The sequence below is a fragment of the Benincasa hispida genome, chromosome 2 (genome assembly GCF_027475165.1).
Source record: "Benincasa hispida cultivar pf3 chromosome 2, pf3_genome.v1.1, whole genome shotgun sequence".
In the NCBI taxonomy this organism is placed as follows: Eukaryota; Viridiplantae; Streptophyta; class Magnoliopsida; order Cucurbitales; family Cucurbitaceae; genus Benincasa; species Benincasa hispida.
Window position 1 is genome coordinate 41,222,309 of NC_143479.1, and position 72,089 is coordinate 41,294,397.

General features: G+C 37.4%; 1 protein-coding gene across 1 annotated transcript; it reads left to right on the forward strand.

Moving 5' to 3' along the window:
• Positions 1-23,851: 23,851 nt before the first annotated feature.
• On the forward strand, positions 23,852-38,870 carry LOC120069841 (1-phosphatidylinositol-3-phosphate 5-kinase FAB1B-like). The gene is made up of 14 exons (XM_039021658.2): positions 23,852-24,254; positions 24,525-24,602; positions 26,177-26,876; positions 27,822-28,517; positions 28,979-29,132; positions 29,306-29,653; positions 30,705-31,577; positions 31,800-32,131; positions 33,167-33,290; positions 33,380-33,544; positions 34,009-35,508; positions 35,828-36,094; positions 37,150-37,475; positions 37,999-38,870. The coding sequence occupies exons 3-14, from the start codon at positions 26,293-26,295 to the stop codon at positions 38,024-38,026; spliced, it is 5,397 nt and encodes a 1,798-aa protein (XP_038877586.2). The 5' UTR covers positions 23,852-24,254; positions 24,525-24,602; positions 26,177-26,292; the 3' UTR covers positions 38,027-38,870.
• Positions 38,871-72,089: the final 33,219 nt, after the last annotated feature.

The window sequence follows — 72,089 nt, forward strand, 5'->3', positions numbered from 1 at the left end:
ATTTAATTACATGAATCTCATTCATATAATTGGTATTTGAATCATATTCAAATTTCTCTCATATTACCTTAAATTATAATGTTTCAAATACATTATATTAATTATATCACATATATAATCAATTTAATCAATTATATCATATATAATTAATTCTCTCAATTAATTTGAACATTTCAAATTAATCCAAAGATTAAATCTCAATTAAATCCCTATTAAGCTATAGAGGGGACCTTATGGACCTGTAGATTGAAGCTTCAACGATACTCGGATAATTAATTAAACTCTTTATTTAAATTATCTAACATCCGTTAACTACCAGTCACTCCATTAAAGACCGACAGCTACACTTTTCACACTACAGATAAATTTTTGTGTCCATTGGATATAACCAATCAATAGTGCGATGACCTTTCACAAATTGCTCGTATGTACAGTTGGGCCAAAGTACCGTTTTGCCCCTATAGTTATATCTAACTCCTTAAGTACCACAGATTTCTCTAATGAATAATAGGTCATAGTCCCACTATGACTAAGTCCCTCTCGGACTAGGAGAGGGTATGGCCACAATGTTCAAGACCCGGAATTAGCCCTTAAGGGAGCAATTTATCTACTTGCCCCTACATCGAGAAAGGAGTGAATTTCGTCTTGTGTAGCTGTGTTCCCAGCTCCTCAGTCAGACAAATCCCCAAAATAGTAGGCTTGTTAAGTTGGCAATCTAGCCACTCTCACCCATACAAATCAAAGGACCGCCTTTATGAGTAGGAGTTCACAACGCACTTAGGATTCAGATCATGTTACTTATGGTCATCCTAGTGAAATGTAAGTCTCTATTATTAACGCGTTATATAAAGAGACTAATCATTTCGTGGTTCGATCTTATACAAACTCTTTGTATAGGATACTCCCACTCACATGTCTCCACATGAATAATCAGGATCAGATCATTTGCAGCACTTTATAACAGTTGTAATACCTACAAAGCGGGTCGTATTCATAGTATCACCAGGATAAGGTACCTAGCCTTATCCATCTACTACAGACCATTTAGGTTATTATTTCAACTAGATCCACTTGTATGTCTCTATATACTTGTTTAAATTACATGAATTAACCATGGATCTTAGTTTATTAAATTGAGCATATGCTTATAAAATTACAAAGTTTACAAACTACGAGATTACAAGGAGATTTACGACACCATTCCCAACACAAGCATACTTAGATTATTATGTTTATCCTTTAGTTCCTGACGTGTTATAAATATGATGAAATAATTATGTATATTGTGATGGTGGTGTATGCGTTGCACATGCAAGTTTTCCTAGTAGAATCCAAGTATAAATCCTACTAGGTTGCTTGGTAAGCCCAAGGTCAAACACAGGGACTATGGAGATAGTATGCGACGGTAAATTCTGATTCCCTTGCGGTAACAATCAAAACAATAAGTTGGTTGGTATGTTTGTTTAAAATATAAATCCTATGCGGCAGAATTGAGGAAAGAGTTGATAACAGCGAAAGTTACAATGAGTACGTGGGGAACGAGTTGAGAAGGGATTTAGCTAACATTTCCTAAGATTGCATTCAAGCTATGCGATCATGCTACTAGTGACTAAAATTAGTGGGATGTAATATGCGATGCATGTCTTAAGCTATGCGTTGATTCTCATGCATCAGTGGTCATGTGTTGGAGTGAAAACATGCGATTACGAATGTATGTGATGACCATGTGTTTCTGTCACAAGTTTTCTTGCGCTCACGCCAAGTATAATGCGAACGCAAGTTTCTCGGGTGATCCGAGGTCAAACTCAGGGACTTGTAACTAAATGTTATGCGGTGATGTGTATGCGACAGATGAATAAAAAAATGATTGGGGGGGGGGGGGGGCTTTAAGCTACAAACTACTCCTACTCGAATATGATTGAGAGGTAGAGACACGACAACTGTTGACGCCTAGTAAATGAATGGAAAGTAGATAAAATGTGAGGATGTCTTCATCGCAACCCTAAGCTTGACCGCGAGGGCAACCTCAGCCAATGCAGACTAATGCAATAATGCCATACACAACCGTCGCGAATGCACGTGATTTGTATTAGCAAACGGAACTTATTCCTAAGTCTCCATTCTTGCTCATGCGATCTTAATCTAGCTCTCCCAAGCATTGATTCTAACCTAGCTCTTTCAAGTCTTAGGTTCTTTCTTTAGAGACTCTCTCGAGTAGCTCTAAAGGTGTTATGGACGCATACATAAGACAAGGTAACTGCAGAAGCCTAGTTGATGTAAGATTATTCCTATCTCTAGGGAACACTTGCTTACACTGCTTAATGCGTCCAACCACTTCCCTCCTGGGCAGTTAGTTGTTGTTGACTTCACTCATAGACAAGCATTGCGTCCGCCTATAGATAGGCGTTGCTATAGCTTCACACTAAGAAAATAAGGTTTTCTCACAATGCTCACGCAACGCACACCTCCCAGTGGTTTGCTACATGCTTCATATTCCTATGTCGCAGGATTAAGTATGCGATACTCTAATAGTCTCACTAAGTGATGCAATGAAAGTTAAGGATACTAAGTAATAAAGATGGAGATGGAATCGAAGGAAGTATAGAAATGCATTGATCATAAAATATATTAATTCCTTGAGCCAAAATGTAATATAATACAATATAAGAAAAAAAGAGAAATGGAAAAGGCTAGCTGGAAGCAATATCTTGCTTCCAGCAGATGTGTGTCAAGGCTGCTGGTGTACCATTAAGGGCGGTAAAGCTAACTCTCTCGAGATCCAACTCCCGCGAAGGCTTCAGTCGTCACTCGGAATTGATGAAGGAGATGAAGAACTCTCAAGCTTTCTTCTCACGCTTTGGTCTGGATCACAAGGATCCACCAGAAGGTAGAAACTTGGATAAAATGAAATTCTGCTCATCGGCTTCTATTTATAGAGCTTGATCGCTGACAGCATTAATAAACCTGTTCTGATTCTGACATCCGCTGCGCGTTGCTCCTTTTCTAAATCTCTGCTGCTAACGGCGTGGTAGGTGAAATGTCAACATCATCTTTTGATTTTCCTGAGATATGTGTTGATGCTTCCATTCCACCAACCTTGCGTTCATCCCTCTATTATGGTTATCATCATGTAGCCGCAATCTTGCAATGACCGCATTCGCTTGATGACCGCAACTTCTATGCGATGACCACATTTTCTATGTGATGACTGCATTTGCTTGACGACCACAATTCTCATGCGATGGACGCATTCGCCCGACAACCGCAACATCCATTCGACTGTCATATGCGATCACTACATACGATTAATGGACGCAATATTCATGCTTCGAGCGTATGGGATCGTGCATGCGATCGTCTCTGCGATAGCCCGGCTTCCGCGTATGTGTTCGCTTCCTGCGTTAGCTACAAAGATAGAAAATTGAACGCATAATAATGCATAATAGTGGGTTAGCCGAGATTCTTAATGCTGAACGACGCAAACTCATTTTCTCGTGAATTCTTAACATATTCGCCAATCCTCATAATTCTAAATAAAAGGCCTAAGATGACGTGCATTTCTGCCCGTCATCAGCTACACACACACACACAATAGCAAATCATCTTCCAATACAAATGCCATAGTTCCTATTTCTAGGATGCATGCGATGTATACAATGATGTCGATAGGATGAATGATGATGAATGATGCACACATACACAAGGTGACCACATACTATCATATCCTATCTTTAGGGTGCATGCGATGCGTTAATAGCAAACAGAACTTATTCCTAAGTTTCTATCTCTTGCTTATGTAGTTCTAATCTGACTCTCCCGAGCCTAGATTCTAATCTGACTTTTCCAAGCCTAGATTCTATCCTTAGACCACCCTCCCGAGCATCTCTAAAGGACGAATGACTCATTCATAATACAAGATGATCGCATAAAGTGAAGATCTCAAGTCATGCTAGCTAAGTGCTTCTCAACCCATTCGGAAGTTTAGTTACTCATGCATAATGTAAAGAGAGTGAACAGATGTAGAGATGCAAATTCCATTTTATAAATAGAATCAGAATACACAATAATAATGGAAAGTAGGGATAGTGAGCCTGGTAGCAATGTCTTGCTTCCCAAGGCTTTTACACTGTGTTTTTCTCTACTCTGCCCAAAAGAATGTTCTTGCTTCCATAAGAGTCGGCCCTCTCTCCATAGCAGTGCCTCCCAAGAGTCTTTCGAGCTTCCCGGGAGCGATCTCTCGGCGTCCTCTTCTCGTCACTCGCCTCCGCCTTCTAAGTAAGAAAACTATGAACAACGGCTAACTATCTTCTATATGGAGAACTTTTTATATGGCTAAGCTCCTTTATCGATGGTGGCCTTCGGTATTTATAGAGAACAAGGTGAAGAAGCTTTTTTTTCTCTAATGATTGCAAAGATGGGATGTCATTAATTCTCTGTTTGATGCGCCGATTAATAGTCATCGAAAAGTTGAGTGTACTTGCTACAGTGTGTCGTTAACGGCTTGTCAACTAAATTCGGATTTGATTGTCATCAGCTTTCTATCCCATCATGATTTATTAAGCTTTCACCTTGATGCTCCATCTCTATACGGCCACCTTCTTGAGCAAATCTTCACGAACGCAAACAATTGCATAGCTTTGCGATCGTAATCTTCTAATGCGCTCGGATGCTGAATTCCTTGGATCGCAATTATGCCTTGCGCCAATGCATTTTCCTGCACAAATATGTAAATTAGCTGCTTTAATGTAATTGCCGCATGCGATCGCAATGTTCTCAACTTAATGCTTTTGGACCCGATTTTACATTTTTTTACTGTCGCAATCCTACATTGTTTTATATCTTTGCGTTGTAATAACGTGCATTTCTACCCGTTATCACACCCCCAAATTTAAAACAATGCTTGTCCTCAGGCACAAACTTAAAGATTTTCTCTAGAGAGACAGCCGCCTTTTACTTTCCTAGATTTCTCGAGGTGCCTTATTCAAATTATATGAACCAAAATCTCCTTAATTCCTATCCTAGTCTTTTCTTAAAATATTTCTAAAATTTAGGGACCACAAGTTTAACCCTCAAGAAGACTTTACTTGTTTTTAGGGCATCGCATGATTTATTTCAAAAAACTTTTTTTTTTCAACTGAGGTGTTCTCAAATGATTTTTATCCCTGCGTAGTTTAGATATTTTTTCTATGACCTTGCGCTGATCTGAGTGCCTAGCCTTCATTTTGGCTGGTCCCCACGAGTGTTATGCGAGCATCCAACTACGAGCAAGGCACTCTTTCTTAGTCTAAACTCATGCCCATTTGGCAGCGGAGTTGCAATCATTTTATTTATGCGTTGATCATGATTCCTACCTTCGTTTTGGCTTGCCCCCATGGGTGTCATGCAGACATCCAACTACGAGTAGGATCCGATCTCAATGTTATGATTTTTTTTTTAGATGTCTAAAGGTAGCAAGGTTGATAATAAATACCGCACCCCCAAATTTAAACGTAGCAATGTCCTCATTGCTAAAAGACTGAAAGAATTCATGTGATGCTCTTAAGAGGTTTCGTAAAAGTCAGTTTGAAAGAAAGCTGGTGGACCACTAACTTGATTTTAGTACATGCAATGAGAAATAAAGGCATGGATTTCATCATTGAAATCCTAATTGGCATAGAAAAACAATGCGATGACTTACTAAAGTAATCAATATTTAATGATTGCACCGACTAAAGAGGATGAGATGATAAAATTATCAAAGTTAAAATAAGATGCGAGAGCGCAAAATTTGGAATAAACAAAGTCAAGTAAAGATACAACCCCCAAATTCGCTCTGTCGCCCGCATTATTTGTGTTCGCATCCTTCTTTGTGGCGAGCCAATTTCTTCGATTGTGGTGGCTGACCGAATTAGTCGCGTCTTTCGGTTATCGTGTAACTCCCCCGCAATCGTTCACCATGATCATTGCAAAAAACATCGAGAGGGTCAAAAATATAAAAGACAGAGTTAACAAAATTTTTCTCCTTTTTTTTTAGAGATGTAATGAGTAAAAAGGATATAGAAATGATAACGGATATAAAAAGGTAGAGTGAGTTCATGAATCAAAGATAAGAGAAGGATACTCCAAAAGAATTGCGTCCTTGAGGAGTTTCTGTCGCTAACAACGCAGGGGCCGCTCAATTTTTTCTTCATTTAGGATTCCTTAGGTCCACGGAGGTATTTTCCCGATGAAAGTCACCTCCGTGATACATCTTAACTCTTTGCTCGTTGATCTTAAATGCGCGGGTCCCTTCTTCGTTAGTCAATTCGACCGCACCATGCGAGAATACTTCTTTGATTATAAAGGGTCCGGACCAGCGTGACTTTAATTTACCGGGAAAAAGTCGTAGCCGCAAATTTTCTAACAAGAACTTCTGTCCAACTTGGACATTCTTCTCGCATAATTGTTTGTCATGCCAACGTTTTGCGCGCTCCTTGTAAATTTTGGCATTCTCATATGCTTGAGTTCTACATTCATCAAGCTCGACCAACTGAAGTTTCCTTGCCTCCCCTGTGGTCTTTAAATCAAAATTGAGCTTTTTCACTGCCCACATTACTTTATGCTCCAACTTAAGCAATAAGTGGCATGCCTTTCCAAACACCAGCGCATACGGGGACATGCTTATAGGTGTCTTATAGGCGGTCCTGTATGCCTAAAAGGCATTGTCTAGCTTCATTGTCCAATCTTTGCATGAAGGTGATGGCAGGAAATTGGAAGTCAATTTTACTCGACAACCAAAATCTCATAGACGCAGTATGCGATGCATGTTCTTAAGATATGCATTGATAGCCATGCGTCGATGGTCATGCGTTGGACTGATAATGCGTTAATGAATGTATGCGCTGACCATGTGTCCTGCCACAAGTTTTCTTACGCTGGAACCAAGTATAATTCCAACGCAAGTTTCTCGGGTAATTCGAGGTCGAACACAGGGACTTGTAGCTATATATATGCGGTGATGTGTATGCAGCGGTTTAAATAAAAGAATGGAGAGGATGTTGCTAAGTTAATCCTACTCCTACTCCTATCTAACAGACAACGCAATGAGAATATGCATGAGAGGTAAAGATACGACAACACTTGACATGAAATAAATGTATGGAAAAATAGATAAAATGCGGAGATGAATTCATTGCAACCCTTAAGAGTGACCGCAAGGACAACCTTAGTCAACGCAAACCATGTAATCATGCTACACACACGTGAACCTAACTTTAGGACGTATGCGGTATATCTGCGATATTGTCGAGAAGCCTATGGCTACCTAGACCTCCATAACTAGCTCACTGCTCTCGCCGCATAACCCCTTATCCTACTTCCTGGATGCATGCAAATCCAATCTGTAGGGTGCATACGCTGTGTGACGCAAACAGAGCTTATCTCTAAGATCCCCATTCTTGCCTATGCGTTCCAATCCACTCTCTCAAGTCTTAGATTTGGGTTTTAGACTACTCTCTCAAGTATGCCTAAATGATGAATGATGCGCTCATAGAACAAGGTAATCGCATGAACTTGGCTGACCTAAGCTTATACCTATCTCTAGTGAACAATGCATACATTGCTTAATGTGTCCAACCACTTACCCTCTCGGGCAGTTGGCTGTTGCTGACTTTACTCATAGACAAGCAATGTGTTAGCCTATAGGCAGGTGTTGCCGCAGCTTCACATTAAGCAAATGAGGTTATGCACACACTTGCACAATGCACACCTCTCGATGGGTTGCTACATGCTTCATATCCCTAATCCACATGACTAAGTATGCGATACCCAAGCAATCCCACTAAGTGTTGCAATGAAAGTAAAAATGCTAAGCAAAGAAAATGGAGATGGAGTCGAAGGAACAGAGAAATGCATTGAAAACAAATTGTATTAATTCCTTAATTCCAAGATGTCATACAATAAAATATAAGAAAGAAAGGAAAAGGAAATGACTGGGGAAGCAAAGATTTGCTCCCAGCGAATGTGCGTCAAGACTACCGGTGGTGCCATGGATGGGCGGAGGAACTGACTCTTTCGAGATCTAGCTCCGATCAAAGGCTCCAGTCGTCACTTGGAATGGATGAAGGAGGTGAAGAACTCTCAGCCATCTTCTCACGTATTTTGTCTGGATCGTGGGGAAAGTCTCCGGTTCACAAGGATCCTCCCCCATATGATTTGAATTTCAGCTCATCAGCCTCTATTTATAGAGCTTGGGTCGCCAACAGCATTAATTGGACTACTCTGAGTCTGACGTTCGATGCGTTAGTCCTTTCTGAACCTTTGCCACTAATGGCGTGGTAGGTGAAATGTCAACATCATCTTTTGGATTTTCTCGAGGTAGATGCCTTCATGTGTTCATTCCACCTACCTTGCATTGATCCCATTAGTTTGCGTTGTCGCGTAGCCGTAATAATTCAATGGTCGCATTCGCTTAATACCAAAACTCTACATGATGACCACAATCACTTAACGAGCGCAACTCCCATGCGATGGATGCATACGGTTGATTACCGCAACATCCATGCGTTGATCGATGCGTTTGCCTTTGCGATGGAGTGTTTCTTCGCATGCGGTCGTCTATGTGGTGGTCTGGTTCTGCATTTTCATTCATTTCCTGCATTAGCTATAAAAATAGAACATTGAACGCATAATTAACGCAAAATAACGGGTTAGCTGAGATTCGACAAGCTAATCGATGCAAACTATTTTTCTCGTGAATTTCTAATATGATTGCCACATATTCTGCCTAACAACCTTCATAATTCTAAGTAAAAGTCCTAAGATGACATGCATTTCTGCATGTCATCAGAAGGGTTCACCATCTTCTCTAATATCAGTTTGATTTCCCTATTGGACACTTCAACTTGACCATTTTTTGTGGATGGTATGCGGTGGCTACCTTATAGAGGATATTATACTTGAGCAGCAATTTGTTGATGATGTTATTAACAAAGTGAGAGCCTTCATCACTTATTATGGCACGTGAAGTGCCAAAACGAGTGAAAATATTCTTCCTTAAGAACTTGGAGACTACCGCCGCATCGCTTACGATGCACGATACTGCTTCTACCCATTTGGATACGTAGTCAACGGCTAATAGAATGTATTTGTGACCATTTGATGGTGGAAATGGTCACATGAAGTCTATGCCCCAGACGTCGAATAGTTCCAATTCTAAGATGATATTCATGGGCATCGCATTCTTCCATGAAATGTTTCCCGTGCGTTGGCACCAGTCGCATTTCATTGCATAGTCTCTTGCATCCTTGAATAAAGTTGGCCAAAAATATCCACTTTGTAACACTTTTGCTGCTGTGCGTTGGCCTCCAAAGTGTCCTTCATATGCTGTGTCATGGCATTGCGATAGTATGCGTTGGTGAGCATCGTCTAGTACGCAAAGGCGCAAAATCTGGTCTGATCTCCTCTTATAAAGATTTGGCTCATCCCAATAATATGATTTACATTCATGTCTAAGCCGTCTCTTTGGTGGGTTGTGTAGTTCTTAGGAAATTGTTTGCAAACCAGAAAATTGACCACATCCGTATACCATGGTAACTCTTCAATTTTAAACAACTGCTTATCTAGGAAAGTTGCATTCACCTCCGATTGGTTGCGGTCGACTTCTGGATTTTCTAATCTTGATAGGTGGTCCGCAACCTGGTTCTCCATCCCTTTGCGATCAATGATTTCCATGTTGAATTCTTGAAGGAAGAGAACCCATCGAATCAATCTCAGCTTTGCATCTTTCTTTGTCATCAAATATTTGATTGCCAAGTGGTCGATTTGAACGATCACTTTGGATCCCAGCAAGTAAGCTCTGAATTTCTCCAGCGCAAAGATCACCACAAGCAGTTTTGTTTTTGTGGTAGTGTAATTTGTTTGGGCAAGGTTCAAGGTTCTACTCGCATATGCGATGAGGTGTAGCATTGTTTTCTTCTTTTGAGCCAGCACCGCCCCCATCGCATAACCACTTGCATCACACATTAGTTCAAAGGGTTGTGTCTAGTTTGGTGCGATCAACACATAAGGTTATTAATGCATTCTTCAGTATCTTGAATGCGTTGAGGCATTGTTTATCAAAGTCAAATGTTCTTTCTGCCTCCAGCAACACACTTAGTGATCACGCAATCTTCGAAAAGTCCTTCACAAAACACCGATAAAAGCCTGCATGCCCCAAGAAGCTCCTAACAGCCTTCACATTTGCAGGAGGTGGAAGCTTTTCAATCGCCTCAATCTTTGTCTTATCCACCTCTAGCCTGTCCTTGGAGACTTTGTGCCCGAGCATAATACTTTCCTTCACCATGAAATGGCACTTCTCCCAGTTCAGCACAAGGTTCGTCTCTTCACATCTCCTTAGTATCTTCTTTAGATTATTGAGACAAACTTCGTATGTTTGCCCATACACCGAGAAGTCGTCCATGAAAAATTTCTACTGAATCTTCAAGATACTAAAAAAAGATGGCCATCATACACCTTTGAAATGTGCTCAGCGCATTGCATAAGCCGAACGGTATGGGTCGAGACGCAAATGTTCCATAGGGGCAGGTGAATGTGGTTTTCTCTTGATCTTCAGAAGCAATCATGATTTGGTTGTAGCTTGTATATCCATCCAAAAAACAAAAGTAACCATTTTCTACTAGGCGGTCTAACATCTGGTCAATAAAAGGCAAGGGGAAATGATCCTTCTTCATCGCCGCATTCAGTTTGTGGTAGTCCATGCATATTCGCCAGCCAGTGACGGTCCTCGTGGGTATTAGTTCATTATTTTCATTTGGGACTACCATAATCCCTCCTTTCTTTGGCACAAATTGCACAGGGTTGACCCACGTGCTGCGATTGGATAGATAATCCCTGCGTCCAACCATTTGATTATCTTCTTCTTCACGACCTCCTTCATTGCAGGGTTTAGTCTGTGTTGATATTCGATCGATCCTTTTTTATTCTCCTCGAGACGTATCCTGTGCATACAGTATGCGGGGTTGATTCCTCTAATGTCTGCTAGCGTCCAACCTATTGCTTTTATGTACTTTTTCAGGATGCTTAGCAGCACATTCTCTTGGTCTTCTTGAAGTGTAGAGGGAATTATTACTGGTAGCATTTCATTTTGCCTCAAATAAGCATACTTCAGGTGGTTTGGCAAGATTTTCAGTTCTACTGAGGGTGGTTGTTCCAATGATGGTTTTTGTGCTTTTCTCTTTTCATTCATCGTCAGTTTTTCTTCTTTGGTTATTGTTTCTACGATCACTTTGCAGGTTACTATGGATGCGGTCGCATCTTCTCTTTCATCTTCTTCTCCAGACTTTTCTTCTTCATATAAACTGGGTTCATTGTCGAAATTTGTTAGGTCTTCTTCTTCTAGGTACTTCATGGCTCTGATAATATCAAACCTAATCTTCTGTCCGTTCATGCACAATGTGATTTCTCCCTTGTACACATCAATCTGAGTGCAACCAGTGGATAAAAATGGTCATCCCAGAATGATAGGTACATCCTTGTCCGCTTCATAATCAAGGATGATGAAGTCTGCCGGTAAGATAAATTTGTCAATCGAGACCAGGACATCTTTCACCTTTCCTTCTAGATGCACAAGGGACTTGTCAGCTAGCTGGAGAGTCACCGTCGTGGGCGCTAATTGTCCCACATTCAGTTGCTTAAAAATTGAAAAGGGCATTAAGTTGATACTAACCCCGAGATCGCAAAGCGCTTGACCAAAATATATCCCTCCAATTGAGCAGGGCATTGTGAAACTTCTGGGGTCGCGCATTTTCAGTGAAATTATGGTTTTTAAACTTTAGGTCAATGCCGCCATTGTGAACTTACCTGTGCTTCTTTTCTTCCTCACCACGTCCTTCAGAAACTTTGCATACTTTGGCATTTGTTCGATCGCTTCAGTGAAAGGGATGTTGATATGTAATTGTTTCAACATGTCCATGAAGCGATGGTATTGCACTTCATCATTGTTCTTCTTTTTAAGTCTCTGGAGGAATGGTGGCAGCTGTGTTTTCATGGTTTCTACTCTATCAGCTTAGAAGTGGACGCAATATCTGGTTCCATCGTCTCTTATTCTTCTGGTTCTTCTTGAGTCAACGGGGTCTGTGGTTCCATCGCAACTAAAGTAGTCTGGCTTGGCTCATTTTTCTCTCCCGCCACTGTCTTTCCATTTCGCATCGTCACAACTTGACATTGCTCCTTTCCCGTACTCCCTAGGTTGCGCGGGAGCTCTGTTGAACTTAGCAATACCCCTTGCGATCTACTTTTGAGTTCGCCCATAATCTGTCCTATCTGAATTTCAAGATTGTGGATAGACGTCGCTTGATTCTGGAGTATTGTTTCATTCTTCTCAATATACTGCTTCAGTAAGCTCTCCAGAGATGAAGATTGCGGCGCCTGCAAACTATTAGCTTGATTTTGTGGTTGACCGTTTATTCGTGGGAAAAATCCTTGTGGCCCTTCTTTTTGCGCCATTGGTTGAAATTTTTTTTGTTGACTTTTCCATGCAAAGTTAGGGTGGTTTTTCCACTCAAGGTTGTAAGTATTAGAGAAAGGATTATTTTTCACAAAATAAATAGAGTGTGGGTTCCTCGGTCACTCTTCCATTGGATGGCCTTCTCTGCAAGTGGCACAACATGCGCTCGTTTAATCAATTGCATTGACCTGCCCCCTATGGTTTTGTAAGGATGTGATGGTTCCATTGCTTGTGTCACTGTCTTTAGTTCTCAGTCGTTGATCGCTTTCTCTCCGGTCTTCATGATTCTTTAAAATGCGATCAAGTATATTCTTAGCCTCGTCGTAAGTCTTGTCGAGCAGACCATCAGGTGTTGTTGCATTGGTAGCCGTCTATGATGTAGGGTTCAAACTGTGTGGACAATCTGACACTAGTCTTTTAAACCTCGCCCAGGCGTCACTAAGCGATTCTTTGATATCTTGTTCAAAGTTAGTAATCAACTTTCTCCTTCTTGCACTCTTTGTCGGGGGGAAGTACTTCTTCATGAACTTTTCAATGACCTGTTCCCACGATGTAATCTCCCCTGGTTTGAGAGAATAAGCCCATTTTCGTGCTTGGTCACACAGCGAAAATGGGAATAGCATTAGTCAAACCTCCTCAACGGAGATGTTTGGGAACACAAACGTATTGCAGATGTCAATAAAATTTCGGAGGTGGGCGTGCGGATCTTCGCCACGCCTACCACCAAACTGTTTGACAGTTTGAATCATCTGCAGCATCACCAGCTTTATCTCGAACCTCGATCTGTCCAAGGCTGGCCTCATGATTTCTAGTGAGAAATCATAAAGGTTGGGCGACACATAGTCCCGGATGGGCCTATTGCGGTCGTTCGCCAAGAGGATGGGGTTCGCCATGATATTATTTTCGTTGGGTGCTCTATCTTCCGGTTACTCTACCATATTGGGATTTCTCTCTTGTTGTTGTTAGCGGTTGTTTCTTCTTCTTCTTCTGAACGTTCTTTCAATCTCTAGGTCGTAATCGAGCTCAGGAACTCGTCCTTCGTCATACGATGCCCGCTTCTTCCCTTATCAAAGGAGAGGCAGTGCACAGAGATGGAAAGCTGCAAAGAAAATAAAATAGTTACAGTTAGCACAATATGTATTGCCGTAGTCCCCGAAAATGGCGCCAAAAACTTGATGCGTTGTAAATATGATGAAATAATGATGTATATTGTGATGGTGGTGTATGCGTTGCACATGCAAGTTTTCCTAGTAGAATCCAAGTATAAATCCTACTAGGTTGCCTGGTAAGCCCAGGGTCGAACACAGGGACTATGGAGATAGTATGCGATGGTAAATTCTGATTCCCTTGCGGTAACAATCAAAATAATAAGTTGGTTAGTATGTTTGTTTAAAATATAAATCCTATGCGGCAGAATTGAGGAAAGAGTTGATAACAGCGAAAGTTACAATGAGTATGCGGATAATGGGTTGAGAAGGGATTTAGCTAACATTTCCTAAGATTTCTTTCAAGCTATGCGATCATGCTAGACACACACAACAACAAATCATCTTCCAATGCAAATACCATAGTTCCTATTTCTAGGACGCATGCGATGTATACGATGATGTCAATAGGACTTATTCCTAAGTCTCTATTCTTATCTATGTGATGATGAATGATGCACACATACACAAGGTGACCGCATACTATCATATCCTATCTCTAGGGTGCATGCGATGCATTAATAGCAAACAGAACTTATTCCTAAGTTTCTATCTCTTGCTTATGCGGTTCTAATCTGACTCTCCCAAGCCTAGATTCTAATATGACTTTCCCAGGCCTAGATGCTATCCTTAGACCACCCTCTCGAGCATCTCTAAAGAACGAATGACACATTCATAATACAAGATGATCGCATAATGTGAAAATCTCAGGTCATGCTAGCTAAGTGCTTCTCAACACATTCGGAAGTTTAGTTACTCATGCGTAATGTAAAGAGAGTGAACAGATGTAGAGATGCAAATTCCATTTTATAAATAGAATCAGAATACAGAATGACAATGGAAAGTATGCATAATGAGCCTGGTAGCAATGTTTTGCTTCCCAAGGCTTTTACACTATGTTTTTCTCTACTCTGCCCAAAAGAATGTTCTTGTTTCTGCAAGAGTTGACCCTCTCTCTGTTGCAGTGACTCCCAGCAGTCTTCTGAGCTTCCCAGGAGTGATCTCTCGACGTTCTCTTCTCTTCACTCGCCTCTGCCATCTAAGTGTAAGAAAACTATGAACAACGACTAACTATCTTCTATATGGTGAACTCTCTATATGACTAAGCTTCTTTATCAATGGTGGCCTTCGGTATTTATAGAGATCAAGGTGAAGAATATTTTTTTCTCTAATGATTGTAATGATGGGATGTCATTAATTCTCTGTCTGATGCGCCAATTAATGGTCACCGAAAAGTTGAGTGTACTTACTATAGTGTGTCGTTAATGGCTTGTCAACTAAATTTGGATTCAACCGTCATTAGTTTTCTGTCCTATCATGATTTATTAAGCTTTCACCTTGATGTGTCGTCTTTATGCGGCCACCTTCTTAAGCAGATCTTCACGAACGCAAACGATCGCATAGCTTTGTCGTTGCAATCTTCTAATGCGCTCGGACGCTGAATTCCTTAGATCGCAATTCTGCCTTGTGCCAATGCATTTTCCTGCACAAAATACATAAATTAGCTGCTTTAATGCAATTGTCGTATGTGATCACAATGTTCTCAACTTAATGCTTTTGGACCCGATTTTACATTTTTTTACCGTCACAATCCTACATTGTTTTATATCTTTGCGTCGTAATAATGTGCATTTCTGCCCTTTATCAGTTCTCATCACTCTTAATTACTCTGTATGTTCTGTAAAATGAAATTTAGAGACAGTGACATCCAATTGCTTCCGCTGTGGGAAATTCCATTCCCTTTAATTGGTATCAGAGCCATCTCGAGTCTCTAAATTTTGTTTTCCAACTTTAATTCGGAGTTTTGGTGGGCAAATATTTTGCATTTTTAACATTGAATGTTCTGTTTTTGCACATTAGATGGTTTTGAACTTGGCATTAGATTTACTGCTTTCAATCAATTGGTTTGTAAGAGCTCGTTGTATTTTTTGTCATAAATTTCATGCAATCGAGTCTGTATTTAAATTTGTGTCATTTGTGATAAAGTTTCAGCCTCAATTTAGGGAAATTTGGAGCAAGAACAGAACAATTTGGATTATTGGACAAATAGAACAGACATTCTACTTTAGAGCATAAGGCTAGAGCGTTGCAACGCTCGCCTTATACTGTAAGGTAGAGGGCTCGTAGTGTTGCGATGCTGCATGGAGCGTTGCAACGCTGTGAGCAGCGTAGTGCTACACTACGACGAACTCAAATGCTAGCATCATGACGCTTGGTTGGAGCGTTGCGACACTTTCAACATGAGGCATGCACACAGTGGCAGTTCTAGGTCGTGGCTTCAAGTGCTCCAAGCAGTTCTTCAAAGTAGTTTTATGATTTATTAATTATTAATTTGTAATAATTAATTGTATTTATTTGTTTTTCATTAATTAAATTAATATAAGTGTTATATTAATTTAATTAATATTTAGAATGGCAATTTTGATCCAATCTTGCTTTTATATTTATTATACATGTGATGTATGATTTATATATTATATTACATAGTGTATGTCTTATAGTATAAAAATCCCACACTAGGATAAACATTATTTCATGCATCATTTTAATATAAGTGTTATATTATATAGTTTGGATGATTTAATAAAGCATGTTCATGCGTCATATTTAATATAATTGTTATATTATACAATTGTAGGCATTTATGGCATGTCCATGAATCATTTTATACTATAAATGTTATAATATATAGTATGGATGGATGGATGAATATTCTATTTCTTTCAATACTTTATTATATAAATGTTATGTATAATGTAATGGAAATGAAGATGCATGGATCATGACACCACTGTAGTAAAATTATAATTGTTATAATTTTTTTTAAAGTATGTCACTAGATGCACGTACAGATTTTAACTGCTTCATTAATTCTTTATAAGTATTATAAGTTTAATGAAATTAGAATTAAAATCTATAATAAAAAGTTGCATGCACACATAGGTTAAATTAATTTTAAATGGTTTAAAATTAATTTCATTTAGACCTATGTTGATAATTTTCTTATACGATTAGAAATAGATTTAATCCTTTAAGTTCTGTTTAATAGGATGAAATTGGATTAAATAAAAGATTAGATTTATAACACAATTGTCTATAACGGACCTTGTCTAAGGAAAGTTCTGTCTATGGCTGGGGTTTTAAGCTGACGGAAGCGGAACACCCTTATCTAGGAACTGACCTGGAAGGTGAATTAGACAATAATATTATAAACATGCAATAAATGATTATATTTATGAAAATGTTTAATAAATAAGAATTATATATTGTTAAACAATCCAATATAAGAGTTATATTTGGCCAATTTAACAATTCACTTAGATAAATTTATTAATTTACCTAAGTAATGAACCCTTGTTTGTAAAGCACTCAGTGGAAAGAAAATAATATATATGATACTTCAATTTCCTTTTCACGTTTCTCCCTAAATAGTTCACACTGTGAGATTTATGCTCGGCTTCAAGACATATTTGTTTGTATCCCCCTATAGATGGTGTTTGCATAGGTCAATATCAAGGTGAATGGCAAGATTGTTTATAGTAAGTGAGAGAGGAAAATGTGTCAAAACATCCCATGGTCTCCTTCATTAATTTATAGTGAGCTTTCATGCTCGGCCTCGAGACACTTTTTCTTGTGTTCCCCTACGGATGGTGTTTGCATGAAATTTAACTCAAACTCCAAAAATCAATAGGATTGCTTTAGTTTTTGTTCCAATCGGTATTTTCCTAAGGTTGGCTCATTTGGGAAGAGCTCTAGAGTCTAAAATGAAGGGTTAAACTTACGAGAAATTTTTAAATGAGTTAATGATTTCTTGACCAAAATATGGTATCTAAATATTATAGGAATAAGAGTTATTATATTGTAATATTGGTTGAGAATGTCTCAATCCAGTGAAGGAGTAACTTACTGCCCTACTATGACTTTTATTCCAACTCACTGGAGTATCACAGCAATATAAATTTTGAATTAATATGTGGGATTCATGTTAAATTTATTACATTTATTCTTTTAATTTCTATGCTTAATAAGAATGGATAATATATTGCATATAGTCAATTAACATGTTTTATATAATTCAAAGTTATGTCATTTTCTTTCAAGGTTTTAATTTTTCCATTATCAATATAAGTCAAAGGATTTGATAAATATGTTACCTTGAAAAGTCATCAACATATAATGGTAGTGTAATTGTCTTTTATTTTGGAAATTTTCTCAAAAGGAATTATTGTCAATTCATGAAGTGTACATGAATAATCATTGCAGTGATAGCCTACTCTTATTGTCTAGATGATATATGATTTTTTCTGGACTACGAGATAAAGTCATGATGAAACATACTGTATGCAGAGTGTGGAAAGCTATATGACCTCCAAAGTTAAGTATTATTTGAGTCCAAGGAAATCATAATGACTAGAATTAATGAGGAAAATGTTTTCAAATTAGTTTGGAATGTCCACGTGATGAGGAATTTTAGAAATACCTTAAAAGGAATAAAAATAAGAATAAGTAAATTTGATTTACTAAGTTCTAGGTAGAGAATACAGATTCACACCTTGATAGTTGAATAATGATTCATTATTAGAATTTTCTTTATTATAATTAGATTGTAAATTTTGGTGAATACTTAATTAAGTGGAATAGTTCTACTAGTTGGCAATGGGAAGTTCGTCTCAGTTAAAATAGTGGGAGGAATTAAAATGTTGTTTAATTATGTTGAATACGGTTCTTTTATCACCATAAGAGAAATTCAATTTTTCCAGACTTTATTACTAAATATTTCATAGAGTATGAATAGTTTTAGTGATAAGGCATGTTTTCAAAAGTTGTTTTGAAAATATGTTTAGCTTTAAATAAATACATTTTTGTATGTTAAAGGGTAACACATCTGTATACTAAACTGAAAGAATGTAAGGATCAATGAATCTAGGAAGAAAGAAAGACCTTATTTTCCTAAAGGGATACGTGTCTTTGGCTTTTAATAATAGTTATAGGTAATTCTCTAACAGTAAGAGAGTTAAATTATTATTACCTGTTAAAAGCCCTGCTTCTCATGTAGGTGTCTCATTAACACCTTATTAGATAAGGTTACTTGGCCAATGTTGGATTGACCTAAGTGACCCTATGATTGAAAGCATAACTTCATAATAAGTCATTGATGAGTATTTATGAATCGTATTTTATTCTAACACTACGCTTGGAACACTAATAAGTATTAATAAGTCATTTTTTTCTTTGATTGTAACACTACGCTCGGTAGAGCGTCACAACGCTCTCACCAAGGGCATTCTAGTAATTTATCTCATTTGAAGGCTAAATGCTCAATTTAGCTCCTAATTGTAGAAATTAACCATGAACAGCCTGGAACGATTAATTCTACCTCTTAGGTACTCGAAACCTATAAAAACACTAAATAAACACATTAAACATAGTAATGATCTTGAATTAAGTGGAGTGAGATAACATATTTTCGGTACTATCAAACACCTCCAACTTAATTGATCGTCCTCGAGCAAGGTAGAATCATGCATTCACACAAAAATATGCTTGCTCAATCACAAGGATCGTTACTCTAGTCTCAATAGTCTCCTAGGACAATATTTGTAATAAAAAATGAAATTGGATCACGACCAATCAATGAAGCATATTTTAAGAATGATTCTAAACCTACTTATGCATGAATCAGTCCAAAGCCTTACTAATTAAACTCACGCAACCCCAAATAGTTTTATAAGACTCTAAATTCATTTTCCCCTACTCTAGGTCGAAGGCTCAAGAGTTAAGCTTCCAAGACTCAAAATTGCAATGACATACTCAAGAGAACCAAACTTTTATTCTCCCTTTTTTTTTTTTTTTTTTACTTTTTCTCAATTTCCTTACTTTACACAAAAGAGCAAATCTTATCTAGACATGCCACCTCCGTTTTGGCTTGCCCACACAAGTTACATGAAATATATCTAACTACGAGCAACGTCTCCTAACAAGGCGTCAAAGCTTACTCATTCCTTGGGGACTTTAGCATAGAGGAAAACTATGGGTATCATAGCCGCCGCAAGTTAATCATAACCACAAGAAAGAGGAGTAATCCCCTTAAAAAATAACATACAAACTTGCTTTTACTCTACAACATTCTTTGCCTTTTTACAAACTTTCTTTTATTTAATCTACACTTGTCTTTTATAATACAAAACAATAGTTTGGCAAAAACTTATGCATGCATTGCTAGATTGAGCTTCTGGTCACTTAACACCTGGCACCTAGACCTTTCGAGGTAAGAATAAATATACAAGCCATATAATACTATTCCAAGCATGCAAGACCTAAGTTCATTAGACAAAAGACCTAAAGATGCATGAGAGATAAGAAATTTTTTTAAAACAGTTAACAATCATGATTATGATCTTCAAATATCATTCCATACAAATCTAATCACAAAGAGGATGCGTCATCAACTCCTTCATCATAACAAACCAAGCAAAAGAGCAAGCAAGCAATTCAAGCACACAACATTGTCTAAGCACAACGCTCAAACACCCCAAGCTATCACAACATATGTCACCCCCAACTTAAAATGATACATTGTCCCCAATGTACCTCTCTAAGCCCAATAAATAAAAGAGTCAAAAGAATAGAAAACCTCCCCTAGTGACGTTTTCAAGCACGTAGTCTTTCGGGTTAAGTAAGAGGGCTCGTGCTTAAATTGTTGTTGTCCTTCTTCTAGGGCCAAGGAAAGGAACCTATAAAAGAAAAACAAGAAGTTAACTAGAAACCAGTAAAGGAAAGTAGTAAATTTTCACCTGGCTCCCTCTAGGAAGGACAAATTTTTAACATCAGTTGCTTGACGTGCCTATCCGTTATCAAGGAACAAAAAAAATTCTTGTATTTCTCTGGTCCCTTCTTAGATGAGTCAATATAGCTCGGTTGGCTAAGGCTCCTCATCTTTTCGAGGGAAATAAACAGGTCGCATTTGTTGTTTTTGGAATATGAAAAGAAAGGTGAAAAGAAATAATCAAAAGGCTCAAATGACCCTAAAGAGTCTAAAGAAAGAAGAGAGGCAACATGCTCATAAGAACTAGAAGAGGAAAATTAAAAATTATATATACACGAAATACTAGGCGGTAGAACAGGGCGAGGCCTTTCTACCTCTAACCTAATACATAGATGTCATTGAGTTTAGGCTCAGGATCCTCTTTAGCCTCACATACTAGCAAGCATGGTGTATATCCTCATCATCACTAAATTAATAGGCAAGAAACTCTATCTTAGAGGTACAGACGATGGGTTGCTCTAGCACGCTCTCTAACCTCTATAAGGTATCGGTCAGCTGGGCAACATGATTGGCCATGCTTTGCAGCTGAACTTGGGTGTCTTGCTAGTATTAGAAAGTTCAAACACTAAGAACTCCAAAGTTGTACCTGGACATAAATCTCGAGGAAGTAGTTTCTTCTCCTCCACCACATCGACGTGGACTACCTCATGCCTTCGAGCCTCTAGCAAGCCCAAGGAATGGTCTAGCAATGACTCGTCCCGTCTCCCAACTGAAGTTGCAAGCTGACTCAAGGTCACTCAGACTTTGCAAATCAGTTCTAGCCTCTACCTCGGGGCAAAGGCTCTCATGTTAGAATTGCTCGAACTCCTCTTGTTTATGGAGGTTGTCCTGTTGAAACTCGAAAGTACTATCTGCAAGCTCTAAAACCAAAGCCTCTAGAGACTTACCTAACCCAGAAAACTAAGCATGAGTCAGAACTTGCAACTCGGCTTTTGGACATCCAAGATTAATTCGGAAATCCTATCATGCTCAAATTGACACAAAGAAAACAAATCAAAGCAAATGAAACTTTAACTAAAAAGTAACTAAGAAGAACTAATTAGCTTCCCCAACAACGATGCCAATTTCATCAAGAGAAATTTGTCATCGCTTGCAAACCTGAACTAAGAAAATAATACTTATAATCTCACTAACTAACTATTATACTGACTAATAGCACAAGTGGCAAGCCCGGGTTAAATCACAGAGAAACAAAAAAGATTAGTTTCTTAATACCCACTTTTAGTTAAAGCGGTAAAACTGGGGGGGGGGGGGGGGGGGGGGTTAGGGTGGTTGGTGTGGATTGAGTTTGAAATACATAGAAAATAAAGTGCAAGAAAAGTAAAGGATAGAAGCATAATTAATCAAGACGTCCTAGTTTAGAGAAGTAGATTTGCCCAATGCAATTTAGATCATCGAATTATTGACATACCTAAGCCTATCTATGCTTAGCCCAATTGATTGGACATCCAACCAGTGATCCTAAATACCTAATAAGAAAAGCATGCTTATATGAATCCATACTAAACTTAATTAACTTACTACAATGTGCTCCAAGGATTATGCTAGGATGAACATTTAATTTTCATGGTCTAATTAAATATTCAATACGGTTTCCTATATGTTAATAGGACAATACTCTTTGTTATAGACAACAAAAATGCAAGCCTATCTAACCTATTGCTTCCTAAGTATTAGCCCACAATTATAAATCACATATTGCAAGTTAATTCAAAAGCATTTAAATTGCACAATAAAGTTTTGATTGTCAATCAATAACAAGATCGTGTCATTCATAAACAATAAAATCATATTGAAACCCATAAACAAGAAATATTCAACATAATATCAAAATTCTCCCAGAATTACAAGGATTTCTCCAAATCCTTAAACTAAGAAAACTCAAATCCTTACATTTCCATGAAGATAAAGAAGGCAAGATCTGAAATCTCCTTTTTAATTACAAGGCGAACACACAAAGAAAAAAAAATGAAAGAGAGAAGAGAGAGGAAAGGGGCTGATGCTCAAATGGGGGATCCCTTGACCTAAAAATCAAAGAACAATATATAAATCTATTGTGTCGCGTCTAATGCTAGGGATGAGTGTTTCCACGTTGGCTTTTGCTTTGTTGTAGTGTAGCGCTTGAACGTAGCAGTGCCCAGTGCTACGCTCAAGCATGCACGCTTCTTTCCATGTTCGTAGTGTAGCTACGTTCCAAGATAGTGTCCTCGCCTATGCAGCATTCTGCGTTCGAGCGTAATGCTATGCTTGGCAGAGCATCACAATGCTCTCGCCAGGGGCATTATGATAATTTGTCTCTTTTGAAGTCCGAATGCTCAATTACTCCTAATTGTTCCAAATTAACCTCGAATGGTCCGTAACGATCGATTTTACCTCCCAAGTGCCCTAAACCTGTAAGAACATTAAATAAACACATTAAACACAGTAATGATCTTAAATTAAGCGGGATGAGATAGCACATTTTTCGATGCTGTCAAGGAGCGCTTGCTTGGCTTTGAAGACTTTATCGACGCAGACAAGAAAAGACTAGAGAAGCACGGGAATTTTCATAGATAAATTTACCTTAGAGAGATTCATTTGGTAACTATTTCGTTTTTTGTTTTTGATTTTCGAAAATTAAACCTATAAACACTTCTTCCACCTCTAAATATCTTGCTTCGATATCTACTTTTTACCAATATTTTTAAAAGCCAAGTCAAAATTTGAAAACATAAAAAAAGTAGTTTTTAAAAACTTTTTTCTGTTTTTGAAAGGCTAAGAAGACAACTCTTCTACTTAAGATTGATACAAACTACGGTAAGAAAATGAAAGGTAGTAGACTTATTTTGTTTTTTTTTTTAAAAAAAACAAAATAGTTACCAAACGGAGTTAAAATGATTACCAAGCACACCCTAAATTTTTAGTTTTTAAAATTTGACATTCATTTTAAAAACACTCATAAAATTTAGAAAACAAAACATAAAAATCAATACATGACAACGGTGTCAGACTTAGTTTTTTTTTTAAAAAAAAAAAATCAAATAATTACCAAATGGTGTTTAGTTTTCAAAATTTAACTTGATTTTAAAAACACTTTTAGATTTAAAAAAAGTACATAGAAATCAATAAAAGAACGTGGTGTTTATAGACACATAAACTTAAGTTTGAAAAATATAAAACTAGAACTAGATGATTACGAAAATTATATGATTAATTAATTTCCTACGAAGGCATGTGGATTATAGTGAAATGATATTATTATTGAGAAGAGAAAATGGCAACAAAATAGCAACAAACATTCCTTGAACGCGAAATGGCAACAAACAACCCACGAAAAAAAAAAATAATAATTCTCTCTCTCTCTCTCTCTTTCTCTCTGTCTAGTCTCCCACCCCAAATGCCCCAATTCCCAAATAAGGCAATGCGAGAGAAGAAAAAGTACACAACCGATTGGAGAGAGAAACTAGAGAGAGAATTTTGAGTCGCCATTACCAGATTTCCAGAACGTGATCGAACAATCAACAACAACAACAACAACAACAACAGAGTTCAACTGAGAAAAGCCGCCCGTCCAGCAACAATCAACAACAACCAACCGCTTCTATTTCTCTTCCATTTCACTTCTTTTATCCAAATCCTTACCTCTACACCTTCTCTCCAGGAATTCAGAACCAGCCGCGGCAAATTGTCCTCCAAATTCCTCTTTCATGAATTCCTAGATCCGTTGCATTCATTTCTATCATCATCGCTTTTCATTCTTCGTCCAGATTCTTCCATTAAGGTTTGAGTGCATCGCGTTTATGTTTTCTATTTTCGTTTGATCCGTCTTCAAGTATTAATGCGATGCGATTCCGTTCATCGTCTTCTGCTTTTACCTGCTCTGTTTTTGCGTGATTTACCGATCGCATCTCCATTTCTCTGATTGTTGTTGTTATTCGGAATATGACGTCGTTCAACACGATCATTCCATAATTTATCCACATTTTTCTGTAACTGCATGCTGGTATTTAATTTGAGTATTAATTGCGTCTTCCTTTCGTTTTCATATCAGATTTGGGCGGAATGAATGTTTCGTTGCGTCAAGTTCGCTGGATTCACTCCCCTGGAAAACACGAGCGTGTGTGAATTGGTAATTTCATTAAATTTTTACATTTTTATTCTTTGATTCTTTATTTTATTTGTTTTAAAAAGGTTCATTGATTGAAAATGTCTAAACCTATTCTTAAGTTCGGGTAGTGGAAATGGTATTTTGAATTATGGCAAATGCCCGTTAGAGTTTAATTTTATTTATTTAATTACTTAATTAGTTTAACAACTATATGCTGAAGTTAACAAGGATAGGAGATATGGCATACTTGAATAGTACACAGATTTTAAAGAGAAAGTGATAAAAGGCTAAGAGAGAAGTTAGAAAAGAAGAGATATAATGCTAAATTAAATTAGAGGAAAGGATGAGTTTGCAAATTTTTAGAGATAGTTAGAGAGAGAAAAATAAATTCAGAGCATTTTAAAAAATTTAAAATAGAGAGCTATGTTATAGAGTTCTATTACATAGGTATACAAGCAATTATGTTATAAGGAGAAAAAAAGGAGAGAACAAGCTTTAAGGTTGGTAGTACGACACAAACTTTTATGTCTACATCTTGGCTTTAGAGACTTCACCTAAAAGAGATCTTTTAGGAAAATATTTTAAAAGAGCGGGAATTTAGAGGAAGTGATGTCATTGACATAAATTTTGAAGGGAATAATAGTTTTTTAATTTTACTATTTTATATTTGTGTGATAGTAATTATCCATTTATATTTAATATTCATGTATGGGTAAATATAGCAACCAAGTTTAAAGTATTAGAAAATATAACATAATACAAAATAATTTACTGATATAATAAATAAATTTATTGATATAACAAAATTTAGATCAAACGCTCGAAATCTATTAATAATAGAGTATATCGCTGATAGACTAATAGACTCTATAAGTGATAGATTTTGTTATACCTACCGTTCTTTAAAAATATTGTTGTACATTTAATTATCAACGATAGTTTTTGTAGTTGATAGATTTTTTTTTTTGGTTTAACAACATGGGACATTAATTAAAATTTTTTAACGATAGTAAATATTATAATATCTTATTTAATTAATCTATGCTCAAATTAGAAAAAAAACATAGGTTCATGTTTGATATTTGCTTTAAATCATTTTCAAGATAGCAACATAAATATGATTCAAATAACATGAATTTGTATTATCAATTTCGAAGTTTGAGGTTCGATTCTCCCCTTGCATGAAAAAAAAGTTTTCAAAATTAAAGATGGAGTTTGTGTTTTTCTAACATTGTTTCTTGTGTTCAACTATGAATGGTGAAAATTTAAAGAAAAAAAATACTTTAAGTATACTTCAAGAAACACTTATCTTTGTGCATCCCACTAAATTATCCAATAATTATTTGTCACATGTCAAATTCTTTTGATACATAGAGATGTGAATGCATCTTGAGATGCACCTATGTATTGCTCACATTTAAATATACAGAGAGTTTCATATAGATGTCTAATACCTAATCAAGTAGATGTATTATACTTAATTTTTTAGTGAATATGTAGTTATTTTTATTTTGTGTGGGATGAGAGTAAAATATACCATAGATGCACCCACTGAGTGCTGTTTCATCGTTAATAATCTAGTTTCTGATGTGCAGAATTTAGTAACTCGTGATTTAATATTAGATCGAAAAAGTAATGAGGTGGCGGATGAGCAGATTGGGATGAGCGGAGTGGGCGCCGGTGGATTTCACATCTTCATCCACGTCTTCAAATGGGCCATCCTGAAAACAAAATATCCGAACTGGTGGGCTTGGTGAAGTCATGGATGCCATGGAGGTCCGACCCGGAAAACGTCTCGAGGGACTTTTGGATGCCCGACAAGAGCTGCAGAGTCTGTTATGAGTGCGACTCTCAGTTCACGTTTATCAACCGGCGGCATCATTGCCGTCGCTGTGGACGAGTTTTCTGTTCCAAGTGTACTTCAAACTTCATTCCTGCTCCATCCACCGATCCAAGCAATGCTCGTGAGGAGTCTGAGAAGATCAGAGTCTGTAATTATTGCTTCAAACAGTGGGGGAAGGAACCATCTGACCTGCAAGATGGGGACAAAGCTACCAGCTCCGCTATTAGTCGATCATCTTCATCTACAAGCATGGGCAGCACCAAGTCCGGCTACACCTGTCATAGTGCAATCAGCAATTCTGCTTCAACGCCTTGCTCAAATGGTCATCAATATTATGACCCCTATTGTCCTGGTGCCATCACAGATGAGCAAGACAATTTAAGAACTGGGAAGACCATAAATCGCACTACATCTCTGATGACTTCATCATCTAGTTTTTATGGCTATTACAGGTATTCATTTTTCGGAATGTTGTTCTAATATTTGAGGCTTAATTCTCATTTTGGTCCTAAACTATCTCGAAATGTTACTAACTTTTGAAATGTCTTAAATTGCTAGTTTAGTCATTGAATTAAAGTTGCTTATTGATCTGACTAATAGATATTTGAACTTTTAATTTTGTCTCTAATTAGTCCTCGGGAGCTGCAGAGTCTAGTTTGGGCCTTGGAGCAGGCGTGGGTCCCCTGGGAGCAAAGCTTTGACCCCGGATTATTAAAAAAAGAATCTAAATGTTCATGTTCCAAAATGGAACAACCTTAAAAGTTCAGGAACCAATGAGACTTAAATTGTGATCAAATTTACTACTACTACTACCCATCATTTTAAGTTCTTGTATTGAGTGGTAACTTAACATGTTATCTGAGTAGAAAATCTTGTGCTTGAATTTCTTAAATTTAATTTTCTCCCTATTTTGTACCGATAACTACTTGTAGGACTTTGTGAAAAATTTCAAGCTCACAAGGTGAAGGGAGTGTTGTACTAAAATTGTGTAGGGAGTGTTAAAGTGTTGATATAATATTAAATTTTCTAATAACCGATGATTTAATTTTTATCACCTGCTAGATCTCCCACTTAATTTGTGATAGAGACGATGCTATTGGTTCCCAATTATTTGATTCTCTTAAAGCTCTACTTGTTCCCTGTAGTCACATTCTTATGCAATATGCTTTAGTTGATGCATGCCTTTAATTGTGAATAGAGACCATTATATGGATTTCTCTATCATTTTATTGATCTATAGGTTATTGTAAGTGACAGAGTGACCTTGTTGCCATGATCCTCTAAGATTCAGCCCTTTGTCTCTCTCATTCATTGTATCATTTTATTCTCTGATGTTTACATTCAGATCATTGCTTTTATATTTTAGTTATTTAATTACTGTTGGAATTTCCTGTTAGGAGTGATGATGAGGATGATGATTATTATTATGGAATGTATCGGTCAGACTCTGAATCCAGGCATATCTCCCAGTCTGATGATTATTATTGTGCTGTAAACACTGACGAAGGTTTAAATCTTGAGAGGGAGAACACAAGCACAAAGGGTTCACCTGTGAATTTTGACACTCAGTGTCCAAGGGGTAATGAGGAATCTAGTGAAGACTCTGATGAAAATGATAAAGGCTCTGAATGTGATTTTCCTACTTATGTGATGCAAAATAAAGATAATGAACCAATGGATTTTCAGAACAATGGGATTCTCTGGCTTCCTCCAGAGCCAGAAGATGAGGAGGATGAAAAAGTTCTTTTGTTTGAGGATGATGATGATGCCTGTGCTCCAGGTGAATGGGGATATCTACATTCTTCCTTAAGTAGTGGAGAATGCCACATGAAGGGAAAATCAAGTGAGGATTACAAGAAAACTGCAAAAAATGTGGTAGAAGGGCATTTTAGAGCTCTCGTTAGTCAACTTTTGGAGGCTGAGAATCTTCCTGTAGGTGATGAACCTAATGAAGATGGTTGGTTAGATATAATAACATATTTGTCCTGGGAAGCAGCTGCAGTTCTGAAGCCAGATACGAGCAAGAGTGGAGGCATGGATCCTGGTGGTTATGTTAAGGTTAAATGCGTTGCTGGTGGAAAGCGTAGTGAGAGGTAAGTTGACTCCATGTGCCAATAAAGGCCCATATAAGCTATATTTTATTACTATATGGAAAGTGTGTTTCTTGTTCAAAAGAGATTGTGATCATAGTTGAATCACGTTACTTTATGTACGTGATGACTGTATTGTTAGAAAAGGGAAATTAACATGATCTATGGCGTTTGTTGTAATTTTGTTTCAATTGTGTTGTGCTAGACAAACTCATATGCTTTTAAAGTTTCTACATACATTTAAAGAGAATGTAATATGAGATTTTAGAGAATCAGTATTTTGAAATGTTATCTCAAGATCCAACCTAAGTGTTGCAGAATTTCCAATACATTTTGTTTTACCATGTTGTGAGAATATGACTCCATGTTCAGTGGATATATATATTTTTTCTCCTGTTGGACTTATGGTTATTGTGTTAATGCAAGGGCTTTTTTGGTTTGATATGGCTACGATCCTTTTGCAGTATCATTGTTAAAGGCATCATCTGCAAGAAGAATGTAGCACACCGGCGGATGACGAGAGGAATATCTAAACCGCGCTTTTTTGTCCTTGGGGGAGCTTTGGAGTATCAACGTGTTACCAATCACTTGTCAAGTTTTGATACTTTGTTGCAGCAGGTTTCAAACTGTTTACCCTTATCCTTTTCATTAGGTTTGTATAGATGTTTTTTTCTGTAGATTTCTTGTACTTCAACTCCTGTGTCTTGTTGATGTACTTGCAATCAATAATTATGAAGTTATGACATTTGGTATACTTCTTTTCTTCATGTGTTGCTTATATGTACATACAGGAACTTGACCATTTGAAGATGGCTGTTGCTAAGATTGATGCTCATCATCCTAATGTTCTTTTGGTAGAGAAATCGGTCTCTCGCCATGCTCAGGAGTACCTTCTTTCAAAAAACATCACTCTTGTTCTAAATATTAAACGATCACTTTTAGAGCGTATTGCTAGCTGCACTGGGGCAAATATAATTCCTACGGTAGATCATGTTGCATCGCTGAAACTTGGTTATTGTGATGCATTTCGTGTGGAGACATTTGTTGAAGAGCATGATAATGGTGATGGCCAAGGTGGCAAGAAATCAACGAAGACCCTGATGTTCTTTGAGGGATGTCCAAAGCCTCTATGTTGTACTGTAAGTCTGCTATCAACGAGGAGAAAAATATTATTTTAAATAAGAACAAACGCAATAAGCAGTCATGCTCGTAGATATTTATTTCTTATGAGAACATTTGTTATATAAAAGAACTCTAGTCCAAAAGAATAAGACCATTATAAAAAGGCGAGAGACCGATGCCTACAAGGAGGTGTTGAACTTAGCCACCTCCCAATCTTCTTCTTCCGGTCTTGCAATCTCTCTAAAAATTATACTTCTCTCAATCCAAATCCCCTACGAAATAGCAAAGAAATTAACATGCTCCAGAACTTTGCCTTTCTCCCTGAGGGGTTGATTTAAAACTTTTTCTTTATCTAGATAGTTGAGAGTTTTTTCATTTTGCATGGCCATGTGACTAAGTCGTGTCTTAAAAGACGGGATTTAAATGCTTTTTGACCGACACTTATCTGAAACTATCTTGTGGTAATTTTAAATCCTGCAGTATACAGATCCATTATAGTAGATCATCAGTTTTAACTTTCGAGTGGAAAGGCCAGTACGTTAGTGTGTGTTGTCTTTAACGTGGGACACAATTCTATAGATTAAGGCTGTATTTAGAAATTGTGCTTGTTTCTTCCCACTTTCTTTACTGTAGTTTTGCTCTCTTAAAGCAACAGTTGGATTCTTGGCTGACTCTGAAAATAAAAATAAATTTTTAAGAACTCTCAAGTTTTCAAAATTTGGCTTCTATTTTAAAAACATTGGTAGGAAGTAGGTAATAAAACAAATAAACTTATTAGTGAAAGTAGTATTTACAACCTTAATTTTCAAAAACCAAATGGTTGGTTAATGGATTGTAAGTAATTTTTGTTTGTAGTAACTAATTAGTGTATGAGATACTGTGATATTGATTGTTAGTCTTCAGTTAGTAGATCATTATATGGTGTATGAAATTGGCATGACACTATATCAAATTTACAGTAGACTTTTTCTATAAAACTAGTCAGTGCTTTCCTCTGCAATGTTACCTGAACAGATTTATTTAGATATAACTATCAGAAATAATGTGGACAAATTGTTGTGCCTTCAGATTTTGCTCAGAGGTGCCAGTGGGGAGGAGCTCAAAAAAGTTAAGCACGTTGTTCAATATGCAACTTTTGCTGCCTATCACCTGGCTCTAGAAACATGCTTTCTGGCTGATGAAGGTGCTTCAGTTCCAGAGCTCCCATTGAAGTCCCCAATAACAGTTGCTCTTCCTCATAATCCATCAAATATAGATAGGTCTATCTCCGCAATACCTGGCTTTACTTGCCCATCACCAGTAAAGTCTCCAGAGCCTGAACCCATCATGGAAATTGGGCAATCTGGAAAAGATGCTATTCTGTCTAGAGACTCGTCTATAATTAGTCATAATGTTGTCAATTTGAACTCTTTAGAGCCTACCTTAAGGTTATTAAAGTCCAATGCTACCTCCAGTTCCATGTCCCTTTTGAAGCAGGATGTTTCTACTGCCGACTGTAATTATATGCTTTCCTCCAAATTTTCTTCTGAAGAGAGGAGAAATCTGGACAGAAAAGAATATTCAATGGGCATGATGACTATCAAGGAAGACGCAGGGGATGATGATGATACAGTTCGTAGTTCTGGTAAAGGTGAGCCTTTGAGTCGATTTGCTAACTCTATTCAAATAAGCAGGAATTTGTTGGATGCAAATGCCCAAAGTTCTAATGATTCAACATCTCAAGGACCTGAAAGCTCCAATGCTAATCTAGTGTCCACCAAATCTTCAAGGGAAGATTTCCCCTTGTCACCTTCTGACCAACAAAACATTTTGGTGTCTTTGTCAACACGTTGTGTGTGGAAGGGAACTATTTGTGATCGTGCTCACCTGTTACGAATTAAATACTATGGGAGTTTTGACAAGCCTCTGGGCCGGTTTTTACGAGATAATTTGTTTGATCAGGTAATATGGTCTTCTAGTGATTATTAACTCTTGGAAAGCTCTAATTTGATAATATTCCCCGAGACTTCCTCTGGGAGAGGATTTATTTACCTCTTGGCCTTTAAGTTCTCTTACCCTTTTAGGAATATACTTATGTTTCTTACATATATGAATGATCAGGTGATAGAGGAATTGTTTTTTCCTTAACTGAAAGCATTATCTTTATTATCTTTCCACTTGCAGAATTATCGATGCCATTCATGTGGTATGCCATCTGAGGCACATGTTCATTGTTATACGCATCCACAAGGTAGCCTTACAATATCTGCTAAGAAGCTCCCTGACTTTTTCTTACCGGGGGAACCTGAAGGTAAAATTTGGATGTGGCATCGGTGTCTGAAGTGCCCTCGGACCAATGGTTTCCCACCAGCCACCAGGAGAGTTATTATGTCTGATGCTGCCTGGGGTTTATCTTTTGGTAAATTTTTGGAGTTAAGTTTTTCAAATAATGCAGCTGCCAGCCGTGTTGCAGGCTGTGGCCATTTCCTTCATAGAGATTGTCTCCGGTTCTATGGGTAGGGTTTTTTTTCTTTTTTTTTTTCCCCACATAACTTTACTTCACCAGCAATGAAGTTTGATTGTCACTGCCTGATCAGTTCTGAGCTTGACTGGAAATGAACTAGTTTACTTTGCATCTGATTTTTACTTTCCTAAACGTTGCCTATGTTTGTCTATGTGTACAATTCCATATCGAAATGACAATGATACGAGGTGCACAACTTTGAAAGGTGGAGGCTTTGGATGGTTGGACTAAACTTGTTAGTTGTTATTGCATCCCGATCAACCCAGAACTAATGAGATTGTATGTTCTTATTTGTTTTAATTATTAATTTTTATTTGAGACTAGATATCTCTATTTATAAATTGAAAATGTTATACTAACATAGTTGATGAGGCAATTCTTTAAATAATAATTTTAGATAGTTTGTTTCTTTCTTAAATAATAATTTTGTTTAAGAGCATTCATCTCTTCCATAACCGCGAATGGTCACATTATGCGACTTGGTTTTCAGTTACTGAAGTTTTCCCATTTTCTTTTGCGTCTGATTTTGATAAATTGGATTCCTTTTGCAATCTTGAATAGTTATTGTGGCTTTGGGATGGACGCTTCCCATTTGTATTCATCTGTTGATTGGAATGGAAGTTCTTATTAATTTCTTGGTAAAGGAAAAGACATAATACTTATATTTATCTCACATCTTTCTGACTGTTCTTCAAGGTAGAAAATATTGACCACCTTTCTGATTGTTCCTTTTATTTGATAATTTGGACGACTTATTACTATTCTTCTGTGGTTAGGATCCTTATCATTCTGCAACCTGGTCCTCAATTACCAGAGTTCTACGTTATCTTTTGTGTTTAATTTAGACAAATTGGATTTCTTTGTGATCTTGAATAGTTATTTTGGCTTTGGGTTGGACACTAACCATTTGTATTCTTCCATTGATTGATGTGGTTGTTCTTATTTATTTTCTGTTAAAGGAAAAGGCAAAATGCTTGAGATTCCAGTTGAATACATCCTTATGTGTATCTATCATTCACATCTGCAGGTTTGGAAGAACAGTGGCTTGTTTCTACTATGCAGCCATCAATGTTCAGTCTGTTCATATCCCACCATCCATGATTGAATTTCACCATAATAATCTGGAGTGGATTAATAAGGAAGCAAATGAGGTGCAACAACCTTGAATTCAACGTCAATTGAAGGCTTAAAGCCACTGATTCTAAATTTTGGAAGACTAATAAGTGGTCTCTTCTATTAGGTACATAACAGGGCTAAGACTCTATTTGCTGAAGTATGTAAAGCTCTTCCACTGATTCCAAAGAATGAATCTGGCACTGAGCAAGAAGATTTTGGGGTAAATGAATTGAACAATTATATTCAAGAACTAGAGCAAATCGTTAATATGGAGAAAGAAAATTTTGAGGTAGGTTCTTGGATTGTGGTTTTATTTTCAATCATATCATAGTTTTGAAACTGACGATAATCCAATATGCTCATTTTGTGAGGGTATATCATTTTATGACATATGTGGAAACTTTATATTCATTCACGTGCATTTGGTGACATGATGTCCTTGGGGAAGAAATGCATGTATGAAATTGATTCCCTAATGGCCTAATCCTATCTGCTGAATTTTGAACATCTTATTTGAAATATAGAATTAAACAGTTTTATGTGGCATCATTTTTAACGTTGACCTTACGTGACAAAAGATGGTCATTGTCATAATTTTATAGGTAAACAAACAGTTTTGCTATAATGTAATATGGATTATTATAGGCCAATGATATTTCTAGGTTGTCATTTTCACTGCATTCTAGAGCTTTCTTTGTGGGGAAGGGAGCTTTATGCTTTGCTTCTTTGATTTACATCATCCAGTTGTTATAGGTGCATTTTAACGAAGTACTATCTGGAGAGACAACAGTTGGCCAATCTGCAGTTGATATTTTTCAGATCAATAAACTGCATATGCACGTTCTCTTTCTTTCATATATTTGGGTTCAACGCTTAAATTACGTAGGCACTTTGAGAAAGAAGCATTCCTCAGATAGTTCAAGCAATGACATCCCAGCAATTGAGGACAAGGAACTTGATTCATTGGAAGAGTTGGTGGAATTTACTCTGGCATCTGGACGAGATGAATTCTTTGGTGGTTTTGATAATGATTCTCTACCTGCAGAATCAAAGCGTGAGGTTGATCTTCGTAGAGGAGGCAATTCAGGAAAAATTAGCCGGTCGAATGAAGCTAATCGAGAAAAGAATATTGACCTTGGTGGACAGGAGGATGATCTTTGTTTTTCTCCCGTCAATTTTGAGCCCCTAGATGTTGGAATAGGCATACAAAGGGCAAATTCAGTGGGAGAATATCCAATTATGACCGATTTTTCTGGAACCCTTGATGAAGTTTGGAAAGGTGTAATTCACCCGAATAATGTAATATTTGAGGATAGTTATTCTCGAACTAACTTCGCCATTCTAGAGCCATTGGCAGGACAATCTGATACGGAAAGGTGTACTGCTAATGGAGTAGAGACAACTCACTTCCTTCATGCTGCCTTAGTTTTAACGAGGGATGATTCTGTTGAGACAATTACAAGTTCTACGTCAATACCTTCTTCAGCATATAATACAAAGATTTCATTGTTGAATATTCCAAAGTCTGACATTTCTGACTACGATCCTGCCTTCATTTCATCGTATAGGGAGTTGGAAAAGCAAAGCCATCTTCGGCTTCTTATGCATGTTGGTTCCAGTGATACTGTTCTTCCTGTCTATGATGAGGAGCCTACTAGTATTGTTGCATATTCATTGCTTATGCCAGAGTATATCGCTCAAATGTCTGAGAAAGAGAAAGGAATGGAAGCTTCAGATACTGCACGCTCTTTGCCTATTATTGGTTCTGCTAAAATGAACTTGATTAGAACATTTGATGAAGAAGGTTCAGATGCCTACAAAACTCTTAGATCCAATGAAGAAACCATATTATCCATGCCTAGAACCGAAAGTCGTCAGTTTGAGAATCTGCTTTCATTCACTAAGGATTTGCATACAAGAGTTTGTTTTGTAAATGAGACACCTTTGGGGCCGGTGAAATACACCGTAACATGCTACTTTGCTAAGCGGTTTGAGGCACTAAGAAAAATGTGTTGCCCTACGGAGTTGGATTACATAAGGTCTCTTAGTCGTTGTAAGAGGTGGGGAGCCCAAGGTGGGAAAAGCAATGTTTTCTTTGCAAAAACTTTAGATGAGCGATTTATTATCAAACAGGTGACAAAAATAGAGTTGGAATCGTTCATTCAGTTTGCACGAGCTTATTTTATATATTTGTCTGAAGCAATTCGCACAGGTTGCCCAACTTGCTTGGCGAAGGTTGTGGGGATGTATCAGGTACACTATGTGTTTATTTTCTTTCATTGAAATTGGCAGTGATCCTCTCTTGGAAGTTTTAAAAAGATCTTAAATGACGGGGAGTTGAAAAGCTAAAAATGATACTCTATGACCCTTTTTTTTTTTTTAAAAAAAATCATAATTCATTTGACTAAGAGATAGATATTTATTTAAATTTGTAATCCTACTAACCATTTTACAGTAAAAATGGGTTCACATTTGATTTTGAAATTTTGTGCAGAATTTTTTTTTCTTTGGGAACACACATCTTAAAACTTTGTGCATAATTATATACAAGTTTGTTTTTGTTGTCTTGAAGGTGTCCTCAAAACATTTAAAGGGAGGAAAAGAATGCAAGGTTGACGTTTTAGTTATGGAGAATCTTCTGTTTCGGCATAATGTGACACGACTTTATGATCTAAAAGGATCTTCTCGAGCACGCTACAATTCTGACACGAGCGGAAAAAATAAAGTTCTTTTGGATCAGAATTTGATTGAATCAATGCCAACCTCTCCAATATTTTTGGGCAGCAAGGCAAAGCGGTTGTTAGAAAGAGCTGTTTGGAATGATACATCATTTTTGGCCGTAAGTTTAATTTATCTTAGTGTCATCACACTTAATTTTCAAAGTATTCATTTTTTATTTTTTTTATATATATTAATTTTGACAAGAAACAATCATGTATATTTCATTATAAGATAGAGGAACAACCTAAGGGCAAGGGGTTGAGAAGGAGAGCCTTCCAATTTATCGGTTGAGAAGAAGGAGAGCCTTCCAATTTATCTTCTTAGAAGATAGAGGAACAATCTGCATATTCATTTTAAACATCTTTAGTGTCTCCTTGCTACTAGATATCGTGTACATGAATAAGCATCTCTTTTTCAAGTCTTGTATGATACCTAGTTGAATAGCGTTACTCCTATAGTAGACTTTGTAGAATTCAGTTCAACTTTAGGTAGAATTGTCTGTATTATGGATCTGCATAATAATTACAATTTCATAGGCAGAATACTCGAGGCCATTGTATGAATTTGACACTACAAATTCTTTGTACTTCCATTTTTCCCTTATTTTATCAGTTGGTATCCTGTGACCTGTAGTGACAGCTCCAGCTTACTCTAAACCTTGAAACCCTTTCAAATTTTGAACTAAAAAATTACTGTAGGTGTTTTGGTTCACATCACATTAAGTTGGTATGATGCAGATTAAGAAATCAAGTCTAAAGTTACTTATTTTAGCCTAGGGTATTAGTTTCCTAATTCTATGGCTTACATAAATCTAAGTTCCCGTCAAATAACTATTTGATTTTTTATTTTTAGTTTTTGAAAATTAAGCATATAAACATTACTTTCACCTACGAGTTTTTTCCCTTTTGTTATCTACTTTTGAAAATGATATCAGAATCTAAGCACAATTTTGAATACATACATGCTTCCACAATTTTCCATATTTTATACCGGTTACACAGAGGAGTAAAGGAATATAAATTAGCTTTTGAAGACTCCAGAAAGGCAGAAACCTGGATTTATTAAAATCACGAGCCAAATACTCCCTTATTTATATCCTCCGTTTTGGTGCTAGATGTATTCTTTAGGTGATTATATGCCTGAATAATTTAGTATCTCAAATTGTGGCTGCAGTCGGTTGATGTCATGGATTACTCACTATTGGTTGGCTTGGATGAGGAAAAGCAAGAGCTGGTTGTGGGGATTATTGATTTTATGAGGCAATATACTTGGGATAAGCATCTTGAAACTTGGGTGAAGAACTCAGGTATTCTAGGTGGGCCCAAGAACGCTGCTCCTACGGTTATCTCACCTCATCAATACAAGAAACGTTTCCGAAAAGCTATGACTACATATTTTCTTATGGTTCCAGATCAATGGCCCTCCACAACTGTCAGCCCTAGTGAATCCCATCCCGATCTCTGTGACGAGAACTCCGAACTTGAGAACTCGTGGCACTGGTAAGTTCAAACATTTTGGATATGTTGCACAAATTTTTCTTCATTTTTTTAGTTATTTTTCAGTCTTTGCCGAACTTTTTCGATCAATGATTTGAACTGCTGCTCTGATTCTTTTGAAAGGGCTAAGAGCTTTTCTTAAATATGTTATTTTCCCGATAGGACGCCCAGATATATGTTGGGAGTGCCTTTTGGCATGACTCAAAGCACTTTCGTCATAGCCAAAAGCACTTTTCACTCAAAATTATAGTACTTTTGAAAACAAGTTGAAAGAACCCACTTTAGATGATTTACCGTAATTTACTACATGAACCATAAACATTGGTTATAATGTATTTATGCAATACATAAACTCAAGTATATTTGTCTCTTCATTTATAGTGTAACTGATTAATGGTGAGATTCTTTGTTATTGAAATTCAATTACTAGAAGATGACAGGAATGTCCAAGAATATTAATTTTGTAGGTTTTTTTTTTCTTTTAAAAATTTGTTTTTAATATGTTGTTTGTTTGGTTTGTCTTCAGCAAACACTATAGTGTACACAGTGATTGATGAGAAGGGAAAACAGTGTGCCATTTTGTGTAGTATTACTTGCTTGGGGAAAACAAGTTGCAGTGAACAGAGCCCCAATGAGCCTATACATGGAAAGAACACATGCTGAACAGGGATCATCAATCAATCTTTGACATCGATAGTAACATCAGATGGAACTTTGAGCCCATGCTTCGGCCTCGTCCAAACAACCAGGGGAACTTAGTGCTTCTCCCTTGCCAATCAAGTACTTTATTCCTTTCGGTAAACCCGAGCCTGCCGCTACGGTAGAAGGCAAAAATGGATTTGCTTAGGGGATGAGAAAGGATAGCGCTCTTATTCTAACATGACAAACTTTGTTGTAGAAGCATGAGCCATGGCGTTAACTTGAGGTCCTGCAAAGATTGCTGAGCCCACTGCAATCGCTTGAATTGCCATGACCACGACCACACTAAACTCCAACCGTATCAGAAGGATTGCTCTTGTGAATAGTAGTAAGAAACAAGCACAGTAAGTTACTTTATTCTTGTTTGCCCTTTAGAAAGATATCTTCCAACTCTTGGAGACTAATTGAGAACTTTGGTAGATGACATTTGTCGAGCAGAAAGTTCTCTCCCTCTCAAACAAAAAAAGAACCCAAAAAAAAAAAAAAGACGTTTTGTAGAGGGCAGTAGTGTTGTCGATTATACGGGGAGCATACCTTACAAACAACATATAATGTAAATGACTCAATATAATTCATTCCAACCAAGATGGCAAAAATAAGTTACTAAGATTGTTTCGAGACTTCTGTCATTCTAGGTGTTTTAGGATACAATATGTCATCATTATACACATAGAAATGAAATTTGAAATTTTTATACAAGGTATTTCTTTTGGGTGATCCTTGTGCTTTAATTCTTATATAATGCTCAATTTTTTTTTCCTTTAAGATAATTTGTTATGGTGAAATTTCAACGTTGAATAATTGGAATAAAAGTTGTAAACATAAGTTGATAAAAAAAAAAGTAGCCTAATAAGATAGTTTGTTATTTCTCAGGTAATTTTTTGGTGTTATTCGAAGAGAAATTCTCTTCGGATAAAAAAAGGAGGGAAAAAAAAAAAAAAAAAGAAAGAAAGAAGAAAAAGAAAAATATACTTCATAAATAAAATGTAAAGGTGTAATGATCCGGTTTTTTAAGACCTCTATTTAAGCTAATTACTACATGAATTGACATTTAAAAGTCTAAGAGAGCTTCAAGTTTTTTGTTATATAAAAGAAATAAAAAAATGTTTATAAGAACTTTGTGAATCAAAGCAAAATACTTTTATTTTGGGATATCCAGAAAAGAGTAGAAATAACAAATCAAGCTCTTCAAAGACAACAAAATTCCGAGCTCTGAACTCTAACCAAATTGTTAATACTAGTCAAGAATCACGTCCATATGAACGTAAAGTCATGTGATTTAATTAAAAACTTTAAAATATAGTTATTTCCAGATAAATAAAGTATTATGTAATTTTCTTCTAATTATCATAAATTAATAAAAATAAGGACATCTTGACAAAATTGAATCTGTATGACATTGACATGTTTTTCCAACAAATAAACATTTGATATTAAACTATTTATAATATTGTTGATATAAAAATTTAAAACTAAATTCGTTAAAAAAGTGTTTAGATAAATCAAATTTTGAAAGAGGTGATAAATTTTTTGAAAAGATACCATTACTTAAGTTGATTTTACAATTATGTAAGCGTAGAGCTCAAATGTCTCATTAAGATTGCCATTACACAACCAACATATTTAAGTTGGTATATGCAAGTTGTCTATTTTGTATTCTAATAGTATATCTATGGGATAAAATATGAATGAAAAAAATAAGGAAAATTATCTTAAATGATAAAACTACTGAAAATATTTACAAATAATAACAAACCATCACAGTTTATCTATAATAGACCGCGATAGATTGGTGTGTAAATCAAAGAAGTTTTATGAAATCAACTCTTATTTATAGGTAAGGGTTATAACTTGTTCTAACTAACTAATCTTGACCGGTTATAAATAAGTAACTGGTTAATGACAACAAGACTTAAAAACCCAAGTACAAGTGATACATCATATTCCTCCCCTTTTACAAGAAACTCGTCCTCGAGTTAAAATGGTCAATGCATTAAAAAAATCCTAAAGGATCAGTAAGTGCACCCAGGCATCTCAACTAGATTGACACCCCATAGCACTCTCATCATATCCAAGGCGGAGTTTAAGTAGCTAATTGAAAGTTATTTGGAGCATGATAGTGTTGCAAGTTTGCTACATTGAACACTGGGTTGATGTGTAAGTTTGGCAGTAAGTCTAGACGATAGACATTTGAACCATATACTCAAATGATTTTGAGAGGGCCAAGTTTTCTATTCTTGAGTTTGTTATAGGTACCAGTTGAGAATTGACACTTTCGAAGGTGAACCATCACTAGGTCGCCTTCATGGAATTGTGGAATTATCTATGTAGATCTGCCACTTTTTTGTAAGACGTGTTGGCATGGTCAATGTTAGCTTGGATATCTTGATGAATGTTAATGATCTTCTCTGCCATTTCTTCAACATCACTGTTAGCATCAAAAGAAGAAGGAAGTTGAGCAAGATCTATAGTTAGAGAAGGGAGTTTAGTATAAACAATTTCAACGGGACACTTCCATGTTGATCAATACTTCATGAAATTAAAAGCGAATTCAATTTGTGCAAGTACTAAGTCCCATTGTTTTGGATATGTTCTACTAAGACACCTTATTAAGTTTCCTAAAGATCGATTTGTGACTTCCGTTTGTCCAACAATCTGTGGGTGACTTGTTGCGCTATATTTGAGTGAGTATGGATTTTTCTCACAAAGTTTTTAAAAAATGGCTGAGAAATTTGACATCTATATTGAATACTATTGTTTTTGTAATTCCATGGACACGTACAACTTCTTTGAAAAAAAAAAAAAAGACTAGCAATATAAACAGCATCATGTGATTTCTTACAAGCAAAGAAATATACTATTTTACTAAACCTGTCAACAATAACCATCACGGAATCGGTCCTCTTTTAGTTTTTGGTAGACCAAAGATAAAATCTATAGAAAAATCCTCCCATATAGAAGTTAGAGTTGGTAGGGGAGTATGTAGACCTGCGTTGGTGGAAGTTCCTTTGGTCGTTTGACAAATAAAGAATCTCCTAACAAAATTTTGAACATCTTTTCTGAACTGAGGCCAATAGAATCAAGAAGAAAGTAGTTCAAAAGTTTTGGTAATTCCAAAATGTCTTGCTAGACCTTCATCCAACACTATTGATGTTATTAGAGCAATTGTACCATATTATACCAAAATCACTATCGGATGGATAAAGTTCTGGCATAGGTGAAAATAAGTGACCTCTCTAGCCAACACTATTGACAATTCACCTTTTCTACTGAGGGCATTTACAACTTTGTTGTCTTTTTCAACTTGGTGTCGAATCATGAAATCAATTTATAGAAATGATAACCAGCGAGCATGCATCGTGTTGATTTGTTTTGGGAGTGTAGATACTTTGAAGAAAAAATATTAGTAAGGAGAATAAATTATTTTAAAATCTTTATTTTTACGATCTTGCTTCTTCTTTTCATTTATTACGGTTCTTTTTTCACGAGTATTGTAATTTGAATAGTCTTAGTACTTCAAAAAAATTGATTTCTTTTTTTTCAAGTAAGTAGTGTTCCCATTTCTTGAAAGCTCTAAAAAATGAATAAAATTCCTATTCATAGGTACTCCACTTTTGTTTGGCTGGTGTTAGTTTTTCACTAAAAAATCCAATTGGGTGATTATTTTGTGCGCCTATGCCTACCCGACAAGCGTCTACTGTCACTTGAAAAGGTAAAGAAAAATTATGTAATTTCATAACAAGGCTATCAGTTAATCTATCTTTTATGGTGTTAAAACTAGTTTCTTGTTCGTGTCCCTTTTTTAAGTTATTTTTTTTTTTTAGACAATCAGTAAGAGGGGAAGTTAAAGTACCAAAATTTTGAATAAATTTTATGTAAAAGGAAGCTAGACCTAAGAAGGATTGTAATTGTTTTACATTTATAGGAGTCGGCCAATTGGAAATTACCTCTACCTTCTTTGGTTCTATTTTTACTTCATTGTGACCAATTAAAAACCCTAAAAAAGAAATTTCAGTAACTAGAAAAACATATATTTTTTTGCTTTTGTGTGTTGGTGATTTTTTTATAAGATAAAGACGATAGTATTCAAATGTTTTATACTACCATCTTTATCTTATAAAAAAACTTATTAAAGACAAGAATATCATCAAAATAAAGCAGAAAAAACTTATTAAGCAGGGGAATCTTATTTATGAGCCTAAAAAACATACTAGGAGCATTTTAGAGACCAAAAGTATGACAAGCCACACCAACTTATTAAGCAGGGGAACCTCATTTATTTTTAAGGTAGTTTTCCATTTGTCTCCTGATTTGATCCTTATTTGGTGATAGCCATTATGAAGATCAAGTTTGGAGAAGATGTGTGCTCCACCAAGTTGGTCCAATAGGTCACTAATCTGAGGAATTAAGAATAAATATTTGATAGTGATGTAGTTGAGGGTTCGACTGTCAACAAGCATGCACCAACTACCATCTTTCTTTGGTGTTAGGAGTGCTGGAACAACATATAGACTGATGCTTGGTTAAATATCTCCAATTTTTAAAAGATCTTGAATGTGATCATATAGAATTTTGTATTCGTGGCAGCTCATTTTGTAATGTGAAAGGTTTGAAAGTTGTGCGCTTGGAATAAAATCGACTTGATGTTGTATGTCACAAAGTGGTGGGAGGCTTGTTGGTATTTGAAAAATGTTTGGAAACTGCTTGAATAGATCTTGAATAGGTTTTGGGAGGTGGGTGTTCTCTTTTCGTTGAGTTTCCCCTTTAACAATTAACCTCCCACTTCAAATTCTCACGTTCTCTGAGGAATTGTTTACCATTTAATATACTGAATAATTATACCTTTGTGTCTTGTGATGATCTTGAGGTATTGGGTTTAGTGATTGGTAAGAGGATGATTTTTCATCCATGCCAAAAGAACTCGTAGTTTTTTCGTGCTCGTTATGAAAAGTTTTCATATCGTATTACCATGGTCGTCCTAATAAGATGTTGCAAGTATCCATGTCAATGACATCAAACACGATCTGGTCCTTGTAGTTATTTTCAATGGAGAAATGAACTATGCAGGTCCCAACCGCTTGAGCTTCACCTTATTTTTTGATCTACCTGACCTTGTATGGAGTTGGATGAGGTTCTATTTTGAGATTGAGAGCTTGAATGAGCTTTTTGGAGACTATGTTTTCCGAGTTGTCACTGTCAATAATCATGTTGCAGATTTTTCCTTGATTGTGCATCTGGTTTTGAACGACAGTTTTTGCATGTTCTGGTCAATCTTTGGGTTGATTAGGATCCTTTGAACAACACACATTACTGGACCTTTGTTGTCTGGTTTTAAAACATCTATTTCATCTTTTATCTTCCTCAAAGTCTTGTTCTTGGTCGTTCTCTTCTTCCACTATTGCAATTGTTCTTTCTGGGCAATTATTGGAAATTTGCCCTGTTTTTCCACATCTAAAACACTTCACAAGAGTTGGTTGACTGTAAGGATTGGTGTTTTTTTTTTTTGTTGCAGTTGCCACAACTGGTTCTTTATTCTTTTCAGATTGAGTTTCTTGATTCTTGATCGTGTCTTCTTGATTACTTGTGGATTGTATCTTTTGATAGATTGGAGTTCCTCTCTTTAAAGAGTTTGGTAAGGCTTCCCACTAATTTATTTGATTGAGTATCATTCATTTCTTCAATTACTTCATCCAAAGAGATCACATCAGTAAGAAATCCTAAAGGTTAGAATTTTACCTTATTACGAATGTCTATGTGAAGACCACCCACAAATTGTGCGATTAAGTATTGTTCACTTTCGAACAAATTGGTTCTAACCCCTAAGCGATGAAAACCTCTGGTGCATTCTGCTACTATCCTCGTTCATTGTCTGAGGTTTTGGTATTGATTGTAGAGGATTTGCTCATATTTATTTGATAAAAACCTTTCTTTCATCATTCTCCCAGTCTTTCCTAAGTAGTAATGGGGTTTTTCCCACTTCGAAATAAGTTTACTTCCCGTTGTTCCCACCATGCTGAAGTTCACCAGTGGAACTTGAGAGCCACTAATTGAACCTTCTTATGGTTAGGAGTATTGGCATACTTGAAAAACCCTTCAACATTTTTTATGCACTCTAAGAGCACTTCGATGTCTCTCTTGCCATTGAAGATTGGAATGTCCAATTTGACTCTATACTCGTTCATTTCCCCCGCCAGTGGGTGTTATTGTTGATGATGAGCCCCTACTCTCTAATGCCCCATCTGAATATTATTCTTCTCTTCATCTTCGCTTGATGAATCACTATTTTTCTATTGTCTTTGATGAAAAGCTTACATTCTTGGTCTTTCTTGAATGGCTATTGGTAATTCTTGAATGTTTCTTTGATGATTCTGTAGTTGGACATTCATATTCTGTTATTTTTGTGGTTGATTATTGTTTCTTGGATTACTTTGCTCTCTTGGTTGTTGACCTAATGCCACACTATTTGCTATCTCTTTCATCCGGATTGGCATTCTTTCCAGGAGTTGATGAATACCATCCAATGGATTCTTGAATGGACTGCACACGTCTCGTCAAAGCCCTTAGTGATAGGGCAGCAGATGAAGCTGCTTCTTTGACCAAGGCCTCTAGGTTGTTGTCGTTTGTTGGTTTCTTTCCCACCATCGTTCTTGCTCTAATACCAATTTGATTTTCAAACCAAATAAGTTTTATAAGATCAATTGTATATATCTATTCAAATGGATGATCCAACTTCTATTTATAGGTAAGAGTGACAACTTATTCTAACTAACTAATCTCTACAGGTTATAAACAAGTGAAACAAGACTTAAAACCCCAAGTACAAATGATACATTATAGATAGTGAAACTTCGCTATTTTAATCAATATTTTGGTTCACTTTCCTATATCTAAAACAACCAATGAAATAATGTGATATATTATATAAGATTTCTTCTCCAACTCAAGAAAGGAATGTACACATTATAAATTATTATGTCAAATTGACTTTTTTTTTTTTTTTTTTTTTTTTTTTTTTTTTTTTTTTTTTGACAATATGGGGGGGGGGGGGGGGGGGGGGAGGGGAGGGGGGAATCAAACCTCTAACTTTGAGGTTAATAATGTAAATACTATATTAGTTGAGTTATGCTCATTTTGATATGTCAATTATTCGCGCTTGCTCAACGATCGTTTAAATGATTGTGCTTTACTGCTTCGTTGTCGTTTAGATGATCGTTTAAGGCTTGTATTATGTGTTGCACGCTGCACGATCGCGTGCCTCATGCTTCATCACATATTCATGGTACATGGTCGTTGCTAAACGATCGTTTAGGTCAGGAAGCTTTGGTAAACAATTGAGTAAAGAGTTTACTCTTTCGTGTAGGCAATCACAAGAAGTTTAGTACACAATCAGTGGAGAAGCGTTTTTTCGCCCGGACGATTCTGTTGGGGTTGATTCCCTCAAGTCTCGTGTCCTGTAGTTTGTAAACAATTTGTACGAACGCTTGTGTTGTATAATATATGATATTTACTTCACATCTTGTTTTTTGCTCAGTTGCATGTTTTATTTGCTTTACCATAAACCAATAAACATAAAATCCCTGGTTATCTATATGTAACTTAAGCATGTATGTGGTGACATACAAGTAGATCATGACTTGAGTGATAACCAAACTGGTCTATAGTATATAGATATATAAGGGAAACCTTATCTTGGTAACGCTACGGATGCGACCCGCTTTATGGAATGGTCACAAGTGTTGTGACGTGTCGTAGATGGTCTGATCCTGATCATTCGTGTAGGGGACATGCGAGCGGGGACATCCTATACTAAGAGTTTGTATAAGACTTGACCATGAAATGTTAACGTCTCGTTATATAACACCGTTCATGACAGAGACTTCCCATAGGTAACATGGCCTTAATTCTGAGTGAGTTGGGAACTCCTGCTATTGAGAGCGGTCCTTTGATCTGTATGGGTGCGAGTGGCCAGGTCGCCAATTTAAACCTACCATTTTGGGGATTCGTCTGATTTAGAAGCTGGGAACTCAACTACACAAGATGAAATTCACTCATTCTCCGAGGTAGGCGTAAGTAGATAGATAACTCCCTTAAGGGTTGATTCCAGGGCTTGAACGATGTGGCACCACACACCTTCTCTTAGCCCGAGAGGTGTTCACACATAGTTGGACTATGTTGTATTGTTCATTAGAGGAATCAGTGGTACTTAAGGAGTGAGGTGTAACTATAGCAGCAAAATGGTAAATTGGCCCAGCTATACTTACAAGCATCTGTGAAAGGTCATCGTACTTATGATTGGTTATATTCGATGGACACAGAAATATATCTATGGTAAGAAGAGTTCAGCTATCGGTCTTTAGTAGAATGCCTGACAGTTAACGGATGGTAGATCTCGTGGCTAAAGAGTTTAGTCAATTATTCACGTACTATTGGAGCTTTGAGCCACAGGTCCATTAGGTCCCCTGGGTAGCTTGGATAAAGTCGAGAATCAGTATTTGGGTTAGCTTGAAATGTTCAAATTGACAAGAGGGAGTTCGATTATACATGATATAATTGGACTGGTTAATTATATATGATATAATTGACTAACTGTATTTGATACATTATTATGGAAGAATTTAGATATAAATATGATTTATACCATGTGGAGGAGAAATTACTTTAGTAGATATGTGATATCAAACTATAGGGTAAAAATATAATATGATTATATTCATTAATTATTAAATTTGTTAATTATATGATAATTGACCTAAAACTTCTCTCAGTTGTGCGTTAGTGGGAGAAGCCGCGTTCGGTTATGGTAACTGAAGAATAAAATGAAAATTTGTTTCATTTTGCAAAAGTTCGAAAAAAATTGGCATCGGTGTGAAAACGTAACGATCACATAGTTTGAGAGCCTATATGATAGTCATTCATTGCCTAAACGATCGCACACCAGCGCCTAAACGATTGCACGTTTGTCCCTAAATGATCGCTTAGCTTTTCTGAACGATTGCATAGTATGCCATGTTTTCTAAACAATCGTCTACCATTTACTAAACGATCACTTAGTAAAACCTACACGATCATGTAACTTCTTCTAAACGATAAGCACATAGCTATACAATAGCTCATTTTCTCTCCCACTTGCTTATCGTCTACACGATTTTCTCTTTCTCCAACCTCTACCAAATTTACCAAAGACCACATTTTGGACTCTCACACTGAGAATACCAAGGGCTCCATTTTGGTGGTGTTGTCCCTGCTACTGTTCACTTGTTCGTGACTGTTCGTGTTGCTACCGTTCATATAGACAATCGTGCTGCTGCAGCCGACTTGTTTGCTAGGCGATAGAGTACGGGTGGAGGTTCTTCTGCTGGGTAAGGGTTCCAAAGCTTGAAGAGGGTCTTTAACTGGTATGAGAACTCTTTCCCTTGTAATTTTATTGGTCAAAGCATGCCTTTAATTAGTGTGAATTTGCATAATTGTATGTTAGAATGTATGTGTTGTATTTTGGTCATAATAAAATCGAGAAGATCTAAACGTGCTCATGGATGCTCTTCGTTAAGAGTTCCTTCAATTGGTATCAAAGCCAGGTTCTGATATTCTAATTTCATTGTTGCAACAAATTACATATACATTCTTGGTGGGTGCATGTCTGCTATGTTTAATTGTTAAATTGCTGTGGATGTGCGGATTATGGATGTTTTCGTGGATGTTAGCCTCAGTCTGATTTAATTCTTTTACATTTTCGGTTGTTTGTAAAGGCCCCTACGTTTTTTTGGCATTAATAATCGTTATCGAGTTTGTAATTCAAAATCTGTTTGTCTTGAGTCATTCGTGAAGAAGATCGGGGAAAGCGTTGCAGTTCTTTGAGGAAGGAGACGATCAAGGGTTGATCGCGTCGTGTAGATGATGGGTAAGCGATCGCTGAGTATCGGGTCGTGTAGACGATGGGATGCTCACGTATCGTTTAACATGCACGCGCACTAGACAATCATTTAGGTCAGCAAGCTTCATCGGTTAGTAACTGACTAAACGATCACTTAGTAATGCAAGGTAAATCGTTTACCTATCGTCGCGTTAAGCGATCGCCTAGACGATCAGGCTTCGCAGCCTCGTTGTCGTCTACACGATCGTTTAGTTTTTTGCATCTATCGTTTAGTACGTGTTGGGCGATCGTCTACCTTCAGCGTTTAGTACATGATGGAGTCCTCCTGGCGGTTCAAGACCCGGTTCGCTCGATGAAAAATGTAATAGATAGGGTTGTTTCATTTCTTTTTTTTTTTTTTTAAAAGCTCATCCCAATCCATTAATCCTTATTTTATTACATGCGATGTATGTTTTTATATGTCATATGGTATGCACATATAGTAAATCCCACCTTAGGTTATGCATTGGTCATACATCATCTTTTTATTGTAATTGTTATAATTTAGAGAAGCATGATTTAATTATGTAAGAGCATGCTCATGCATCATATAATATAAGAGCTATATTTATGCATGCATAAACAACATTAACATGCATCATCTTTATATTATAATTGTTATAGTATAAGGGTGAATGATGGCATGTTTGCTTGGTTATTACGCGTTATATAAAAGTTATGTATAGTAATGACCGGATATTGCATGAAGCATGACACATAGGTTAGTTTATAAATGTTATAAACACCTTATTGTGTGCAATGGTGTTTTAGTTGTTTCTTTTTAAAAGTTAAAGAGAAATTAGAACTAAAAGAAATAAGAAAGACATGCATGCTCACTTAGGTTTAATTCATGGTTTTAAAATGTTTAAAACTTGGATCACATAAACCTAAGATCACGATTCTAATATGATTAGCAACCCTAAGGCTTTAATCTTTTTCATCAGTTTAATAGGATTAAATTGACTAATAAAAGGTTAAAGTGTAGTAAATGTATCTATAAGGGACCTTTTGTCTAAGGCGGGTTCTGTCTAAGCTAGGGTATTTAAGTTGACGAAAATGTAATACCCCTACCTGGGAACTTATCTGAAAAGGTGAATTAGATAGATTTGATACACGCACGCAAGTTAAGGACAATCCATTAAAGTGTTTAAATGTGACTACTTGAACTTGTTCATATTTCATAGACAAACGTTGTTTATGAGTAGAAAATTAAAAAGAAAACTTAGACTAAAATCAATAGCCGGATTTTCTATGTTAATGAACCCCTAGGTAGAACATTCAGTGGGAGGTACTTGAGGCATAATATGCTTCACTTAAACCTTTCACGTATCTCCTAAATAGTCCACACCGTGAGATCTACCTCGGCCTCGAGGCACCTTTGGCGTGTCCTCCTAACAGATGGTGTTTGGGTAGGTCAATATCAAGACGAATAGAGAGAGTGTTCATAGTAAATGGGAGTGGGAAGTGTGACAACATATCCCTTGGTCTCCCTCGTTGGGTTGAATAAAGTTACTGCGCATCGCCTCGAGGCACCCTGGGAGTGTCCCCCTAAAGGATGGTAGCTTTCTGCATTTCTTTATTTGATCTCCTATAAGAGGATAAGGTAACTTAGTTTCTTGTCCTAATCTGCTTCTTCCCTACGGTGGGCTCATTAGGGTGGGACTCTGGTACTGAAAGCGAGAGGTCACACTTATGTGGAATTTTTAAAGATTAACATTTCTAGACCAAAAACATGGTGGCTGTTAGGTTCAGTTCCAAGAATTGGTTTTGCCTAATGGTTGAAAATGTCTCATCCCAGCGAAGGGGCATCTGATCACCCCACCGGTGATGTTTGTCCTGCCTTATTGGGGCATCATTGCAAAATAGAAGTCTTTAACTTAGGGTACTTGAAACTGTTTTGCAAAATTGATTGGTTAAAAGTGGTTTAGCAAAATCTAATAAAGTTTTGTTCATATTTTCAGTAACAACCTTTTTTTTTCAAAATGGCAACAACCATGTTGGCTTTGTTAAGTGCCAAAAAATTAACTGACGACAATTTCGCAACATGGAAACACATGTTCACGATAATCCTTATCATCGAGGATCTCATGTTCGCTCTCACGGAGGCCTGTCCTCCTATACCAATTCCCAATGACGCTTGAAATGTTCGGGAGGCATCCGAGTGATGGACAAGGGTGAATGAGAAGGCAGAGCCTACATCTTGGCTAGTCTTTCTAAACTCTTAGGCAAGAAACATGAGCCTATGGTCTTAGTACGTGAGATCATGGAGTCCCTACGGGGGATGTTTGGACAACCATCTGAACAGCTTATGCATGAGACTCATAAATATATATTCAACTCCAAAATGGAAAAAGGCACCTCTATTCGTGAACAAGTGCTTAACATGATGGTCCACTTCAATGTGGCAGAGTTAAATAGGTCTACCATCGATGAGGGCAGCCAGGTTAGCATAATTCTGTATTCATTTCCGAAGAGCTTCCTGCACTTTGTTAGCAATGTGATTCTTAACAAAGTGAAATATAACCTTACAACTCTCCTCAACGAGTTGCAGACCTACCAATCTTTACTGAAAAGTAAGGAGAGGAAGAAGGGTGAGACAAATGTTGCTTCATCCTCCAGGACTTTCATGGAGGTTCGATCTCAAGAACGAAGTTTAGACCTTCTACTTGTAACTCTGCAAAGGGGAAGAAGAATAAGGGTGGTAAGGGAAAAGGGAAGGTGCCTGCTAACCCACCGCCTATTGCCCCAAGGAGGCATCCAGACAAGGGAAATTGTTTCCACTGCAACCAAGATGGACACTGGAAGAGGAACTGTCCTCGCTATCTGAAAGAGAGGAAGGCAACCAAGGCCTATAAAGGTAAATATGATTTACTAGTTCTTGAAACTTGTTTAGTGGGGAATGATGATTTTGCCTGGATAATTGATTCAGGCACCACTAACCACATTTGTTCTTCTTTTCAGAGGATTAAATCCTGGAGACAGTTGGAGACTATTGAGATGACGATGCGAGTAGGCACAGGGCACGTCGTCTCAGCTGTGGTAGTGGGAGGGCTCCAGTTAACTTTACATAATAGGTTTCTAGTTTTCAATGATGTATATATTGTTCCTAAACTTAAGAGGAACCTAATTTCTGCAAAGTTTTTATTGCAATATAAATACACTATTTCTTTTAATGTGGATAAAGCATTTATTCATAAAGATGGTGTTATTATTTGTATAGCAAATCTAGAATTTAATTTAAATGTGCTAAGGCCGTTAGCCATTAATTCCCTCCATAACACAAAATTGTTTAAAATTTCCATAACTCAAACAAAACGTTGACGTATTTCTCCAAAAGAAAATGCCCACCTTTGGCATCTAGGTTTAGGGCACATCAATCTTAATAGGATTGAGAGATTGGTGAAGAATGGACTTTTAAGTGAGTTAGAAGAAAATTCATTACCATTGTGCGAGTCTTGCCTTGAAGGTAAGATGACTAAATGACCTTTTACTGGAAAAGGTTATAGAGCCAAAGAGCCTCTTGATTTAGTACATTATGACCTTTGTGGTCCTATAAATGTGCGAGCCCGAGGTGGCTATGAGTATTTTATCAGTTTTACTTATGATTACTCTAAGTACGAGTATGTTTCTCTTATGCAACGGAAGTCTGAATCCTTTGAAAAGTTCAAAGAGTTCAAGGCTGAAGTTGAAAACGCATTGGATAGATGGATTAAAACACTTTGATCGGATCGTGGTGGAGAGTTATTGGACTCGACATTCTAGGAATATTTGATAGAACATGGAATCTTTTCGCAACTCTCAGTGCTGGGTACACCTCAGCAGAATGGTGTAGTGGAGAGGAGAAATAGGACCATGTTGGACATAGTTCGCTCGATGATGAGTTATGCTTCCTTACCAAACTTGTTTTGGGGTTTCACAGTGGAGATTGTGGTATACATACTCAACTGAGTTCCCTTCAATAGTGTTGTGAGAACACCTCTGGAGTTGTGGAACGAGCATAAAGCTAGTTTACATCACTTTCACATTTGAGATTGCCTTACACATGTGTTTGAGGCTAATCCCAAAAAGTTGGAATCATGGTCGAGGTTATGCCTCTTTGTAGGCTACCCCAAAGGTACACGAGGGGGTTATTTTTATGATCCGACAGAAAATAGGGTGTTTTTTTCAACGAATGCTATTTTCCTGGAGGAGGATCATATAAGGGAGCACAATCCACGAAGTAAGTCGTGTTGCGTGAGCTTTCCAATGAATCTACTGAAACTTCAACAGGAGTTGTTGAAGAGCCTGCTACATCAGCAAGAGTTGTTGATGAGAGTTCATCTAGTAGGTCGGTTCCACCTCAAAAGTTGAGGGAACCTTGACGTAGTGGGAAAGTTGTAAACCCACCAGTTTGCTATCTGGGTTTCACGGAAATCCTTGCTATGGCAGCAGATGGTGACGTTGAGGATCTGTTGTCTTATCAGAAGGAAATGGAGGAGGTTGACTGGGATGAATGGGTCAAGGCCATGGATCTCGAGATGGAGTTAATGTACTTCAACTCAGTATGGGATCTTGTAGATCTGCCTGATGAGGTAAGACCTATAGGTTGTAAATGGATCTACAAGCGCAAACGGGGTGCTGATAGGAATGTACAGACCTTCAAGGCTCGACTTGTGGCAAAGGGTTATACCCAAGTAGAGGGAGTCGACTATGAGGAGACTTTCTCGCCTATTACCATGTTAAAGTTGATTTGCATCCTTCTGTCCGTTGCAACTTATTATAATTATGAAATCTGACAAATGGATGTCAAGACGACCTTTCTGAATGTAAATCTTGAGTAGACTATTTACATGGTGCAACCCGAGGGATTCATAGTTCAAGGTCAAGAGCAAAAGGTTTACAAGCTGAATCGGTCCATTTATGGGATGAAATAGGCATCTCGATCTTGGAATATACGGTTTGATACTGCGATCAAGTCGTATGGCTATGACCAAAACGTTGATGAGCCTTGTGTCTACAAGAAGATCATTAACGCTTCAGTAGTCTTCTTAGTGTTGTATGTAGACGATTACTACTCACTGGGATTGATGTAGGTCTACTGACTGCAGTTAAGAACTGGCTAGCGACCCAATTTCAAATAAAAGATTTGGGAGAGGCTCGGTTTGTTCTTGGTATACAGATCTTTCGAGATCATAAAAATAGAGTGCTAACACTGCTTAGGCATCATACATTGACAAGATGTTGCTCAAGTACTCGATGCAGGAGTCCAAGAGGGGCCTACTGCCGTTCAGGCATGAAGTCACTTTGTCGAAGGACATGTGTTCTAAGATGCCTCAAGAGGTTGAGGAGATGGGACGGGTCCCATATGCATCTGCCGTTGGCAGTTTAATGTACGTGATGCTTTGTACTCGTCTAGACATCATTCACGTAGGAGCATGAGTGTTTGAGGGTCACTTATGGAGCATGAGTGTATGGGATCGCCCGCGATTGAACTAGGGCAAGTGGGAGATTTTCTTGTACTAGTCTTTTATGCCCTAGTATATTGTTTTGTACTAGTTTTATGTACATCCCACTTCGCTTTAGGACAAGTGGGGGATTGTTGGGGTTGATGCCCTAAAGTCTCGTGTCCTATAATTTGTAAATAGTTTGTACGAACGCTTGTGTTATATAATATATGATATTTACTTCACATCATATTTTTTGCTCAGTTGCATGTTTTATTTGCTTTACCACAAACCAATAAACATAAAATCCCTGGTTATCTGTATGTAACCTAAGCATGTATGTGGTGACATACAAGTGGATCATGTCTTGAGTGATAACCAAAATAGTCTGTAGTATATGGATATAGGAGGGAAACCTTATCCTGGTAATGCTACTGATATGACCCGCTTTGTGGAATGGTCATAAGTGTTGTGACTTGTCGCAGATGGTCTGATCCTGATCATTCGTGTAGGGGACATACGAGCGATTGCGTCCTATACAAATAGTTGGTATAAGACCTGACCATGAAGTATTAACGTCTCGTTATATAACACCGTTCATGACAGAGACTTCACTTCACTAGGATGACCATAGGTAACATGACCTTAATCTTGAGTGAGTTGGGAACTTCTGCTATTGAGGGCGGTCTTTTGATTTGTATAGGTGTGAGTGGCCAGGTCGCCGATTTAAACCTACCATTTTGGGGATTCTTCTGATTTGGGAGCTAGGAACTCAGCTACACAAGATGGAATTCACTCCTTCCCTGAGGCAGGGGTAAGTAGATTGATAATTCCCTTAAGGGCTGATTCTAGGGCTCTAACGATATGGCACCACACACCTTCGCTTGGCGCGTGAGGTGTTCACACATAGTTGGGCTATGTTGTATTATTCATTAGAGGAATCAGTGGTACTTAAGGAGTGAGATGTAACTATAGGGACAAAATGGTAAATTGGCCCAGTTGTACTTACGAGCATATGTGAAGGGTCATCGTACTCATGATTGATTATATCCGATGGACACAGAAATATATCTGTGGTAAGAAGAGTTCAGCTGCTGTTCTTTAGTGGAATGCCTGACAGTTAATGGATGGTGGATCTCGTGGCTAAAGAGTTTAGTCAGCTACTCACGTACCATTAGAGCTTCGAGCCACAGGTCCATTAGGTCCCCTGGGCAACTTGGATAAAGTCGAGAATGAGTGTTTGGATCAGTTTGAAATATTCAAATTGACATAAGGGAGTTCGATTATATATGATATAATTGGACTGGTTAATTATATATGATATAGTTGACTAAATGTATGAGATACATTATTATGGAGGAATTTAGATATAAATATGATTTATATCATGTGGAGGAGAAATTACTATAGTAGAAATGTGATATCAAACTATAGGGTAAGAATATAATATGATTATATTTATTAATTATTAAATTTGTTAATTATATGATAATTGGCCTAAAACTTCTCTCGGTTGTGCGTAAGTGGGAACAGCCGCATTCGGTTATGGAAATCGAAGAATAAAATGAAAATTTGTTTCATTTTACAAAAGTTCGAAAAAATTGACATCAGTGTGAAAACGTAACAATCGAATAGTTTGAGAGCCTATATGATAGTCACTTATCGCCTAAACGATCGCACATCAGTGCCTAAACGATCGCACGTTTATCCCTAAACGATCGCTTAGCTTTCCTAAATGATCGCATAGTGTTCCGTGTTTTCTAAATGACCGTCTACCATCTACTAAACGATCGCTTAGTAAAACCTACACGATCGTGTGGCTTCTTCTAAACGATAAGCATATAGCTATACGATAGCTCATTTTCTCTCCCACTTGCTTATCGCCTACACGATTTTCTCTTTCTCCAACCTCTACAAAATTCACCAAAGACCACACTTTGGATTCTCATTTTGAGAATACCAAGGGCTCCATTTTGGTGGTGTCGTCCTCGCTACTGCTCACTTGTTCGTGACTGTTCCTGTTGTTGCCATTCGTGTAGACGACCGTGCTGTTGCAGCCGACTTGCTTGCTCGACAATAGAGTACGGGTGGAGGTTCTTCTACTGCGTAAGGGTTCCAAAGCTTGAAGAGGGTCTTTAACTGGTATGAGAACTCTTTCCCTTGTAATTTTATTGTTCAAAGCATGCCTTTAATTAGTGTGAATTTTCATAAATGTATGTTAGAATGTATGTGTTGTATTTTGGTCACAATGAAATCGGAAAGATCCGAATGCGCTCATGGATACTCTTCGTTAAGAGTTCCTTCAGATTCAAGATTTGGTTCGCCTGTTTGAACCGAAACTCTTTGCTATTTGTAATAGTTAGCTTTGTTTTTGAGGATTTTGAGGCTAATTATCCCGGTTCATCAACTTTTGCTTAATGTACATGAGATGTATCTGGTTTATATGGCATAGTGTATGCCATATAGATTTAAAACCCACCTTAGGTTATGCAATTATTCATACATCATGTATTATAAATGTTATAGTATGGCATGATGAAATTACAAGAGAGCATGCACATGCATCATGAAATATAAGAGTTATATTTATGCTTGCAGTAAGCATATTCATGCAACATCTTTATATTATAAGTGTTATTGTGTAAGGGTGTATGGAAGCATGTGTACTTGGTTCATTGCTTAGTTATATAAGTGTTATATAAAAGTAGTAATGAATGAAGAATGCATAGAGCATGACACTTAGGTTTTTTATAAGCGTTATGGATGCCTTGTATGTGTTTGCTTCGTGCTGTGGATGGTTTTGGTTGTTTTTGTTATAAGCAATATAATGGAAATTAGAACTAAAATCAATAAGAAAGAGTTGCATGCGGACTTAGGTGAACTCATGTTTTAAAAGGGTTTTACAATTGGATTGAGATACACCTAAGTTCAAGGTGTTGAGAATGTCCTAGAACTCACAGTTCGTGTTAAACATTCTATCTATCAATAGTAATGACTTGTTGATTTTGCATCTTATATGAAAATCCAATAAAAATATCCTTGGCTCTAGTCTGAATAGTGTAACTTTATGTAGTAACATAAACAGGATCAAGTTAACAGTATATAGCTTAAATGGTCTAATAAGTATATGGATGAAATTGGGTATCTCATCCTAGTAACACTATTGGATTAGGTCCACTCTGTAGTTGTTACAAGAAGTTGTAAAGTGCTACAAATGATGTGATCCACAAATCGTTCATGTTGAGACATGTGAGTGGAGGCATCCTATGCAATGAGTTTGCATGTAGACTGGACCACGAAAATAGTCGCTTTTTTTTATAACAATCGTTTACCATTAAAACTAAATATTTCATTTATCATATAACCTAGGTTAACTCGATCTTAATCCTGAGCTAGCTATGAATTCTTGTTTGTTCTGGATTATCCTTTGATCTGCAAACGATGAGAGTAGTCCAACAGCATTGCTCAATAAGCTTCCCATTTTAGGGATAAGATCGGATGAATAATTGGGGACATAGGCTTACAAGATGGAATTCACTCCTACCCAGTTTAGGGTTAACAGATACGTTGTTCTCTTAAGTGAAAGACATTACGATCCCCTGTGGAAAAAAAATTATTTGCTGAGACGGAAATAAAGATATCAAATCCCTACCAAGATAACTGGAAGTTCCAACCAATAAAACCCTAATGAACCTAAAAAAAGGATAAAAGCCCAGCAGAAATTGCTGATTTTTTTAGAGCCTCTTATAAATTCTGTCCATATACATTCTGATCGCCAATTCATACTAGATCTCGTTGCATTTTGTTGGAATTGATAGAATAACAAAAATCTATTTGACTTTTTTTGTTTATGAAGTAACTCTAATCAACTAGCACTATTTTGATGTGATTCCAGGTCTTGAACAATTGGAGCCCCGCCTTCTCATGATAGAGAAAGGATTTGATTCATAAGGATTATGAATCAGAATTGTTCATTAGAGGGTCAGTGGGAACTTAAGGAACAAGATGTATTCACAGGGGTAAAACGGTTATTTTGACTCAGTTGTTATTATGAACAACCTCTGAAGGATCGACTTACTGATTATGGTTATAAAGTGGACATAATTTATCTACAGTGAGGGGAGTTCAACTATGGGTTATAGTGGAGTGTCCCATTAGTTAACGGATGGGGGTTAGATTTGTCTAATGAGTTTAACCGATTAATCTCGAATCGTTGGGTCCCATGATCTATAGACTTGCGAGGTCCCCCTACTAGCTTATAAATGGTTAAGCTTTAGAGTAACTTGAGAAATTAATTTGAAATGTTCAAATTAAAATTAAATAGAATAGAAGAATATATATTTAAATATGATTTAAATATATGAAGATGGTTTTGTGTAAAAATTAATTTAATATTTGATATTAAATTAATTAATTTTTTTAAAATTAATTTGTGAAATTAATATTAGAAAATTAAATTATTAGTTTTGAAATCAAAATTGATTTTTTGAAATTGGTTTTGATTTTAAAGAAAAATTGGAAAATCAAGATGACATGCATAAATGGAAATATGAGATTTTCCATTATCATGTTCTTCATGCTCACACAAATCTCACTTCCCCTTCTTCATTAAACTCCAAGCATGAGCTGCAAGCTATGCACATTTCTTCTTCGCATGTTCATTTGCAATAAATAAAGGAGAATTGAGTGAATTTAGAGGCATGCATTCTAAAGAAATTTTGAGAGAAAATTTCGGCTGAAGAAAAGTTCTTCAAAACTGAGTGTTGTGAGCTTCTCCTTGTGTTTTACACTACATCAAGCTGTTCTTGAGTCCCACCACTCGATCTAAAGCTCCAAGAGGATAGTGGGGAAGATATTGAGGTGGTTCATGGTGATCTTTGGAGAAGACTGCTACTGTTTGATCGAGATCTTGAAGAGTTCTACAAAGGTATGATCCAAAACCCTCTTATTTAGGTGAGCATGCTTTAGTTTCTGCCAAAATTAGTGAATTTGGATGCTTATTGATCCTTGTTACTTCTACTGCATGTTATTACACTCTAATACAATATTCTAATGGGATTAGCAACCTAAGTTTAATCATTCTAAATTGGTTTAATAGGATTAAATTGACTGGCATAAAAGATTAAAATTGTATTAAATCTATCTATAAGGGACGTTTTGTCTAAGGCAGGTTCTGTCTAGACTGAAGTACTTAAGTTGATGGAAACGAACACCCCTACCTAGGAACCTACCTAGAAAGGTGAATTAGATAGATTTTCTGCAAGCATGCGACAGTTGATCAAAGACTAAGACTCCATTAAAGAGTTTAATGGATATGATCAAAAGTTGTTCAACTTTTCAAGGTAAAAGTTACTCTTGAGCAAACCTAAAAAGTCACTTAGCTAAAATCTTTAGCCGTGTTTTTTCTAAGTAAACTAAACCTTAGGTTATAAAATACTCAGTGGGAGGAAGAGATATATATGATATGTCAATGGTTCCACTCACGTTTCTCCCTAAATGTTCACACCGAGAGATTCATGCTTGGCCTTGTGGTGCCCTGGGAGCATCCCCCTTTGGATGGTGTTTGCATGAGTCAATATCAAGGTGGATAGAAAGAGTATTTATAGTAAGTGGGTGAAGGGTGTGTCACAACGTCCCACGGTCTCCTTCATTGGTTCGCATCGTGAGATTATTCTTGCAGTCCTCGTGGCGCCCTGGGAGCGTCCCCCTTCGGATGGGTTTTGTGCAGTTGGTCAATATCAAGGTGAATTCCAGAAATAGATAGGGTCGCTTTAGTTTTTGCACCCATTAGATTTTTTCCCTTCGGATTGGGTGCTTGGGGCGAAACTCTAGGGCCTAAAATGATGGGTCATACTTACGGGAAATTGTTAAGTAAGTTAATGATTTCTTGACCAAATCAATGATGGCTACTCGTTATAGAAGCAAAAGTTGTTCTAGTATTAATGGCTAGTTGAGAATGTTTTAATTCAGAGGAGGGATAAATTAACCAACCTTCGGCGGCTTTTGTCCTAAACCTTTGAAGCGTGATTGTGAAACTAGATGTCACACGGGGTTCATGTTAGTTTTGTTAAACCGTATTGAATGTTGTATGTTTTTCGACGAGTATTTGCTTAGGTAGGCGGTGTTCCGACAATAATTTGGCCATAATCCTCAGGTAGGAGGTGTTCCATAGATCGTCAACTTAAGTACCCCTAGCCTTAGACAGGACTATATACCGGTTGAGTTTGTAACCCGAGTTTTCAAGTTTTAACTATTAAAATGAGTGGTTAACCTACGTGAGCATGCAACAGTTCTTTGTTATGAATTTTAAACGTCTAACCCAATTTTATAACAAATTACAAAATTTTAGACATGCTAAACATCCACAACATAAATCAAAGGCAATCAATATTTAATATAACAATTATATTAAATAAAAGAAACTTTAACATGCATACTATATATTATAACATTTTATAACATACTTTCAATGCATGTAACATACTTCCTACGGTGGGATTTTAAATCTATATGGCATACTGTATGCATATACAAGATTTATTTAATTATAACATACATCAAATACATAAATTACTAAGCACATACTGATATGGTTTTAGTTTTGGCATAAACAAGCAAACAAAAGCCTAATTATTACAAAATAGCTTCAAAAACCGCTTCTGAATCGCTCGAACCATTCCAAACCGAACCCAAACAACTTGAACCGGATTGGAAAAGTCTAAACTGGACCAGCAAAAACCTTTTAAGGCTAAACTGGACAGGACCTCAAGAAAACCGGTCGAACCGACTGCTCTTGGTCCATGCTTGAAATCTTGCCGAGGCTTATCATGTAGCATTGACAACTATCGTCTAGCGTGATCGTCTAGTGTTTTCCTAATCGTGTAGTGCCATCATATAGCCCCTGACCAAGCTACATGATCGTGTAGTGTCTTCCATCTATCGCATAGTGCCATCATTTAACACCGGTCAAAACTACGCGATCCCTTAACGCCATCGCACAACACCTCGTCTTGATAGTTTAGCGTGCGAACAAAGCTACATGATCGTGTAGTACTATCGCATAGCACCTCTTCACATCATTTAGCTGCCGCGAAAAACTAAACGATCATGTAATGCCATCGTATAGCACTTCAATGCATCGTTTAGCTCCCACGCAAAGCTACACGATCGTGTAGCACTATCGCATAACACCTCTACACATCGTTTAGCTCCCGCAGATACATGATCGTCTAGCGCACAACACGCCAACGCCCAACGTTCATAGCTACATGAACATCTAGCTTTTGTTCACATCGTTTAGCGCCCGTAGCTAGATGATCATCTAGCATTTAAACCTCAACGACGATATTTGAGCAGAGGCTGAAAAAATAGAATCTACAAGTCAACCTTCTTACTTGTTTCTTCAATTACATCTTAATTTCAACTCTAATGACTCCAAATAAATTACAGACTCTTGAGAACACATATAAGCTCATGAATCAAGGGCCAATTACAAATTTAATCAAGAAATGAAAGAGAAATAAAATGCCAAATCTCAGAAAACCATACCAGTGCACCAATTTCATATAACTCATGAAAAACATCCACCATACCAAAATTAAACCGAATTGAATGCTTATATGATGCTTTGATACCAATTTTTGGAATGTATTAGCAAGCAGCTAAAGCAACAAGGATCAATAAATACACTAATTCATTCATTTTGGCAGTAACTAAAGCATGCTCAACTAACATAAGAGGGTTTGAAGTCATACCTTTGTAGAACTCTTCAAATCTTGATTCTCAACTGTAAACTTCTCCAAATCTTGTTGTAGACCACCTCAAGATCTTCCCTACTATTCTCTTGGAGCTTTAGATTGAGTTGTGTGACTAAAAATAAGCTTGAATGAAGGGAAATTGGTGAAGAGCTCACTGTTACCACCACTTGAAGAACAACTTCTTCAACACGATTTTTCCAGCAAAATTCTATATTTGCATTCATCAATTCCACTCAAATCTTCTCAACATATTGCAGATTATCATGCAAAGAAGATGACTACATGAGATGCAACTCATGCTTGGAGTTATTGAAGACAAAGAGAGTGGATTGTATGTGAGCAACTTGAAGATGGTAATGGAAAAAACCACTATTCCATTTGTGTGTTTTGAAATCTTTTTCAATTTTTCAATTGATTTCAGAAAATCAATTTGTTTTCTAAAATTGAAAATATTATTAATTTTACAAAATTAATTTCATAAATTATTTTTTTAATAAAATTATTAAATAATTATTTAAACAATTTAAATAATCCTAATTAATTTAATATCAAATATTAAATTAATTTAACACAAATCCACCTTCATATATTTAAATCATATTTAAATATTAATTCTCCTATTTCGTTTAATTCTCAAAATTAAACGTCTAATTATATCTCATATAATTACTAATTCCTTTAATTCTAATTCGAACGTTTCAAATTAACTTATCACGCTATTCTAAAGCTAATCCATTTACGAGCTAGTAGGGGGACCTCGTGGACCTATAGATCATGGGCTCCAACGATCCAAGATTAATTGCCTAAACTCATTACACCGAATTAACACCGAATTATCCTTCATTCATTAACTAATGAGTCACTCCACTAAAGCCCATAGTTGCACTCCCCTCACTATGATTAGTAAGCTGACCCTTCTTAGGTTCATAATAATGGTTGGATCAAATGTCTATTTTACCCCTAAGATTACATCTTGTTCCTCAAGTTCCTACTGATCATGTAATGAACAACTGGTTTGTGATCCAGTCACTAAACCAAAACTCTCTTAGCCCAGTGAGAGGGTGGGGCCCCTTATTCAAGACCTGGATTCGGTACTTAAGAGAACAACCTTTCTCCTATCCCTAAATCGGGTAGGCGAGAATTTCGTCTTGCACCCTATGTCCCCAGCTATCTATTTAGTCTTACCCCTGAAATGGAAGACTTATTGAGCCGACGCTATTGAGCCAACCTTCACCTATACAAATCTAAGGATAATCCCGAATAAACAGAAGTTCATAATTAACTCAGGATTAAGATCAAGTTACCTAGGTCATCGAAGTGAAATGGTCAATCTTATACAGTAAATAGCGTTATAAAGTAAGAGTAACTTATTTCTTGGTCTAATCTTATGCAAACTCATTGCATAGGACGTCCCCACTCCTCATATCATAACATGTACGAATTAGGATCACTTTCTTTGTAGCATTTTACAACTCTTCGTAACAACTACAAAGTAAGTCGCATCCCATAGTGTTACCAGAATAAGACACCCAACCTTATTCATATACTATAGATCATTTTGACTATTTACTCGAATCTAATCCACTTTTATGTCTCCACATAAAGTCCAAGTACTCATATAATAGTCATGGGTCTTAATTTATGGGATTTAGACCATTATGTATACAATCAATAATAAGTTTATTGACTATAGAAAATGTTTATCTTTTTAGAAACTGCGAGTTTTAGGTCATAAAACCCAACAGTTGATTCCTCTAATGAAAAACACATCATAGTCCCACGATGAGTAAACCCTTCTCGGGCCAAGAGAAGGTGTGGCAACACATTGTTCAAGCCCCAGAATAAGCCTTTAAGGGAGCAATTTATCTACTTATGTGAACCCCGAACCCTAATTTTCTACTTAAGTGTGTTCCCTATTGAAATTTGTGTGATAAGTGGGTTGATGTGAAAACTAGTATGGAATGGTGAAGAAAGGGATGGAAATTTGAAAGAAAAATGTGGAAGTTGATTTTGGGAAAAAATTTAGAAAATTTTCCTAAGTGTAAAGTCAAGAAGGAACCATGCGTTAAGAGACATTAACGTAAAAAATGAGAAGAAAGGCGACCTTGTAGGTATGAAAACACAATGAAGTAGGCGATCGTGTAATGATTGCACGAAGATAAACAATGCTTGCAGTAGCTAAGAGCGAGATCGTTGAGAGCGCTGAGAGTGAGACCATTGACAGCAAGATCGTTAAGAGCCAAATCGTTGAGAGCGAGAACGTTGAAAGTGAGATCGTTCAGAGCGAGATCGTTGAGAGCAAGATCAGCGACAACAAGATCGTTGAGAGCGAGATTAGCGAGAGCGAGATCATTGAGAGTGTGATGCGTCGACCAGGCACACTCGTGCGCTGTCGAAGGAATGCATAATGCGTTGCATGCGCCTGACGAGTAGCCACGCCCCGTGCGTTGCGTGCACCTGCCGAGCAACCATGCACGGATGCCTCGAGCATTGTCATACGCTACCAAGTAAACCAAGCGTGCAACCTATGCGTGCGTCCAAGCAGCTGTGCGAGCGAGCGAGCAGCACAAGCCGCACGTCCATGCGTCTGTGCACTTGGTCAAGCTTCAAAGTGCTGCGTGTAGGCCATGTGGACAAGCACGCCTATGTGTCGAGCGGCCAAGCACACCTATGCGATGGTGGCCAGCACCATGCGCCCATGGCAAGCAAGCCGTGCAAGTGAGCCATGCGTTTAGGTATGGAAGGTCACCCTAGGCGTTGGTGATGGATAATTTCTTGCAATGGCTAAGTTAAATTGTTATGCTATGCGTTAGGCAAAAATTGGACGCAAAAGGGTGAGGTCACAAAGGAAACGTCAGCCAAACCATGTGTCTTCTTGAGATAAATTCTTAAGGGCTAAGAAATTGAGGTGGACGCATGTGGAGAAGACACCTTGGGCCAAGATGATGCAAGATTGCATTGATGAAGGGAGGAGTAGACACAGCCAAGTAGTTGGTGTCAACACCGGAGGAAGTCTAGACGCCTATAAATAGAGCCTTGAGACTTCATTTACAAATCACAAATTCAGAAATTACGTGAAAAGAGAGGGAGAGTGAAGCAAACCATGTGTTGGAGCCAAACTCATGCGTTAGTCATAAGTGGACGCATTTGGACAGTGAGGGTGAGGAGGACACATCAACTTGGGACGAGGAAATCTCCCAATCTACTCGTGCGTTTGGAGTGATTTCAAAGCCATCTGAAAGTTCTGAGAGTCTAGTGTTCAGATTGGGGCTACTGAAGGAAAAGCTCAAAGAAATCAGGCTGGAAACGGAAAAAAAAGCAGAAGGGTTAGGCTGTCTGATCAGTTTGAGCCAGTCTTGAATATTCTGTGATTCCGGCCAAACCACAAAGAGTTCTGAGCTCAAATTTTAGGCTAAGATTACTGAGAAATTTTGAAATAAGTGTGTAGAAGGAAGTATTTCAAAATAAAGTTCATAACTATGAGTAATCTAAGCTGAAAATTGAATCTAGATTCTAGGGGTGAAAAGGAGCCTGAGGAGCTACTAGAGTGAAAAGCTCCTAAGAAATCAAGGTGAGTGGCTAAAATGTTTTGACTAAAACATTTTACTGAAAATGTTTGATTACAATGTGTTATAGAAAGCATGTTTTTAAAGAAGAATATTCTCATGCCTACTAGTTTTATAAAGTGATTTCTAAGCAAGTTATGAATTATGTTTTAAACGCATGCATGTATGAGAAATTGTTGAAAAACGATTTATATGTGTTAAATATGTTCAGCATGCATTAGCATCTTTAAAGCTTTGTTTTTATATGTGTTATACTTTGCATGCTTTAAAGAGAAAGTCATTTATGACTAGTTTTACTAAAACGCGATACCGAAGGACATTTGAGAAGGTATCCGCCCAACTAGATATTGAAGGACACTTGAGAAGGTATCTATTGGTACTGAAGGACATTTGAGAAGGTACCAAGCCAACAGGATACTGGAGGATGTTTGAGAAGGTATCCTAGCAGCTCGATACTGAAGGACATTGAGAAGGTATCTGAGTAGAAGTACCTAATGTATGACGGTACTTAGATTGGCCACAGGTAAATAGACTGAGAGATTGAGAAAAAGGGTTCTCTCTGGACTAGTAGTTGGTTTTGGGATTTTTTTACCCACAGTGGGTACTTTGAATTGAGAAATGATTTTATTGTTTTATGATTAAAACAACTTTATATGTTTTATGCTTGGAAAATGTTTATGCTGCAATACACGTACTGTAGAAGCTTATGTTTCAGTTAAACTCTTTATTGAGATTTTTCATGAGAATCGACTATGTTTTCTGGGTCACTCATTGGGCGTAAGCTCACCCTATTTTCAAATGTTTTGTCCCCCGCCCGCCCCCAGGGAGCGGTCAAATCCTCTGAAGTTAGCTCTGCCACTAAAGTACCAAAAGACTTGTAACCGTTTGCTAGGTGGTTACTGTTAATATTGTACACATGTTACTATTGTTCATATAGGACTAGGGTTTGTGAGTTTTGGACTTGTAAATCTAGTGTTTCAATGACTCTAAACATATTATGTTTCTAAGTTAATAAATTGTGGGCCTAAAGACGTCCCGTTGCATATGAATTATAATTGGTATCAGAGTTATTCCGCAAGAGTTATTAGGCAGTAAGTGTCAGCCCAAGGGTTGATAACTGTTGTAGTCATGCCTTTCTCTAGGCGAAGAAGATGGTCTGGGACGGGGTGTGATAGTTTGGTATCAGAGCCTAAGTTTTTGGGACAATTGAGGAATTAGTTTATACCAGCTTAGTATTCAGTATAAGTTTCTGTGAAGGTTAAAGAGTTAGCTGATAGCAGCTTGGTATCAGAGCAAAGGTATACATAAACTTGGGAAGGGTTTGAGCTAGCTTAGTATTAAAGTATAGGATATTGGGTAAAAAAGAGAGTTCATGCATTAGATTAAGTCCCATAGATAAGTCCCTAACATGTGTACTAATAATTAGGCAAAGATGTTGAGAAGAAGTGGCAAGCGGAGCAAGCAGACTGAAGAGAGGAATGTTGACCTTACCAGCGGAAGTCATGAAGTTAGACGAGACCCAGATCCGAAGGAAAAAAGAGTTAGAGACTCAGTAGAGCAAGAGGCAACTTCTGAAAATGAGTCTAGTACACCAAGGGTAGATGTAGAACCTCAGATGGAGGATCGAATTTTCAATAGAATCACTCAAAGATTGGCCACGAGTGTAGGATCGATCCAGAACGATCCAGAAAAGAAATTCGGCGTTGATAGGCTGAAAGCTTTAGGTGCCACGACGTTCGATGAAGCCACGGATCCAGTGAATGCTGAGATCTTGTTGGACTTGATTGAGAAGTGTTTTAAAGTTATGAGATGCCCTGAGGACCGTAAGGTCGAGTTGGCGGCATTCTTGCTGCAGAAAGAGGCTGAGAAATGGTGAAAAGTGATAGAGGCTAGAAGAAATAGTTCGGAAACTATGACTTGGCCTGAGTTTAGACAGGTGTTTGAGGATAAATACTACCCTAGTTCTTTTAAAGAAGCAAAAAGAGAATAATTCCTTAGGCTAACTCAAGGAGTGATGACAGTTGCTGAGTATGAACAAAGATTTACTGAGTTATCTTAGTATGCCCTTCCGATCATCGCGGAAGAAAATGAGAGGTGTAGAAGATTTGAGAATGGCCTAAGAAGAAAAATACGTACACCCATTACCTCTACATCCAATTGGGTGAATTTCACTCAGTTAGTTGAGACCTCTATCTGAGTAGAGCAGAATGTAGTGAGGGAAGATGTACTCCAGTCAGGTGAAGGACAGTTTAGAATGCCTGGAGAAACGAGAAGTAAGAGATTTAGACCCCTGTTCTCTAGATAGTCGAGTATAAGGAGCTTTGAAGCATGAGCCAACAAAGTTCAAGTCGAAAAGGTCATGACTTGCAGCTGGACAGAGTGCAAGATCAGTATCAGGTCATGCTAGCGAGTCAATAGCTAGTACAGGGAGGAAACCACTTTATATAAACTGTGGAAGGCCTCATACAAGAGTATGTTATGGCAATAGGAATGTGTGCTTCCAGTGTGGACAAACGGAACATTTCAGGTGAGATTGTCCTCAGCTAGGTCATGGAGCACAGAGTGAGCAAATAGGAGTTACCTAGCCTAGAGCGATCGGAACTAGAGGTGAGGGATCCGGTGTAGCTAAGCAAAAAGGGGTAGCTGGACGACCCCAACAGCAACAGCAGCAGCAACAAGGTAGAATATATGCTATGATACACCAAGAAGCGGAAGAGGCTCCAGATGTCATACCTGGTACGATAACTTCATGTAAACAATCCACTTATGCATTATTTGATCCTGGTGCTACACACTCATTCATATCTAGCATGTGTGCATTACATATAGATAAAGTGCCTGAGCGTATGAATGAGGATTTGTTTATCTCTACGCCCGTAGGAGATACTCTAGTTGTACATGAGTATTATAGGAATTGTGAAGTAATTCTTGGAGATCAAAGTTTATGGGTTGACTTGATTCTATTAGAATTACTAGAGTTTGATGTTATCCTAGGTATGGATTTTCTAAGTAAACACTATGCCATTATGGATTGCTTTAGAAGAGAAATAGTGTTTATGAAACCAGGTGAAAAAGAAATAACCCTGATAGGAAGTAAAAGAATACTCCCAGGAAATTTAATATCACGGTAAAAGCTAAGAAACTGTTGAGTAAAGAATGTGAAGCCTATTTAGCCTCTGTAATAGATTCACAAGATAAGAAACTAAAACCTGAGAATGTACCAGTGGTACAAAAATTCTTAGAGGTGTTCCCTGAAGAATTACCAGGTTTACCACCGGATAGGGAAATGGAATTTACTATTGAGTTAGTTCCGGGTATAACACCTATATCCCAAGCACCATATAGGATGGCACCAACGGAGCTGAAAGAATTAAAGGTTTAGTTATAGGAACTTGTAGATAAGGGGTACATTAGACCCAGTGTGTTGCCTTGAGGAGCGCCAGTCTTGTTTGTTAAAAAGAAAGACAGTATTCTTAGATTATGCATAGATTATAGACAGTTGAATAAGGTGACTATTAAGAATAAGTACCCATTGCCTCGTATAGATGATCTCTTCGATCAGTTAAAGGGAGCCATGGTGTTCTCTAAGATAGATTTTAGATCGGGTTATCACCAGTTGAAGATGAAAGACACAGATGTTCCAAAGATTGCATTCAAAACTAGGTATGGACATTTTGAGTTTCTAGTAATGTCGTTTGGATTGACAAATGCTCCTGCAGTATTTATGGACTTGATGAATAGGATATTCCATTCTTATCTGGATCAGTTTGTGATAGTGTCCATAGACGACATACTAGTGTATTCTAGTAGTGCGGAGAAACACAAAGAACATCTGAGGATGGTGTTACAGATTCTAAGAGAAAAGAAGTTATATGCCAAATTTATTAAGTGTGATTTTTGGTTAAATTAAGTCGTATTCCTTGGGCATATAATTTCAGCGGATAGAGTTAGCATTGATTTCCAAAAGATAGAAGCAATAGTTAATTGGGAACGACCCCTGAATGTAACCGAAGTACGTAGTTTTCTGGGTTTAGCAGTTTATTATAGGAGATTCATGGAGGGCTTTTCTAAGATAGCTCTGCCATTGACAAACTTGACCAGAAAAGATGCGAAGTTTGAGTGGTCGCCAGAATGCAAGCATAGTTTTCAAGTATTGAAATAGAGGTTAGTGTCAGCACCAGTATTAACTTTACCTACACCAGGTAAAGAGTTTGAGGTTTATTGTGATGCATCCTGACAAGGGTTAGGATGTGTGCTGATGCAGGAAGGAAAAGTAGTAGCCTATGCTTCGTGACAGTTAAAGAAGCATGAATGTAACTACCCTACACACGACTTAGAATTAGCAGCAGTTGTGTTAGCTCTAAAATTATGGAGACATTACCTGTTTGGTGAGCGGTGTCATATATTTACGGATCATAAAAGTCTAAAACATATCTTGATTAGAAGAAACTGAAACTCACAACGCTACCTGAAAATCTACTGAAATATATGTAAAAGAGTTACGATGATAAACGGGGAAGAGAATTAGAGTTTAAAGTTGGTGATAAAGTACTTCTGAAGTTATCTCCATGGAAAGGAATACTCAGGTTCGGTAGGAAAGGGAAATTAAGCCCGAGATACATTGGACCCTGTGAGATAATAGAAAGAGTTGGCCCAATGGCGTATCGATTGAATTTACCTCTAGAGTTATCTCGTATTCATGATGTATTTCATGTGGCAATGCTCAGAAAGTATGAGCCATATCCTACTCATATATTGCCAAAGCAACCGGTACAGTTGAAAGAGAATTAGTCGTATGAAGAGAAACCAGTGGAGATTCTTGACAGAGAAGAACAGGTATTAAGGAATAAGACAATCCCATTACTAAAGGTGCTATGGCGAAACCATACTACGGAAGAAGCAACATGGGAAGCCGAAGAGCAAATCAGAAATAAGTATCTGCAGTTGTTTGACTGATGGACTTGTGGTGAAATTTCGAGGACGAAATTTTTATAAGAGAGAGGTAAATGTGAACCCCGAACCCTAATTTTCTACTTAAGTTTGTTCCCTATTGAAATTTGTGTGATAAGTGGGTTGATGTGAAAACTAGTATGGAATGGTGAAGAAAGGGATGGAAATTTGAAAGGAAAATGTGGAAGTTGATTTTGGGGAAAAATTTGGAAAATTTGCCTAAGTGTAAAGTCAAGAAGGAACCATGCGTTAAGAGACATTAACGCATAAAATGAGAAGAAAGGCGACCTGCGTTTGTAGGGATGAAAACGCAATAAGGTGGGCGATTGTGTAGTGATTGCATGGAGATAAATAATGCTCGCAGTAGCTAAGAGCGAGATCTTTGAGAGTGATGAGAGCGAGATCGTTGAGAGCAAGATCAGTGAGAGTGAGATCGTTGAGAGCAAGATTAGCGAGAGCAAGATCGTTGAGAGCGAGATCAGCGAGAGCAAGATCGTTGAGAGCGAGATGCGTCGAGTAGGCACACCCATGCGCTGTCGAAGGAATGCGCCATGTGTTGCGTGCGTCTGACGCACAGCCACGCCCCGTGCGTTGCGCGCACCTGCCGAGCGCGCATGCGTGCATGCGTTGAACGTTGCCATGCGCTGTCGAGTAAACCAAGTGCGCAACCTATGCGTGCGTCCAAGCAGTCATGCGAGCGAGCGAGCAGTACAAGCCGCACACCCATGCGTCGAGGCAGCACGCCCATGCGTCCGTGCACTCGGCCAAGCTTCAAAGCACCGCGCGCAGCCCATGCGGCCAAGCACACCCATGCGTCAAGAGGCCAAGCACACCATGCACCCATGCCAAGCAAGCCGTGCAAGTGAGCCATGCATTGAGGGATGGAAGGTCACCCTATGCATTGGTGATGGATCATTTTTTGCAATGGCCAAGTTAAATTGTTATGCTATGCGTTAGGCAAAAGTTGGACGCATAAGGGTGTGGTCACAAAGGAAATGTCAGCCAAACCATGTGTCTTCTTGAGAGAAATTCTTAAGGGCTAAGAAATTGAGGTGGACGCATGTGGAGAAGACACCTTGGGCCAAGATGATGCAAGATTGCGTTGATGAAGGGAGGAGTAGACACTTGGCCATGCAGCCAAGTAGGTGGTTTCAACACCGGAGGAAGTCTGGACGCCTATAAATAGAGCCTTGAGACTTCATTTTCAAATCACAAATTCAGAAATTATGTGAAAAGAGAGGGAGAGTGGAGCAAACCATGCGTTGGAGCCAAAACCAGGCATTAGTCATAAGTGGACGCATTTGGACAGTGAGAGTAAAGAGAACGCATGAACTTGGGACGAAAAGATCTCCCAATCTACTCGTGCGTTTGGAGTGATTCCAAAGCCATCTGAAAACTCTAAGAGTCTAGTTTTCAGAATGGGGCTACCGGAGGAAAAGATAAAAGGAATCAGGCTGGAAACTGAAAAGAAGGTAGAAGGGTTAGGCTGTCGGATCAGTTTGGGTCAGTCTTGAAGATTCTGTGATTCCGACCAAAACACAAGGATTTTTGAGCTCATATTTTAGGGTCAGCTTCCTGAGACATTGTAGAATAAGTTTGTAGAAGGAAGTATTTCAAAATAATGTAAGTTTGTAGAAGGAAGTATTTCAAAATAAGGTTCAGAACTATGAGTAATATAAGCTGAAAGTTGAATCTGGATTTTAGGGGTGAAAAGGAGCCCGAGGAGCTACTAGAGTTAAAAGCTCCTAAGAAATCAAGGTGGGTGGCTAGAATGTTTTGACTAAAACATTTTGCTTAAAATGTTTGATTACAACGTATTATAGAAAGCATATTTTTAAAGAAGAATATTCTCATGCCTACTAGTTTTATAAAGTGATTTCCAAGCAAGTTATGAATTATGTTTTAAACGCATGCATGTATGAGAAATTTTTGAAAAACGATTTATATATGTTTAATATGTTCAACATGCATTAGAATCGTTAAAGCCATGTTTTTATATGTGCTATACTTTGCATGCTTTAAAGAGAAAGTCATTTATGACTAGTTTTACTAAAACGCGATACCGAAGGACATTTGAGAAGGTATCCGCCCAACTAGATACTGAAGGACATTTGAGAAGGTATCTATTGGTACTGAAGGACGTTTGAGAAGGTACCAAGCCAACAGGATATTGAAAGATGTTTGAGAAGGTATCCTAGTAGCTTGATACTGAAGGACATTGAGAAGGTATCTGAGCAGAAGTACCTAAAGTGTGACAGTACTTAGAGTGGCCACAGGTAAATAGACTCAAAGATTGAGCAAAAGGGTTCTCT

What these genes read in the sequence shown, in the direction of transcription:
- LOC120069841 (XM_039021658.2), top strand. Translation starts at nt 26,293, where the DNA reads ATGGGCCATCCTGAAAACAAAATATCCGAACTGGTGGGCTTGGTGAAG. An exon ending in TTGATACTTTGTTGCAGCAG is followed by an intron (nt 29,133 to 29,305) that starts GTTTCAAACTGT and finishes ATGTACATACAG; the next exon opens with GAACTTGACCATTTGAAGAT. An exon ending in CTTGAGAACTCGTGGCACTG is followed by an intron (nt 37,476 to 37,998) that starts GTAAGTTCAAAC and finishes GTTTGTCTTCAG; the next exon opens with CAAACACTATAGTGTACACA.